The 71,778-nt window shown below is 49.5% G+C and overlaps 2 protein-coding genes across 3 annotated transcripts; both read left to right on the forward strand.

Moving 5' to 3' along the window:
- Positions 1 to 19,668: 19,668 nt before the first annotated feature.
- LOC131212758 (extracellular sulfatase SULF-1 homolog) lies at positions 19,669 to 33,897 on the forward strand. The gene is made up of 9 exons (XM_058206759.1): positions 19,669 to 20,414; positions 28,409 to 28,735; positions 28,795 to 29,225; positions 29,288 to 29,401; positions 29,465 to 31,304; positions 31,368 to 31,681; positions 31,754 to 32,044; positions 32,119 to 32,218; positions 32,302 to 33,897. Exons 1-9 carry the CDS (start codon positions 19,684 to 19,686, stop codon positions 32,477 to 32,479), a joined length of 4,326 nt encoding a protein of 1,441 aa, XP_058062742.1. The 5' UTR covers positions 19,669 to 19,683; the 3' UTR covers positions 32,480 to 33,897.
- Positions 33,898 to 36,489: 2,592 nt separating this feature from the next.
- On the forward strand, positions 36,490 to 48,415 carry LOC131211157 (protein peste-like). 2 transcript variants are annotated; one of them, XM_058204526.1, is made up of 8 exons: positions 36,490 to 37,661; positions 40,265 to 40,267; positions 44,978 to 45,134; positions 45,370 to 45,675; positions 45,949 to 46,155; positions 46,220 to 46,726; positions 46,788 to 46,861; positions 46,925 to 48,415. In XM_058204526.1, the coding sequence occupies exons 1-8, from the start codon at positions 37,561 to 37,563 to the stop codon at positions 47,388 to 47,390; spliced, it is 1,821 nt and encodes a 606-aa protein (XP_058060509.1). In that variant the 5' UTR covers positions 36,490 to 37,560; the 3' UTR covers positions 47,391 to 48,415. The 2 variants fall into 2 exon arrangements, with proteins under 2 accessions (XP_058060509.1, XP_058060508.1); XM_058204525.1 differs by lacking the exon at positions 40,265 to 40,267.
- The last annotated feature ends 23,363 nt before the right edge of the window (positions 48,416 to 71,778 follow it).

A 71,778-nucleotide genomic window follows, 5' to 3' on the forward strand; every position in this document is an offset into this window, starting at 1 on the left:
TGTTTTTCTTCTTTAAACTGGAATTTTTTACACGAATTTTCACTTTCAGTAGGTCTAGAATGTTATAACTATAATTAATTCGCATCCCACAAAACTGATGATACCATCCTTTTAGTCAATTTCTGGACGAACTCGATTCGGAACCGAAGAAAATTTCACACCACTCCTTAGCCTTTTGTTTTGATTCAGGATCATGGTGATAAACCCCCAGTCTCATCCATAGTGATGATTCGATGCACAAAATCCACTTTATCCTATCAAAAACGCTTTAAATGTAGTCAAGAAAGATGCATTCGAATGCGTTTTTAGCGAGTGCGGCCCCCTTTTTGCAAACAGCTTTCAGGAACCCAAAACTTCAGTAAAAATAAGATGGCTAGGACTAGGAACGATACTAGAACGATACTGGGTCGATTTGACGTTTCTGACACGAATTAACTGGTATTGAAGGCTACCACGACCGTGTTTAAACTCAGAAACCCTCCTTTGAACCAACTAATTAAAGGTGAAGAGTCTTTATACACTTTCAACATTCTTTCAAGAAATTCCTTCACATTTAAGCCTTCCAAAAATTTGTTAATGATTTTTTTCTGTTGTAGAAAATTCTGTGACACGTCGATACTAAATGGCTTGTTAATAAAATTAAGTGACCGATTGAAATGAAACTTAACATACATTCATTTGAAGAGTGTACCAATATACCAAAAAAATTGTCAGAGTCGTAGCAGCGCTCTCTGTTACCGACCATACTAACTTATGGAACACCCCAGTAATTCTGTGTTGAGCTAACTCCAAATGTTTATACCATGCATGGCCACCGGCGGCTATAAGGTGGGGAAGTAATTGTTGAACGGATCGAATTCTTGGTCGATCACCTACGAACCTTGTATATTTTTGCAAGTGTTCGCACTAACAATAAAGTAAATGATTTACATTTGCCGCTTACATTCGGCGGATTCAAATTTTGCTTTGGAAACGGTTGTAAGAGATAAACAATATTCGATCGGGTCATTTGTTTAAGACACCAACGAGAGGTCCGATTGACTGCCCAACAGAGCGTTCCCGAAAGATCGGATGCAAATCTAATCCACTGCTGCATGTTTTAGCAAGCTGGCTCACTGAAACCTGTTGCACCGGGGCCACCGTTCCGTGGGCCTTTCGGAAAACCGATAGTGCCACTCAATGCGAGCCAGCGATGAAGATAACCACCTGTGCATGATTTTCGCTTGAAACTCCTAACCACGGTTTTAGAGCAGCTCTGGCCACGGAGGAGAAGCGCACGGCTCACTTACATCACCGCCGTGAGTGGCGCTGAAGTGAAGAACCGGTTCCCCATTCGGCGATCAGTCTGCCAATCTGGTGGTGTGCAATTGTGCAAGGTCGAAGTAGTGGCAGGGCACAGGTGATCTCGTAAATAGGTGGTTCTATCGTCGCTCTGGGGACGGAGGTGACAACTGTGTGGGGTCGCCCGCGCTCGGCGCAGAGTTGAAGATTAGATATTTTCGTCCCATTTTCTGGGGTGCAATTTATTTTCCGTAATTTGAGCTGAATTTTTTATGTAAATCGAGCGAACGAGGACCCACCCCATGAGACAGAGAGCGATCGATTTAGATTTTAGTCGTGGATGAGGAACACAGGCCTGTGCTGCCAGCCCGGTGTCGGAGTGAGGCGGATTAAGTCGGATCGAGGCAAAGTGCAATCTCGGTGTTTCGGTTTCTGCGTTGCTGAAATGGCAGCATCTTGTGCAGTGAAAAATGGCACCACTCGAGAAGTTGGCTCGTTAATGTTCACTTGATAAGCTAGCACAGTTTAGGTACTCAAAGTTTTGCAGTTTATTCGACTGATATTTGCAATTCAAATGACATCAATTTTTTATCCTACATTAACTAAGGACAGTGCAGTATAGGGTCACATCAAGAGCGCCCAATTTTGCACAACGCCTACCTCGTATATATTATATTTGGGATATATTTGGACGGTAAACGTCATCAGAATGCCGGATTCAACCAATCAGAACGCATACACGGTTTGAGGTTCTGTTTGAGTCAATCAGTTAACACCTTTTTGAGCGCAACTTCAGTTTACATCATTATAGATGCATTGACAATAGCCACCCAAACAATAGGTACATCAATTGAAAATCAATCATTTATCAACTCAACATCAACATTGAACTACTGTTTAAATATGTATTAATTCAGTTCGTCATACGATTCACTGGTCACGATTGTCGTTTGGTTTTATATGATACGCATTCCCAACCCAGCCGTACTGCGTTCTGACCTGATGTTCTACGTAGCTTACACAGGAATCCCTGTGAGGTCCTCCCGAGCGCGCCGTTGTGTCAACGGTCCGGTTAGATAATTTATTCTTCCACCAACTGCGACATTTCTTCAGCGCAAATCTGCGACATAAACGCCACGGCGTTACCATGGCGATTACACAGTTTTTATGGTCAGCGGCGTACGCGTACTTATGTTGCTGTGCGAGCTCCTGTGACCAGTATGTCGCACCATTCTGGCCACCAATTGCCGACTCCACGCCGCACTCCAATGCAGGCCCCCTCCGTGAGGTGAGCTGAAACAAATATCCTCCATCAATAACTGTCCTCCGAGCGGCCGCCCAGAGGCCGCCGGTGTTTTATTTTGCGTTCGATTTGTTTGCTCTCATTTTAGTTCGTTTCGGTTTGTTTCGAAGACTCGGTTGGGTCCTTTTGGTTGGAAAGTTGGAGTGTTGTGCTTTGTGGGGTGTTTGCACATCCCACCCACTATCGGCTATTCCGGTTCCGAAAGGTGCTCCAGTTTCGCGTTTATTTGTGGGTTTGCCGTAAAATAAAACAGATACACCGCGGAATGGGCAAAAAATTTAGCCGGGTCAGGAAGGCGCGCAAGAGGCGGTGTAAGGTGTCTGACCAGGGTGTCTGGCTGGCAGTGTATGCTAATTAATCATCGCAATCATCGAGCTGGGGCCGGAGAGAAGGGCCAGAAAAAATCATGACTGACACTGACAAATGGGTGCGAACGCGTGGATGTTGCACCGACTGGTGTCGGTTTTATTCGACGTTTGCCGGAAGGTGTCATATTTGCATTTATCATTAGTTTGCTTCCGAGGTGTACACACGTTGTAGCACCTCGATGCCGATCATGTGCTTGAAACATGATAAATAAATAAAAGGATATCATTGTAGGAATTCCTTGTTAGGTTAAATATTTCATCTAACTTTAGTTTGGCCACCTCCAGGTCTTTTCTCGAACCTTTATCGGCAAAGAGATCCAACAGCTCAGGAACTGACGAGCGAAACGACTTCCCCGCCCGTTGATCGTAGGCTGGCGCGCATTATAACGCGCGTTCCGATTTGATTATCCAATCAAGAAGCTCAATCCCCGACCGTTGAGTCAAGTATTCCCGGTGACGATTTCCCCGGGCTCGGATCAGACGTCTTCCTGTGTGTCGGGCCGAAGATCTTTTCGGGCCGACAGAAGATCACTTCCTCATGGAAGAGGGGCCCGCGCCAAATGAAGTCAGCGACAGGGTGCCCTAAATTGGATAATGCCACGGCACGGGGAGACCAAAGGCCATCGGGGTGGCGCAGGTCTCAGGTCTCAGGGTCCGCGTTCAGTGTGCGATAAATTTCTCGACACGATTACGGGACGATTACCGTCACCGTGTGGCGGCCGTAAATCATACCCCGAGGGGGCTTGTGGCCAGACGTGGGTCACGTCACATTCCTCGGCCTGCCCTGGGCCTGCTTTTAAGCCTCTGCTTCGGACGGGTTGGCTGGCTGAGAAAGTGTTTCCGTGTGGCCACGGCCTGCCAGAAGGTAGGCTTCCGAACTTTGCGTCCACTTTGCGTGGGCAATCGTTGCTCTCGATCGTTGCCATGCGCAACGATCCTCCGCAACGGTAATTGACGGTGTTGGCGGTGCGCTGATGACTTTGGGCTACACTTGGCCGAGTCCTGGTCAGAGTACATCTCCGGGTACTGATCCTTGGCTAGACGGTGCTCAAGTGACCACCCACTGCTTGTGACCCCGATTCCACGGCCCTGGGAGGCGGTCTCCGATGGTACAACTTTCTCCGGGCTACGACAACGACAACGATCCCTACTATCTTCTCAGGTGTGTCTCAGATAAACTTTTGACCCGCACGTGGTTCGAACGTGATTCACAGCAACGCAACCACCGTACCGTAGTGTCCGTGTCGAAGTGAGAAGACCCTCTCGGGCCGAAGACTTCTGCGCCATCCATTGCTAATTCGATGAACGCAATCAGTAAAAATTAAGATCGTTTGCCGCGAACCAACGTCTTCGTCAGGGGCCAACGTGCCACGAGCATCCTTACTGCGCGAGCGCAGAGTGTCAATGGTCGGCCATGCCCTCGTGGCACCGGAAAGCGTAGGACGCTGCGGTTGCTGCTGCTGGTGTCACTAATAATAAGAGCGGTGTGTTGCTAACGAAAAACCATGCTAATGGCGCAACGGCCAAGAAACTGGCCCGTCCCGCCCGTGGAGCTGACAACAATTTCAACTCATTAAGGTGCTCTCCGTGCACCAAACGCACCAAACGAGGCTATCCGGTGAGGCAAAGTGTCTAGGAATCTGTCACCGCGGGAGTTCCTTAATCCAGGGCGGACAGACCACAGGAGCAGCACGTGTCTCTATATGCAACCGTACCGAGTGCCTGCAATCGATCATTGCCATGAGACCAATATGCTAAAGAGGATCTCCCGCCAGATGGGGGATCGCTGGTTTCGATAATGGGGCGGTTTTGGATTGGAGCAACGAAAAGAAACACTCCAAGCCGATGTCCAAACCCGCTTCAGTGACATCTGGTCTTTGACACTCGCCCATTGCCTAATGCGTTGATCGTCCGGAGCTCGTTAGAAACATTTGCGTCGACGATCAGCATACGTCGTTCCCCATTTTTGGCACTCTGTTCCCTATCTACAGATGCGTGCGTGGGGATAGTGTGGCCCCGTTCCCGTGGCTTCTCGGTTCTCGTCAACAGCCTTCCGACCGAAGTTCTGAAGCGCTTTTAAATAAATAGCCATTTCCTATTTCATTAGCGCGCAGCAGAACCATAAATAGTGCAACCGGTTTTCTCACAGCTTCTCCGGCACCAGTAGCCGCGGGTGGTGTGTTAAGCCATAAACTTCGGAATGCAATTCGGACCATCGGCTCCAATCAGCCCCGCTCTTATGCGGGGGATCGCATAACGAGACGCAGGCCCGGGCGCACGCGGCCGTTGGTGTCAGATGTCATCCACGGATCGGTTTTGACTGGTGGCGACCGTTTCCTGCCGACCGACAGGCCGCTGACATATGGCGGTATGCGTAAAGAATTTCTTTGTTTTGCTTTTCTTCACCCTGCCGGGAGGGGGCGAGGAAGTCCTTCTTCCACTGCCCGTAGATGGCGTGTTTTTGTGGCGGCGCATGTTGTTGTGTTAAAATAAAACCCAGCGATAATGGTCGACCCAAACACGGTTCCCGGTCCAGACAAAACATATGCTCGGCTGGGCAGCAAACGAGGCAGTTTTCCCAGTCATCACGCTATGTGGGAAGAGTTGATGGCGGCTTCCGAGTATGATGTTGGGCAGAATAATGCCCGACAGCCCGCCAGCATTATACGGTTCCGATCGATGACTTCATCCGCAAAAGTGTAGTTCCTATTGAGCTGTCGGTTGTCCTTTGCCGTGGCCATATTCCGGTACAGCTCAGTTCATCTCTCGGACATCTCTCGGATTGGTTGAATGGTGAAATGAAAAATGGATGCGCAGTAAAAACGGCAAAGAGCAGCATAACATTTTATGTCCTGTCCACACCACACTCCGATCCGCGCTGGATGTCAAACTTCAGCGCTTCCGAGTTCGGTCCACGAATCGCCGCTCTGGAAGCTAATAACCTCCCGGCTGGTTGTCCCGGTTGTCAATTCCCGAAAAACAATATAATCTAACAATGGACGACGAACGGACGGTGCCTGTATGTGTGTTGACATGGTGAAGACGTGACGCGGAAAGTGAATTATATCGTAACCCGGGGGGGGGGACACATCTTGGGACGTCGACGTATGATTGGTGAATGAGGGTCGTAACCGCCCGGTTACGAGCCATCGATTGGGGGTATCGATCGATGGTTTGCATCGATGATGATGGCCACAATCCGGGACATCGGGCTCCCGGATACAACGCCCCGGCTGCCCGGTGGTCGTCGTCCGCGCACGGTATAAATAGACAATGTTTATGAGAGCAATATGAATTCCGATCGTACATCGTGCCCGGAATAATGTTGGTCCGGGGATGGTCGATGGTCATGAGCCTGGTGGGTTTATGTCCAAAGCCGACAAATTATGAGCGTATCGTGCATAAAGTTATTACGATGATGTGAGTGTGCAGAACTGGAGAAAGCCACTGTTTGGCCCGGGCCGGTTGTATGCTTCGGTGCAAGCAGCGATTAAACGGTAAAAGGGTATGCAATTTTTGTAGACCTAGACCCAAAAAAATGCGGAAAAGCGGAAAACAGTCAAAGGGACAGTTGCCTCCTTAAACTCGAAAGTTCCACTGCTACGAACCCGGGGCCCCTCTGTGTGTATATCGCGGACCCGGACAGCCATTTCGTAATTGTTTTACATTTTCCAACCACTTAACCCCGTTTTTCCAAGGAGCCCGCGACTCCCGCGAGACCACCGGAACATCTCACACAGCCGCCATCAGGGGAAGGGGACGAGGATTACGCTCGTCGCAGTCGGCGCCCAAGTGATGACGACTCCTGTGACCGATTGGGCGGGAGTCATTGTGGCGAAGACGAGGGCCAATAATTGCACTTTTCCGACACTTTTGTCATCAATTCCGCCACGCTTGGCTTCTTCGGCCGGAGCCGGTGGTTAAATATCCGTATACGGTACAGCTGATTCCCCGACGAAATCCGGCGAACCGGCTGGTTTAGTGGGGAGAGCGTAGCATACTTGGATATGTCGCCCCTGTGGGGCGACCGATTGGCGCCTTGTTGTCGCCAGGTCGGTTGGGGCCATCACAGTAGCCATTACTGGCTGGTGGGCTGATTGTGACGAAGCGTGTTCTTCTGTGTGCTGCTGGAGGAGGTTTTTTGTCGCCCGCGCGCAAAGTGCAAAGGAGAAGATTAAGGATCCGGCGGAAGTGTCCTCCACACTGACCACCGTCCCAGGAACTCCCTACCATCGTCCGCCATAATGACACAATGGTGCCCCAGTATGTGGTCGGTCTGGGGAGCTCGCACGGCTGAAGGCACTTTTGCGATGCCCACGGAGCCGTGCTGCTGCTGCCTAGCAACAGGACATGGACGGGTTGCAAACGCCATTCTTCAAGGTGTCAACGCCTCACCAACACGCACACACGGGGACACGGACACTTGACATAGTGCAAAAAGCATGAACCCCGGGAATAATGGTTCACGTGAGTTTGTTTGTAGTGCTTTGGCGGCTCGCTTTTGTGTCACGGCGAGTCCCGGATTATGTGACAGTAATTTACACGCCGCCGTGGCGGATCCTTCGAGCGAATTCCGCGAGCGAACGTAGCGGCGAAGAATGTTTTCGGCGCTAACCCGCGCAAAATGATCTTCGGGTATTTTGGTGAGCTTTTTTTTGCCGTGTTACTTTTCGAAGCCTCCCGAGACGAGCCGTGGAATTTCTATGCTCATTAAGTGTGTCCTTTGCCGATCATAAGTAAGACCACCAAAGTGCTCCGGCAGGTTCCGAATTCCGCGTCACTGCCATCCTTGTGTTGCGGCGGTGTGGTAAGCAATGTATGTGGTGCAGGAAACGAGAGGAAGGTGTTCCGTGATGGTTGAGGTTTAATATCAAATTTTAGTTCACAACATGCTGAGTAGGCGATGGGTGGTACCGACCAATCGTGGTGATTACGAGGATGGCAACTGCTGAACCCAGAACGCGGGTTTTGCGACTCTCCTGGAAGCTCGGTGTTGGATATGGGTATATTTTACAACATTATTTATTATTATTATTAAGATTTTGATGTTGTTTTTTGGATAACCTAGACTTTCCCTTAATTTGTTTAGTTTTGACATTCCGATCTGGTGCTTGTTTGTCCTCCACTTAAGCAAAGGATTGTGCCATTACTTTACACGTTATACTTTGTTGTTTATGTTTTTTGTTATTAATTTTTTCTTGTGTGTTTGTGATTTTTTTTCTTGTTTTTTCAATATCTTTATTTTGTTTTCCGGTTTCTTTAAGTTGAATCATAATTACAAACCAACAACGGCTGAACGCCAAAACACACCTGTCGCGCGGCCTAATTGCCCGCGGCTGCCGGTTGCTTCTTTTGGTGACACACTTAACCGAGCCGGTCCACTTTCGATCTGCGAACCGGAAATCAAACCCAAAAACGGTCAACCGCTCTGAGTAAGGGACAAGATACTCCGACACTCGCGGATGCAGATGATGATGCTGACGATAGCGACCGCCGAGTGTGCCGAGATTATGTACCTTCTCTTTTGCCAGTGCTTCTCCCCTCGATCGGGGCCATCACGGTGAATGGAAGTTAATTTTAGAGCCGTTTGGAAGGGGTTGTGTTTTACTATTTATGCTGCCGATGGCTGTGGACCGGGAATATGGACAACGCTGGTGGGACTGTCACTCACCCATTCAATCGGTGGACGGCCGTTCATTCATTAGCTCTCTGCTTCAGAGCAGCAGGTACGCTTGATCCGGGAACGGGAAAATCAGGTTGTCGTCGTCGTTGTTGCCTTAATCGTAGCGAAGGAATATTTGCACGTTGGGGCCGAACAGGTCGTACCACCACGCGGTACGTAATTCATTGATGGGCCTGAAGTGGCCGAAAATGGTAATCCATTATTGAACGCGCAACCATCTTGCTCGCGGGGAAATCCACGCCAACCCAACCTAGGGAAAATTCCTTCCATCCGTTTTCCCAAACCCAAACCCGGAGCCAAAGCGTTTTCCCAAGCTGCCGGCCGATTGGAAAATGGAAAATGGACGCCCCAAAAAGGGTTTTGACGAGATGGCACCCGACGGGGGCACCGTGGCTGTGGTTTTCGCATCGATGCGACCCCTTTTTCGCATTCGCTGCACGGCGTCGGATTGTTGGGCGGGCGTGGAGAAAGTAGTGGAGGTGTAGAAAAATGGCAACACTTACGGCTCGAACGCCTTTTGGAGGATAAGGAGGATAAGGAATTGAAGTTGAAGAAGTGGAATGGTGCTCAACATGATTGCGCAGCTTGCAGTTAAGCCCATTGATGGGGCCATCATGAGCTGTTTGGTGCTTTGGCTGATCGGCAGCATTCGGGACAGGTTGTGCACCTTACCATCCAATGTTTAACAGTGCATTGGTTGTCGCAAGTGGAAACATTATTCCTTTATGAAGCATATTATCAAGAATATGAATACGAATTTTGGTTTAAAATATGTTTTTCTTATTTTATCTTATTGTTTGTCATGTTCGAACCGCATAGGCCGATTCCATTGTTTCGGCCCTCACTTTTCCATTACGTTCCTTGCGTAATCCAAAGGCTATCCAAGCCTTCTTAAGCTTTCTCGGCCAGCCAGCCTGATTCATTGTCCCGGCGAGCCCTATCGTTCGATCGGAGGAATAAAAATGGTTCAAAAGGCTCTCCCTTTCTACGACGGACACGAACGGAAGTGATTTGTCTTCGTTTGCCGGCGGTGCATTCTGGAAGGGATAATCTCGAAACACTATCATTTCTAAATCGAAAGCACATCAGTTTATTGTAATACTTTCTCTACCAAAGAGCGGTCTAACGATATCATCAGGATTGGATTATTTATTTTCCGAGCCCTTTTCGCAGGTTGCATGAAAAATGTGCGAAAATCTCGGTGCTTCTAGTTCGAGTCTGTCTTCGATGCAAAGAAACGGAACAGCGATGGCCGGTCGAAGTGGTAGCGTGCCGTGTCTCCGTGGCAAGGTGCATCGAACGTGTAACACAAATAACAGAACCGGTGTTGGGGCCACCGGGTGCTCGTCAGGCTCTCCCGGGAAGGCATATGCCGGTGTGCCGCAGAGGGACGTGGAACCAGCCGGAGACCACCTTGGGGTCCGCGGTGGTTTGCTAGGCGGCCGGCTAAATCTATTCTCGACAAACTGGTTACCCAGCGAGTGAGTGAGTGTGGCTGGCCATGGCCAGCCGCAGGAATGCCACGTTTGGTCCGGAAAGGTACTTCGGGTACTGTATGGAGGATATGGCACCTTCGGCGCACGCCACGTTGCGTTTGCAGTCGCGACCCGGCGTTCCTGGGGCAGCTGTGTGCTGCGATCTTACACGGCGTCGTGGTGGGAACCTAGCAGTTGCAGTCGCGAAGATTTACCGACTGAAGTTGTCTGTTAATGTTCCCAGTTGTTTCTCTTTCGTTCAATCCGCGCTCTTTCATTATCGCTTGGAACCTTTCCAGCGATCCTATAGTGTCGTGGATAATTTTGAAGTACTTGTACCGGAGCTTCTCGCTGTGAGCCCCAAGTTATCCACAAATTTATTTTTCATACATAAATTTAAACACTTTCCCAAAATTTTAAAGCGGCGTTGTGCTTGACAAAGAAACTATAAGAAAATTCGAATTAATATAGGTAGCCTTCAGCGGTCTAGTCTCCATGTTTAAACCGTTCGCTGGCACTTCGCCATCGGCTTGCCATGCCGTGCTGCTGTAAAATCGATTTTCAATCAGCAAACTGTCCGCGGCCGTAGTCTAATATGTGAATCAGGCATTTATCAATCAATGAGCCATGCATTATCAATCAGGTGCTTCAGGTTGCCTGTACTTCACTGTGAACCACTTGATCCGAACTCTTTGGTAGGCCCTAGGCAGGGCTGCGCTGTTGCCGACTCACTGTCACAGTGGCGCCCAGCACAACACAGCCCCGTGTCATGCTGCGGTATCAATCAGGAAAAGTGGACATGTTTTTCATTCTCCAGCGCCGGAAGGAAGCGGAATGTAGAACGTCTTCCAAAGGTCCTAAACTTCGGCCGTTCCCGCACACCGGTGCCCTCTGGAGTAACGTAAAGCACTGAATTTACGATTGCGACCGTCTGCGCTGCGCGCACGGGCCGATTTGTTGTGGCTTTTCGGGATCCCGAAATTGCGAAACACACACGTCTTGCCTGTCCCCCGGATACATCCTTTTCCATTTTTTGCAGTCTTGCTTCCTCGAACATTGCGACACGATCGATTTTTCAGCACACTCCACTCCTAGCGATGGACTTTAATGGCGATACTCGGCGAGGACCGGCGAGCGGTTTCAGTGGACCCCTTTCAGTGGGGCACGGTACCGCCACAATTTCCGTGCGGCCAACAGGCGCATTGGGTTGACAGGTTAAACATTTTTACTGTACTCTTGCGTTTGGATATTTTTAGCCCAATTTAGCGCTCGCCGGGGCTGTGGCATAACAAATCGGGGTCCTGGTGCCAGGACATCCGCTGGTGGTGGTGGGTTTGAGTGGGCATTCTGGTTCATAAAAGTGTCCGCTTTTGCGGAGGACGTGGAATCCCTTTTGAACCTTCCGCCGGGAGCGAGCGGAAATCGAAGTGGTTCAGGTCAGAGTACAGGAGTTCCGTTTTTCCTCCTCCCTTTCAGGTCGAACTAGAATTTTGAACTCCAAATCGAAACGGGTTCGCAAATATTTGCTACCAGCACCACCTGCCGCCGTCGAAAGGTACGCCCGGCCCCCCCCGGATCCGGATGTATTCCGCTCCGGTGCTTCTCCATACATCCAGACGTCGAATGAACTTCCCGACGCCGTGTGCCGTGTCTGTCAGCCCCGAACGAACCGGTGCATAGAACCTCCCGGAACCACCCAGACACCGGCATATCGGACTCTCTCCTCCATCGGTGCGCTTCGCCTGGTGAAAAAAAGGTGAAATGTTACAAGAAGACAATGATGGCATTTGCCCCCCTCCCCGCAGTGTGTTGACCCGGGTTGCCGAGTTTCGAGTTTGATGCGGGTGTTCCCCCCTGGCCGGATACGGTGGCGACTGTTATGAAATTTTTATGCTTTGGCATCATTGGGCTGGGTGGGCTGATGCTTTCGCTGGTACGTTAATCCCCGGACCCAATTGGGGCCACGATGTGGCATGGTGGCGTGACGAGGTTAGATCGGTCCCCCGGATAGGAAAGCACACAATGCGATGCAATTTGTGCAATATGATGTTTGTCCGATTGATGCGCTCCAACCGTCCGATCCGGCCCGAAAGCGACGTTCCTTCCGGTTGCTTTCGTTGGAATAATTTGTACCACTCTTTCGGCGCTTTCCGGTCGGTCTATTCTGTTCCATTACACCGTGCCCCGGTATTTAACATTCGCACCAGCGGAACGTGTTGTGCGCCTGTTCTGAAAAGTTGGACAGCTTTGCTGATTAGATTTGGTTAGGCGGGGATTGATATTAGCACAGATTGGCACAGTTGCAAGTGGATCCGCCTTTGAGAGCTTTGCAAAACGCGGAACGGACGGCTGTAATTTTGTAAACGTAGAAGACTACTACATGCAACCGTCCTGCCGGTTTGGGCTCTTTCTGCGTCAAGGATCTTCATTAGGGCGCATTCAAATTATAATTGTTTGCCAGCTAAACGAAAAAGGCATTAACTGAAAATGCACCATTGAAATTGAAAGCTGTGAGCTGCAATGAGATGACGAATTCCGTTTTAATTTTGTTTTGTTGCTCAAAACTGTGTTATGAGTGTTTGGTGATTTTTTGACTGACTTTTGTGAATTTTGTCCATGTCTACTAGGGTAATCAATAAGTTTTGCGGTTAGACAAGATAAGTTTTCTGTCTTGAAATACACTTTATTATTCCGTATGGCCTCTCTGAACATCAATACACTCGTTTCGTTCCAACGAGACTCCAATTTATAAATTCCATGCCTGAAGTGAGAAACGGGAAGGGCTTTAAAATACCCTTTCACAACTTTTATGACGTTATGATTTGATGAAAAACGCTTTCCACGCATGATTTATTTCTATTCTTCATTCTCTATTGATATTCTTGTTTTTTCTTTCGTTTTTTGCCGATTTACAAGTAATTCTTTAACTAAATTCCATCCATATTAAAAAAAAAACTGCCAACACTTTCTTGGTCGATTTCTGGGCACGAACTCGTTTCGGAACCGAAGAAGCAGGTTAAACCCACTTTTTAGCGTCTTGTTTTGATTCAGGATCATGGTGATAGACCAAGTTTTCATCTATAGCTTTCTGAAACCCAATACTTTAGTCAAAATATTGCTTACACTGACCATTGGGATGCTCAGGCCTTGAACTAAATCTGTTTCAGTCATTCGACGATTTTTCAACACGATATCCTGTATTTTTTCTACGATTACAGGATTTACGATTACGATTACGTCTGTTTTTAGGCGTCTTAACTAACTATAGGAAAGTCTAGCTCGAAACCTGTAAAATCTTCAAATTAAAAAGTAATTTTAACCTGTTTAGGAATAACAAGTTGACGGCAATTTTGGGCTAACGAGTTAAGAGAGCTGTCGACACAAAAGGAAACATCCCTAACGAACGAAGCCAGAAAGCTGGATTTGTGCTGAAAGCAAAAGCTATCACTTTCTAGCACTCCACCGGCCAGCTTCACGGCATGTCCGTGTAGTGCCCCCAAATCCCCAAGTGTACGACAGGCATACGATGCTTTTAGAAGATCAATTTGTAAAGTGTCAATCAAAGTATCACCTCATCTGCCTGCGAGGCTGCGCACAATTCGTTTGATTTCGAGCCAGCCCCGGTGGCCCTCAGCTTTCAACTGTAAGCCCGTGACATAAGACGCACGTCCAACATAACGCTCTGCCTAGCTCTGGTGTGAAAGGTCAAGAGTTGGTGGCAGTGTTTGTGGCTTCGACTTCGGAGTGCGTTTTCGGGCTTCAAGCTCTCGATCATGCTGGGGACTCGCAATGGCCACGCCGCGTAACATCATGCTTGACATTGTTTCCGATTAGGCCACAGGCTTCGTTGGGTTTGCCCGCCCCGCGATTGGTGGTGGTGTAGCCTTTTCGGGCAGGGGAGCAGCACTGGGCTCCGGTGGTCGGCCGGAAATGAGCGTAGAAGGTGGAGAGAAACGGTCATTAGAAGGTCATCAGCAGCGGGCTCACATGGGAGAGGAGCGTTCTCTTCGACCGTGCGTGCTTCGTGCGGAAACCTTGTAACTCCGGATGGACTTTAAATCAATCGTTTCAATTAACGACCCATCGCCAATGGGGTGGCTGCGCCGTGGCGTGACGTGGCGTTGCTTTGGCCTTTGATCTTTCGGCCCCCAGTCCATCCCGTGGACGGGCCCGTGGAAAAGAGTTAGAAGGAGGAGTAAATGAAAATCAAACACATCCCGTTTGGCCGTTGCTGGTGCCGCCAACCGGTGCTCACGTCGAGAGCACCATTAGCCTGGTGATTTCAGCACCCCGGACCGAAAGCTTCCTTCATGAGCTTGTTCTTGTCGAGATGTGTGCCAGGTTCGGGGTCGGTTCTTGGCTGCATATTCTTTGTGCCTACCTAAATGAATCATTTTTATGCGTCTCTCGCGCCGACGTTTGTTAGGTTTCCTTCTTTTTTTACTCCGTGCTTTTAAATTAGAATATTGCGCCCGTGCGCCTAGGCCTGATGCCATTTTTTTTGCTTCGTTTTGTTTCGACTTTGCGCAGGATTCATCTTTGTAATTAAGCAAATTACAGTACCAGGCCAGGCAAAGTATCATTAACGGTGGCGCCCATTCAATCCATCGTTTGTCGGTTGCTCACCTCTTTTTTCAGCTGTTTTCCTTTTCGGCGGGGTCAAGTTTTTTTGATAGAATTTAATAAAACTAGATGGTGGCGTTTTTTTCTCACTCCCTGCAATCGTCTGGAACTGAAACTGTTTGTCTCTAAGACGAGCGCTGTGGACGCTTTTCTTACGGAACTGGCGAACCCTTTAGAATGGCCGTCATAATCCGGCGGATAACGAGTTTTTCGCATAATATGCTCCTTATTTTCTTGCTTTTTTTGCTTGTCGAATAGTGTTCGTCTTGCTTTGCCTCTTGATTATGACAGTGTGAACAATTTGCTTCACTCCAGTAAAAAATATTATATTTCGCAATGCACACAAGTGAGCGAGCGCGGCCACATCAAGCGGGGACAGCACTGGGCCGCTATGCAGCGTCGCATAAACAACTGACAGCATAAAAAACATAAAACTCACGAAATATCATCTCGAAAATCCTTCGTGCTGCGCTTGAAAAGCATTAAGGCTAGCCGTAACGCTAGCTAGCTGTTCTGTCCCTTCATTCTTTCGAAGTCCTTATCCACGCCTAGGACGCTACCACTAGCTGCCTAGTTTTAGGTCCTTTTTGAAACTTTTTTTTTTGTCCGAAACAAAATTACAACACCCATGGCCTACTGCTCGGGCTTCTTTCATGGGACGGGTTTGTGAGCTTCATCTTCATCATAAGATGCGATGGGATGTGACTCTTGCCAACGGTCATCAGCAGGCGTTGCCGTTGGATGCTGTCCCGCCAGCATGCACCCGGTCCCCGTTTGCACATCATCGGCCGGCTCCTGTTTTAAGTTTACGTGCTAAGCTGGTGTTCCTTTTTTGTCTTCCGCTCAAAAACTTGCTGCAAGGATGCTGCAGGCTGGAGACTATTAAATGCAGTTACAGGAGCTTAATGGCTTCTTAAGTAGACTCTGCCTGCTGGCTGCTGGGAGAGACCATGGGAGCTGCTGAGTACTGCACGTGCTTGACTTCGTGAGAAACACAGCCATAGCGCCTGATGATGGCTTTTGGGTTGGGCAATGTTCGCAAAATGTGGCATGAAACGTGAGTTTTGCTTTTTCGAAACAGGATCTCCAGCCGGGTTACGCTCTAAACGCGGCCGCGGATCGGGAAACTTCAACCGCAAAAAAAAACCTGACCCAGAGGGGAGTTATGCAATTTTGGGCGATTGAAGGTATAATGAAATAAAACTTCAACACACCGGATGCAATGGAGAACATCGACCTTCGACGTGGACCAAAGTGGCCATTTCTGGGAGAAGAATTCGGCCAAGACAGCTTAAGTACTGCCCACCAGCAACCTCCCATTGTCGGTCGGCCCGGAAGTGCTTCAAATGGACTCTCTAATTACTCGCTGCCCAATGTCCGACCTCGACCCTACCCGGCCCGGCCTTTGGCCCACTGGGTTGGGCTGTGGAAATGCTGGCACAGTCTGCCCTAGGGGCGCCCTTTTTTCCTCACTTCTCAACCGGAAGTGCCTCAAACTGATGCGCCCGGAAAAACTTGCCGGTTTCGCCAGAACTCGAACCTGTTGGTTGCAGCGATTGCGTCGGATCGCAATTTCTATCTCCCGTACAGCTTCCCGTACACTGTGGAACTCGCTCGGGTTGGACTGGCATTAATGGACTTCATCGTCAATATATCGCTTGCCGACTGCCTGCCTGCCTGCCCCGGGAGGGCTTAAAAGTGTGGCCCTGAAGGCACTCAATTATGGCGCCCCGGGAACAGAAAAAGAAGGAGTGACAGCAGCATTCGCGCCAGGCCTGGCGGAGTGTAGGCATCGCACGCGTTGGAGAGTGTTTTTTGGTAGTTCAATTAATTAAAAACGATCCCAATGGGGTGGGTTTGGGGGTTTTCCGCCCACCCCCGGGGGGGAGTGCCAGCCAGCCTGGCATACGGACCACGACTCCGGAAAGCGTGTTTACCCTCCAGATTGCCCTCGGAATCGTTCATCTTTGACATCTGGTGCAATGTGATGGCGCAAATTAGATTAAGAATGTCCACTTCGGGCGGTGTCGGGGAAATTGATACTGACGTCCTGACCGGCCTGACATCGTCCTGTGGGGCGCACTCGGGATGAATGCTCTCTGGCGTTAGATTGGAAATTGATTTAGATTGCATTAGCCTTGTTAGCGGGGTGTTGTGGCCGGTTGGAGTTCATTTGCGAATGGCGCGAGCTTGCAGCTCGGCGCTTCAGTCGATAAAGTAGAACCCCTTTGGTGCGAAGATTGGTGTGCTGTGGTTATCTTTAAGCTGGAAATTAAATGAGTTTTTTTCATTCTGGCGGGTTCTGGTTTCTTCGCGCGTGGCCAAGCGTGCTATGGGCCTTAGAGCTTCGTTGTTAATGTGCTCCCATTAAACAGCCTGCAAAACAGCGCGATTGGTTCCAAGGAACGGAATCACCTTCTACTTCCGATATTCTGCGGTGGTTAGAAGCCGTCGGCCACAGCAAGACTCGGGAGCGTTCCCATAAAAGTGCGGCTTCCGAACAACAGTTTGGCCATCGTGTTTTTGGGCGCTGCTTGCTCGACGGTGGTGGATTTTGTGGTTCCCCTAATGGTTTCATTACGTCAATCTCGTTTTATCGGAGGCAATCTATTTTTTTCGTCGTCGCTTTACGACCACCTTTTAACCTCTCATTTTAAGGGTGCCCCCAAAATCCTCAGCCGCACCTCGTCCTCATCGTCGCCGTGGTTCCATTTGCCTAACCTTCTGCTTTGCCATCGGCCCACCATCGGATCGTACCCTTCCGGTGCGCGAACGTGGTTACTCCACTTTTTAAACGCGACCGGCCGCCGTTTCGCAGAGAACATCGACACAAATTCGCTTGTTATTAATTCGTCGGTGGTCGCTTTTTGGCGGCTTTCGCTACCTTTCACATCTTCAAGTTTCTGTTTCGGCCGCTTTTAATCGCCTCGCTATTACGTTGTAATGCGATTTTTTATTACCTCCGCTGTGTGAGCGCGCCCTTTGCCATTTCGGTTGGTCTACTCGCGTATGTTCTCGAGAAACCCACCTCAACCACCTGGCCAGGGACTCGGGTTGCCCATTCTGTGGCGATCCTTTCAAAAGTAAACACCTTACTCGCGGGTAATTAACAGCTGCGCGTTCTCGTGCCTTTCGCGCGTGGCGGAAAATACTGTTATGTGAGGTGGTTTGGATTTGCTCTTTTGGCGATTTTTTTTTGTGTAAAGCACCGAAACTTCTTGTGGATGGTGGCCGGCGTATCATACACTGCCACGTGATGGTGCGCACACATTAAACAGTATTTCGCGTGCTAAGCAGTTTTGTGCAGTTATTTCCTTTCTCTATTCGTGAATATTACCTACTTATTACCCATCTCACCGGTCGGCGCCCCATTAGAGAGCGCTGCTCGCTAATGCCCCGCGCTATTACCTTTGGCTGTCGCCTGCAAGGTATGCAGTACGCTATACATCATCTACTCCGTTTTGCTGTGTTCAGCTTTCTTCGTCGCCCGTCTTCGTTTCAGGGTGCTAAATTTCATCACGGATTCGTGGGGCACACGGGACCTGCAGCAAGTGGAAGCAGTAGAGCAAAAATAAATCATCCTCAGTTCCCCGTAGCCATTCTCTCATTTCGCTCCGAGCGTCTAGCAAATTGGTAGCATGTGCAAAATTAACGCAACATTAATCATATTGTTGACTTTTCTCTCTCTTTCTCTCTCTCTCTCTCTCTCTCTCTCTCTAGTGGGGAACTGTTCGTGTAGACACCATAAAACACGGATCGGATCGAAGAACCAACCTCGAGGGGGGCGTTGGTGCCGCCGTTGACATAGGTCACACTCATTAGCCCAGTCTCAGCAGGCTCTCGATCCTCCCGGCGATCGTTGAACCCGGAACGCCAAACAAACCCCGGGCAGGAAGCAGGAAGAGGTGGGCCAGACACACCAGCAAAGTAGGATCAACAGTCGGTCGGCCGGCCGGCGGCGTAACAACATCTTGCGATCAGCAGCGTCGCGCGTCGCGAACGTGACAAGATAATGAACCACCGAGGAGAGACGAAGGACTGCGTAACACGATCGGAGTGAAACTTTCAACGCGCACATTCGCGGCCCTATGTTAGAACGGGGTGCCGCGCGGGCCCTGGTGGTGTTGGGTGCCATTAATCACGAAGACGCTGGCTCCAACTCGGGTTGCGCCAGCTTTATGCGCGTAATTAGCTGTAAAATGTGCAAAATGATGTGAAACGGACCACGGGGGACGACTCGCGATCGGCCAATGCGAACGGCGCAGCAAAGCGAAGGAGGACGGCTGAGACGGCCTCCCGCGGGCCGCGGAAACAGTTGGCAGGGCAGCAGCAATCGGCGCGAATTGGCTCAGATCGGCCCCAAAACCGCCAGAGTATCGTGTAACCACAAGAAGTCAATGTTTTTCTTTCGTAGCGCGGGATCGCGGGTTTGACAGCTTGTTGTGACGAGTGCGGGTCCCCGCACCATGCCCGGGACACCTCCGGTGGTGGTGCCGTACTGAACCGATATTCGATACGCGCAACTGTGATTGGCGCGAGCGCGCGCGTTAGTGGAAAAAGTGTTCACCCTAGTGGCCGTACTTTGCCCTTAACCCAAACATGAAGATCCAGTGGACAGTGGTTTTAGGAGTAAGCTCCTCCGGGTGCCGCAGTCACCAGCGGCTCGCGTTAGCCGTGTGCTCGCTGCTGATCGTCTTCGGCACGATCATGCTGGTGGATGCGCAGGGTAAGGGTCGACTGGATCGGTCACCGGCCACCGGCGGCAGTGTTGGGGTCCATCGGGGTGAACCACCCGCTGGCTGGGATCAGGCCCAGGTCCAGGAGGGCTATCACAGCACCCAGCGCCGCCAGCACCGAGGTGGACATCAAAATGGGCGCCGGCGGCACCACGAGTATCGGGCGTCGAAGAATCGGCGCGTGCGGGCCCCTCAGGAGGGTGGCCGGGGGCGGATGAAGAAACGGGGCAGCGGGGTGATCGACAACATTCTGGCCCAGGACGCCGTCGGTGGTGGATCCCCGCCACAGCTCCAGCCACCGCAGCTGGCCGATCTGCGGCAGACGCGCGAACGCAAACCGAACATCATTCTGATCCTGACCGACGATCAGGACGTGGAGCTGGGATCGCTCAACTTTATGCCGCGCACACTGCGGCTGCTGCGGGACGGTGGGGCCGAGTTCCGGCACGCCTACACGACCACCCCGATGTGCTGCCCGGCCCGGTCCTCCATCCTGACCGGCATGTACGTGCACAACCACATGGTGTTCACCAACAACGACAACTGCTCGAGCACGACCTGGCAGACGACGCACGAGACGCGCTCGTTCGCGACGTACCTCTCGAACGCCGGCTACCGGACTGGGTACTTTGGCAAGTACCTGAACAAGTACAACGGCTCCTACATACCGCCGGGCTGGCGTGAATGGGGTGGACTCATCATGAACTCCAAGTACTACAACTACAGTATTAATATGAACGGGCAGAAGATTAAGCACGGGTTCGACTACGCCAAGGACTACTACCCGGATCTGATCGCGAACGATTCGATCGCGTTCCTGCGCCAGTCGAAGCAGCAAAACCACCGGAAGCCGGTCCTGTTGGCGATGAGCTTCCCGGCCCCGCACGGACCGGAGGACTCGGCCCCACAGTACAGTCACCTGTTCTTCAACGTCACCACGCACCAGTAAGTACCCGGATCTAGACTTCTATGGAACTTCTGTGGAACCAAGTGGACATAGCATGTCTTTTGGTCGTTTTTCGATCAATGTTCAAATTGATCATTTATTGTGGGTCAAGGGACTTTATTAACGGTTTCACCAGGTGTTAGGAGCTTGTGGTACACCACACCTTTCTGGCCGACCATCAGACATACGGCATTGTGTTTTTGCCAAATTGATCTCGTTTTGCAGTCGAAGTTGATAGTTTTACCGGACCGATGATTTTTTTTATTTCTAGAATTCTCAAAATCAATCCATTTTCCATCCCCAATCACGATCTGATGGAGAAATAACTTCCTTTTGTACCTGGCGAGCAAAGCTTCACATTTGGTTTTTCGGTTTTCCTGATGATTATCCAATCTTCTGGATCTTCCAGGGCTTTCAAACGTAGGGATATGGCATATTGGGACACATTCCGTTGATCCGCGAATTTGCTGTTGCGTTTTGCGTGTCACTTTCGTCCAAAAGTTCTTGTAGTTCAGCGTCCTCGACCATTTTAGGAGTTCTCTGACGCTCTTTGCTTGTTATGTATAAATCCTTATGTTCCAATGTTTAAACCGCTTAAAGCCTTGCGATCTTCTAAAAACAAGCATCCACAAGCATTTGATGCGATTCTGTAGCAGTTTTCTTCGGCAGGTAGAAGAAAAGCCTTGATCGCCGCGAAACGTCATTTTCAGACACAAAAGTCGACATGGTGTAACCTCTTCAAAGTTAAGTTGTAAACAAAATTAAATTTTTGTTTTGCCTCAAATCATTTACCTGATGGTACTACAATGTAGTGTTGCCCAAAAAGCATAATAAGGTGGACCTAATTAACAGCACACAATCCGAATTCATTTGTCTAGACCTGGTACATTTTTAAAACCGGATCTCTACTATGTCCGTACTATCACACGGAGTTGATAAATTTGTTGTTGACACCTTCCTGCGTATATTTAGTCTGCAACTCTTTGGCTGTAATAAACATGTTCCGCGTTGAAGTCAATTAGTTATCGACTGTACTTCGGGGGGCGACAATGAAGTCGGCATTGGCGTGTCCTAAGGAAGATATCTCGTTGATGAGTGATGATGCTACTTTCGAACCGCGGTGCGTAATCATTTATCATCTTCCTGCTCATGCTCACGGCGCCGCTCGCCGGTCGTTTCATGATTCAATTATCACAATCGTTTCATCTCCATTTTTATGAACGCTTAAAGTGTTCACACTCTTTTCACAACCCGTGCCGGTGGTCGCTAGGTATCTGGGCTGGGATCATAATTAATGTACCCAAAATTATCACCCATCGGAGGGTATGGGTTTTCGGTTGTGGTTTATACTTACTGTTGTCATTTGTTTGCCTAACTTTTAACGGTGGACCACCTTGAAAGCGTTGCTTAGCGTTAACAACACTTCGCTCTGTCTTCTGGTGTGCCGAGGCGGTGAGCTGAATCAGTTATTTGTTGTCACTCTCCATCGGTCAGCTTTATCGATCCAGACACTAAGGGCATGTAAGCGGACGCAACGGTTCATCAATAATCCATGAAATTGGAAAATAAATGCCATCAGCGCCGGTGTCAGTTGGAAGGTGGAGTTGTTTACAATTATTGATTTTATTAGCCTGATTGCATTCCGCGGGCCGATGGGCCGATTTAAAATTCTAATTTATTATAATAAATCAAAGGATAAAAAAGGCGGTGCCGAAGCTTCGTAGGACACACCGGGAAGCTCCCGTCGTACAGTTCGAGTACTGCGCTCGCAACTAACACTCGTAGAGCATTGTTTTACGGCCTATTGCGCCACATTAACTATGCACGAATGGTGTATTGCTACAACCGTTGCTCCGTGCACTTGTGTACACCTTCGTGCAGTTAAAACACCGCCGACCCCACCGGCGCGCTGAGCATCTTGTGGACCATAAATCACTCCGGACGAGCCTTGACACCGCGCTCACGGTGCCAACCTGCCTGTCGGGCCCGTCAACGCCATCGGGGGCGGGCTTAGTCGGGCGATGGCAAATTAATTAATCGATCTCACGCCACCGGCCATTTAGCCGGCCGGGGGTCCTACGCAGCAGCGGCCAGCAGCAGTAGCATAACTGCTATGAAGGAAGGAAAAACGCGCCCCGCTTCGCCCGTTAATAATGTGATAGTTTTTATTTATTTACTCTGTCCGGGATATTGAACAGTCACCGATCGGCCCGGTGTTGGACCGACTGACCGTCCACAATCGGTCCACTGCATTATTGAAACACTCGAAACTGAAACTTAACTATGCATACGATTTGCATACGAATGTGCGTCGATTGGCTCCGTCTCGGAAGGCTCGAGCCTTCGAGCTCGAGGACGGGTTGTTGCAAGTGGGATGAAATTTATGGCTCACGCGCTCCGTGGCGCGCACACGGCCGATTGATGGCCGTCGCGGACAAACAGCATCAACGGACAAAACGCGTGGTGTTTTAGTGTGATACAATCGTAAACGGTTACGAACGGGTTCCATTCCTTTTTTGGGGGAGGTTCACGGGTCGTCCTGAACTAGTTGCGTACTAAACTTTACCAACGAGCGCATAAGAATGGCTCCGTCGCAGCATTGAGTCATAAGTTACGAATAAACAGCAAGCGGTCTGCGGTGATTATTTGGATTTGATGCTTAAATAATAATCGATTAAACAAATAATGTATACAAAATCCACTCATGTGGAGTGAATCTTATGAGGGGCTAAGAACATTAAGAGCAGTTTTGTAATTTTTGTACCCTTAATACGATATGCCAATATCGGAATCTGCAGTTGACGTGTTGCAGTGAACATTGCGAATTGTAGAAACAAATTTTTTTAACTATCGTTATGGTAAAACTTATCTATTTAAAAATAATATTTGGCTGACATTGAATTATAAACTCCAGCTCCGCTGACATATAAACTTGAATTATAAACTGGGTACTGACCCAGTTTGCTGTACAAATGCAGTCGTGGAAGATATTTTGTAAAGTTTCAGAGGAGTGATGATAAGTTTAACATATGTTTCTGAAATTTAGTTTTGCGTTCGGCATAAATGATGCGGCCAGTCGTAGCTGGTTCCATTTTGTACGATGAATCATTTAATTCATCATTACCGACTCAACAGTACGTCTTATCGGCAAACCCTATCGACAGAGGGTCAGTTATTTTCTTACAAGCATGTATATCGCGTGAATAGCGTGTGTATGCATGCAACAACACATGCAATAGTGCGTCCCGGCATCCTACCGACGAACAAACATAACACCAGTTTCTTACCAGAGCGAACTAGCCCGCCGACGTACCGAGACATTGAATCGTCATGTTGAAGGAATTTTTTCAAGGCGTGCATCATCAAAGTCATTTTGATAAAATATAAAAATAATAACAACGACCTAGTTGCTTTCGGTTTTGCAGGCCACTTCTGCCTGGAAGCTGGAAGCGAGTGTAGTTTAGTCCCGATAAGCCTAAGGAGCGGTTCACATTCGGTTGGAAACATGTCCGTTTCTCTGGTGATCGCCCGTCTATGGTTATACGGTTTGATTTGTTGCTCCACGGTTTTTGTGTATGTTCACACGCTAGACGTAGGATTCTGTAATGTAGCTGTAAAGTAAGTGAAATAGTAATTATGCTTTAAATTGTAGAAGTTTAATTGGTTCTATGACTGTTTCAAAGCGACTATTTTGCCGACTCTTACCAGCAAGATGTAACCGAACAAATCAAATGCGGTTGGTCATGGAAAACATTTAAGTGCAAGCAAACGACATGCTATGTAAGTAAAGCGAGCAATGAGGAAGAAAGCAAGAGCAATAAAGGCGATCAAATGTATGTTATTTTCCTTTAATTCTGGCCATGTAGCTGAGTTTACGGAAAAAATATGAGGAAACATGTTGCGACGGATACGTTAAATCGGGGGAAAAGTGTTTGCCCTTCTGCCCTCAATCCTGCGGGAACGGATACTGTTCGAGTCCGAACATCTGCACCTGCGATCAAGGATACGTAATGTCCAACGGAGTCTGCAAACCGTCCTGCAGCTACTGTCAAAACGGAATGTGTGTGGCTCCCAATCAGTGCATCTGCAGTAAGGGATATGAACGGAACAATGCCGGCTTATGCGTTCCCAAGTGTAACGGTATCTGTTTGAACGGTGTTTGTGACACAAACGGAGCATGCAACTGCAAAGAGGGATACTTTTCCAGTGCTTACCTCGCCAACGTTGATGGGATGGCTAATGCAACCCTCTGCATACCAAACTGCGATAAGCCATGTCAGAACGGGCATTGCGTCGGCCGCAATCAGTGTGAGTGCGACGATGGGTACCGGCCTTTGCCCCGTTCCTTGGAATGCGAACCTATCTGCCCGACGGACTGCACCAATGGGAAATGCGTGGCCGCGAACTACTGTCGCTGCGATGAAGGTTACCGATACGAAGGCGATCGATGCGTGCCGTACTGCGAAACGCCCTGCGAGAATGGACTTTGCGTAGCGCCGAACCAGTGCGCATGTCTCGAAGGATACTCCGTAGAGCCCGGTTCTGACCACCGGTGCCTGCCGTCTTGCAATCCGCAGTGCGAAAATGGTACTTGTGTCGCTCCTAATCGATGTGTTTGTAGCAATGGGTATGTTCCGTCATCCGTTGAAGCCAGCTTTCATCGGTGCATCCCATTCTGTGACCCGAAATTTGTTGACCCAAGCAACGGTCAGTGTATTGCCCCAAATGTGCTGCAATGTGACACGGGACACAGTTTGGCGCAACTCAATGGTACGATCGGGTGTCAGCAAGATTGTTCGCCCCAATGCATCAACGGCCGGTGCATGGGCGACGATCGTTGCGAGTGTTTGGAAGGATTCGTTAAGGCTTCGCAGGATTTGCCGCACATTTGCACACCGATCTGTGATCCTCCGTGTGAGAATGGCCAATGTGTGGCCCCAAATGAATGCGTCTGTCAAGACGGACACGAGAACGGCCAATCGAATCGGCACCTTTGCACACCAACTTGTGATCCAAGCGTCATCGACTGCAGCAATGGCCTTTGTACGGCAGTAAATACCTGTCAATGCAACGAAGGATACAATTTGACGGTAGCTGACGATACGAAAGGCATTCAGAGGTGCCAGCCATCCTGTGACCCAGAATGTTCCTTCGCCACTTGTACGTTTCCTGATGAGTGTACCTGCTGGGTCGGCTACAATCCGTCCGATCACTCTCCGAACGTCTGCGAACCCGTTTGCTCCGAGAAATGCGCGAATGGAACCTGCGTAGCACCGGACGTGTGCCGGTGCTTGGAAGGATACGTCGCCGTGAACGAAACGCACTGCGTCGCCTTTTGTGACCCACTCACGATCGACTGCACGTTTGGCAGTTGCGTTGAGCCAAATGTTTGCGAATGCGAAGTGGGCTACAGTCTGCAGAATGGCTCATCCTCGTCCCGGTGTACTCCCGACTGTAGCCAACTCCCCCGGAACGCCGAGTGTACGGCTCCCGATGTTTACCGTTGCTTGGCCGGCTACGAGCTAAATGCCACCTACGATGCTGACCAGTGTATGCCGGTGTGCGAACAAGAATGTAACAACGGAACATGTACGGCCCCCAATACCTGCACTTGTTCCGAAGGATTTAGGCTGGATGGTAACGACACTTGCGTGTCTATTTGTGAGACCGTTTGTGAAGGACTAACCGGAACATGCGTTGACAATCTCTGTCAGTGCTTCGAAGGATACCACACTCTGACGAGCGTCTTCCGATGTTCGCCAATATGCGGGTCCTGTCAAAATGGTGAATGTATTGCGCCAGAAGTTTGTGCTTGCCTCGAAGGATACGACTCGAATGCGACCGGTGTCTGCCAACCGATCTGCAACAATTGCACCGAAGGTGCGTACTGTAGAGCGCCCTACGAATGTGCGTGCTACGAGGGATGGGAAGCATCCTTCCAGGACGGAGACATCGTAGAGTGTGTTGAATTAAGCAGTTTGGCGGAACGATCTCAGCATGAAGATTCCGTCAGTATCACGTTGATTGCCGTAATCGGTACACTTGCCGGAATCGTGGCACTGCTCGGCACTGCATATTGGCGGTACAGGAAGTCTTCACAACATCATGACTATACAGGTAATGGGTGATACTTTTCACGGAGCGAGACTTGATATTTTATTTATTTATGTGTTTTCTTATTTCTTTGCAGTAAAAATGAGCGAAATAAAAACTGCCGACTAATCGTGCCATGTTAATGCGGCCATCTTTGAGATACTGTTCAATTCAGAGGGCGCATTTGCAATTACTATCCATCGACACGATTACATAAATAAATTGTTTCTTCATAAATGTTGTTCCTTACTCACTTATCAAGCAGCACCACTCTCGGTGATAAACGCTATTTATCCACCGTTGTCGTTGCTATGTGCTGCGTGTAGCGGATTCTCAGGCACAGAATAAAAACTGATTATGGAAATCTTGTTCTCGTATGTGGCTCACAAGGTTAAGCCATTTTGCAGCTTCGCAACAGTGGCGTAAGGAGCAAAACAATCCTGTTCGGCGATATCACAGGAAACGTTCCATCGTTATTCGCCATCAAAGATTTTTGGTTACTTGTCTGAATCATCATCGTATTGTTTCTACGATTTCTACGTATCCTTTCGTATCCTTTCATCTTTGTGTTATCTGTTCGTCCGAATCCTTTTGTTATACTTAAAACATGGTATATTTCATCGCTTGGATTATGGATTCAGCTTGGATTCATTATGAATTCCAACCACTGTTTTGTTTTGGAACAAAAATCTTCGGTTTCAGAATGATTTGGTTATTATTTCAATTTCATCGGTATTATATTGTTGATCGATTTCCGTTTCACATTTTTCGTAATGCTCCGTAATGCGTAATGCTTAATAGAAGAAGTCAAAATAATTTACTTTTAGCTTTCTATTCAGTTTTTCATATACGCTTTGAACAATGCAATAAGAAGGTGCTGTGCCCTTATGGTCCGAAATTTACGATAAATGGGTGTTCATGCTAAGGGAACATTGTGAGTTTCAGCATCATGCACAATAGACGGGGGAGAATCGCTGTGTGGTCCATCACACGCCATGGCGTGTGTTCAGCAATTGGCCGCAACAAATGGAACGAAATCGATCTAGGCCGGGCCCGATGGGGCCAGAAAACGGAAACCCAAAATGAATCGAAAACCACTACCAGTGTGGCCACGTGGGGACAATTATTCCGTTCTTCCGGTCTATTACTCACTCGACTGGACCGGCCAGACCGGGGCGCTGCTGGACCGTGGAGAACTTAATTGAAATTAATCATATTTCGCGGTCTATTTGTTCATCGTTTCGAAGTGTGTCTGTATGGGGGAACGAAGAAGTGCGCTTGGCATCTTCACTGTGCCATCGCGGGATGGGATCGAAACAGGGCAAATTGATGAGGATAGTGCGGGTAGATTGATTCGAGACCATGGCGGAACTCTACTTCCGCGGGACGAATTCCGATATAAATGCCCATTTTGTTTTCACTGATGTTAGATATCTGTTGTTCTAATCCCATGTTAAAGGAGTGTAGGGTTTCTAGTACACATCGTTCAACGATAAGACTGTCGTAGAGTGGGACTGCAGTAAATGTCCCTTGTTTAACCTCTTGAGAACGATAAGTTCTCGTCACGGCTCAGCGAGCACTGACGGGGGCACCGTTTAGTGATCATAAATCAGAAAGTTTCTCAACCATATAAATGAATAGAATTTATCGGTCCGGTATGTTGGTAGACTGTTAGACGGGAGGGCAACATTATTCATGACGGTGATGTATCTGGTTTGTTTTGCACCATTGAATGTGTAAAGCATTATTGTTGCATTTCGGAAGAATGAACAGATGCCGGTTCCAGATCGGCAGTATGTGGGTCGTTTGTTTTATACTGAACTCGAAAACTATTGTCAATGTTTGTTCCCTTTTTAAATATTTTAATTCTATATTGTTTACAAACCTCTTTCGCCCACAGCACACCAGCGTACGATCACGCACCGAACCCGGACAAACAGTGGATCCTCCGCGTGACGCAACCAATGGAACCGATCCATCGGAAGTTTACCGATTTGCTAATGACGAAGCGCCTGCAAACGTTACAGAGTGTTGACGTGGCGGTAGAACGGGTTTACCAGGAGCTAAAGACCCTGGGCGAGCTGGAGAACACCTACATAATCTACACGTCCGATCACGGTTACCATCTCGGGCAATTCGGATTGATTAAGGGCAAAAGCTTCCCGTTCGAGTTCGACGTACGGGTTCCTTTCCTGATGCGTGGTCCCGGCATCGAACCCGCCACGATGTGAGTCCCATAGTGTTGGCTTGGTATAGAGTGTCTGAAACCTAATATTTTCTTTGTAGTATTGATGAAATCGTCCTCAATGTGGATCTGGCACCGACCTTCCTGGACATTGGAGGCGTTGCTCCACCGCCGCACATGGACGGACGAAGCATTCTGCCGCTGGTGCTGAACCGGCACCGCACGGTACTGGACAAGTGGCCCGACACATTCCTCATCGAGAGCTCCGGTCGGCGGGAAACACCGGAGCAGATTCAGGAGCAAAAGCAACGCGCAGCAGCCGCACGCTACAGTGCCCGGTTCAACCTGTTGAACGGGAACGGAACGGCCAAGAAGCCGGAACCGGAAGTGTTGGTCGAAAGCGGCCGTCAGTCAACGTTGAGTGCCTCCAGCGTAGCGGTGCTCGAGCACATCGATACTGGCGATCGCAAAGAGTTGGATTTTAGCTCTCACGAGCACGAGGATGACGAGGACGAGCATGATGAGGACGAAGGTTGGTAGCGGATTTTGAACGCGGTTCCGAAGCAAGAGATTTGATTTGTGTTCGTTATGTAGACGATGATCAGCATGCCGCAATGGAAGGTGAAACCGATACGATCGATCAGAAACGAGGACGCGAGCTTCCCGAGGACTATGTGATCGATCATCAGGAGGCGCATTCCTTCGACCGTAAGCAGGATTGGATGGAGGCGTTGGAAAGAAAACGTGTCACTTTTTTACTTTCTCTCGTAGAATCACCACCTCAGCATGATATCCATCATCAGCACCAGCAAAACTTGGACAACCATTTAACGCCGTTCCGTTCGAAGATGGACCGCCTGAACATTGAGTGTGCCGATCCGGCTCTGCAACAGAACTGCGTTCCCGGCCAAAAGTGGCAGTGCATCACCGAAGACGGCCGGTGGCGAAAGCACAAGTGCAAATTCCACGGCCAACTGCAGCAGCACCTGGCGGAGATTCATAAGAAAGCGGGTCCATCGACCAATGGTCGCAATTGTGCCTGCTTTACGCCGGACAACTTTTTCTACACCAAAATCAAAACCAAACGCGATCACACAAAGTGGCAACCGGCGGCAACCGGTGGTCACCGAGCGGTGCACCACCATCGGCGCCGGGGCGGCCGTCAGAAGCGATCGATCGCGGAAGAGGGCGACGAGATACTGCTGATGGAGGCGAAGGGACCGGCAATGGAGTCTCTGTTAGAGATCGCTGCCCAAATCGATGATCTGCAGGCGGCACTGGTGCATGCGGAGGAGAGCGAAGGCGGCAAAAGGACTAAACGAGATGCTAGCTCGCCGTCACCGTCCCTGAACCACCTGAAGGGAGTGGTCCACGAACTGCAGCAACAGCTAACGGAAATAATGGAGATGATTGTGGAAAATGCCACCCAGCAGAACGATACGGTCGACGGGCAGGAAGGGCATGGGATCATGGGTAGCGCTCCCTCGAAGCGTTGTTTTGTAGTTACCGCGGATCGCATCAACTGCACGAGTGTCGGTGATGAGCAGGGCTGGAAGCGCAGCCGCATGACGGTGGATCAGTTGATGCGCGTGCTGACCGAAAAACGAAACGAACTAAGAACCTTCAAACGAACGCTGCGTGTGCAACGGCCGTCCGGTTCCCACGGAGAGGACTCGCAACCTGAGGAGGACGGCGAAGAAGAGGAAGAACTGCCCGATAGTGGTCCCATCGAGCCCCTTTCGACGTCTACCACTTCAACGGAGGCGCCATTAATGTCCTCCAGCACGCTGGGACCTTCGAAGGTGATGGAAACTACCGAATCGGGAGACAACAACATACCGCGAAGGCCGTCGCATGGAGGAGCAGTTCGACGACCTCCGGGAAAATTCCACAACGGCTACGGACACCGGCGAAAGGTTGTGAAGCCAACGCCGGCCGTTGTAGAGGACGAAGACGGCAGTGGGCCACTGATTGATGCGAGTTTATTTAGCACGGAAAGACAACCCGTGCTAAGACCGGCCAGTGGACAAGGATCCCTCAATCGTACCGCTCAAGGAGGAGGACGTCATCGTGGGCAAAACCAGCGTACACCACCGCGGGGACGCCATCGGGGTGAAGGTGCGACGGTGTCGACGTCCACTACCACCGTTTCAACAACCGAGTGGGGGTCCAATACCGATGGTCGGTGGGATGTGAGGAGCGAAGAGTCGCAAAACACGTCACGAACTAGCACCGAAGGAGATGACACCTCAGCGGGAACAATGTCAAACCGGGAGATGCCGAGCACGACCGAAGCTTTCGAAAGCCACCACTCAGCCAGTGAGGAAAATAGTTTCTCCCAAAATGCTATCGATGCGACCACAGCATCGACGACGACAACCACGTCGACGGCAGACCAAAGAACGACACTCTACGATAGTGGCAGTGGCAGTGATCGTAAAAATGTTGTCGATCGTCGTAAGGCGGTCGGCAAGGATCGTCCTTCCGGCGTAAACCGGACCCTGGAGACGCAGTACAGTGGCAACTCGGTGCAGCAGAACGCGATTCCGACTGCGGCCATCGATGCTACGCTGCCGCCTACCGAGTGTTATTGTGCCGAAGAGACGGAAAGGTAAGCTCGTTTGCAATTGATGAGTTGTAGCTCGTGAGCTTATATACTTTGTGCCGCCCGTAGCCCACAACCGGACGAGAAGGAACTGGCCCGCGAAACACGCCGTCGGTTGAAGGAAGAGCGCCAGCGAAAGAAGGAACGGAAGCGCATTAAGAAGGCCAAAATGGAGAAGGAGTGTTTGTCGGAGCGAATGAATTGCTTTAGCCACGACAGCAACCACTGGCGGACGGAGCCGATGTGGGACGATAAACCGTTCTGCTTCTGTATGAACGCCAACAACAACACGTACAGCTGCCTGCGTACGATCAATCAGACGCACAACTTCCTTTATTGCGAGTTCACCACCGGACTGGTGACGTACTACAATCTCCGGATAGGTACCGTCATTCGGGCAGCTCTTGGTGGGGTAGAAACCCGATTAACTGATATCTTTCCCGTGTTTGTTGTAGATCCGTTCGAAACGCAAAACCGCGAGGCGTCACTGACGGCCGAAGAGAAGATGGTGCTACACGAGACTCTGGAAGAGATGAAGCGTTGCCGGGGTAAGAGTTGCACCTTACCACGGTACCAGCAACCGAACGCGCTACCGGAAAGTAATCTGTTGCCTCCGGCCAACGGGTTCGGTTCGTTTGGCGTTCACACTGGTGGCCGCCAGGGCGGCGGAAATACACCCTACGGTACCGGAAACGGTGGAACCCGCCGGAAGCATCACAATCACCGTGACCATTCAACTCATGGAGGTAAGTGGGCAATGTGTTCCGTTCGCGTGTATGTGTTCTATTTCGTGTATTTTCTGTCCTGTCTCGCTGTGTAGCTAGTGGCGTTGGTGGTGGGCACTATCCGGTGGACTTCGATGGTAGTCAAACGTTGGCGGGAGGCGTAGGTTTGGGAGGAAATGCAAAGAAGAAGAACAAGTAAGACCAACGGTTAGCTGGTCGGTGCAAGGCAATGGCTAATCTAACTTCTTTTCCACTATCTATTTTTTGTTGCACTTAAGATACGGAAAACGGAAACATCACCAACAGCAGCAGCAGCACAACAACCGCCGACAGTTTGGCGAGCTAATCTCGCCTCACGAGAACGACTTCAGTTTCGTGGGGACGGCCCCAAATGGTGCAACGAAACGAAACCGAACCAGCCGACGCCCGGTTTGGCACACGATCTACAATGAGTAAACGCGGCAGCATGGGACCATCGAGTGTTGCCTAAAGAAGCAAGCCAAATGAAAAATTCGCTGAATATTTCGAACCGCAAAGGGTCCGGCCCTGCACAGATGCCAGCTCGCTAATGATTCCACTTGATGATACACTGTTACCGCGGGACTGAACTTGTTTCGTGTTTCGCACTGTGGTCTTAGCGGTGTTTAGTCTAACCCATTCGCCAATCTGTGAGTGTTGTTTGTTTAGTGTTTAGTACCTCTCTGTTTTCCGTGTGATCTTTGTCCATGATTTTAGTCTTTTTTTGATGAAACACCTGTGTACATTTATCCGTGTAATCAATTTTGAAACACTTACGCTATCTATCGGTCACAAGCGTCGGTTTACACTGCCATTCCAATGCAATCGTACGGCGTGGAGAAGTAGGAAATAGTAATCTCTCTATGCTCTTCCTGTATTGTATTGACAAAATGTTAGAAGGTGGGAACAGCTTTGGGCAGCTGAATTAATTTTTTAGACGCATCGAAGGGTCATAAAACAAGTCCTATTCCGTTTAGGGTAACGAGAGAGAAAAAAAGAAGCAACCCAGTTTGTTTTTATACCATTTGTCGAATTATTTTAATTTAGTAAAATGTTATTTCTCATATGTTGCGCGTATGGGAGAGTTGTTGATTAAATTTTGCTAATCGAACATCAATCTTGTCACTTTCTTTAGTTTGTTTTTTTACATCCAGGCTTGCAGGCAGCTATACAGATAATAATATAGACTATGCTAGACAGGTTATTGTACATTTTTGCACAGTATCACACGTGATCGTTAGGCAGTCTACGGAATAGAAAACGACGCTGGGTCGTCTAGAAGTTGGTACCTTTTAAGTATTCACGAAAGGACACTATCGGCTTTTGTAAAATGTATCCTACTTCGGCCCTTCATACGCTTGTGGCTCTCATACGGGCTGCTACTCGAGAATATCGCTAGGAGGACTAAATTCAGAATGCTTACAGGCAATCTACGGTTGTTTCTTCGATTTTTCTGGTCAACAACCCTTAGTGTGGCGCGGCAGCAAATATGCAGAAACCATATATTTATTGCTTTAGCAGGTACACGTAGGCATGGAAAATGCGCATAACTTAAAGGCGAGCGAGACCAACAAGTATATAGGGGCGAAAAGTTGTCGCTGTGGAGAGGTTGATGTAGCTCTATGAACCGGAAGGCTATCGGTTTTAGGGTGAAGCTGTGCCGTGCTCAAACAGTGGCTCCGAGTATGAACAAATGTATCAATTTAATCCACGGCACACGCGCGACATAAGCCATACTCCCGACAACGCAAGCAACACAAAACGACGACGAGTGAAGATGAGCAAACAAATAATCGTACGGATAACATAAAAACAATATGATAGTAGTGCTGTATACAGAATAGTGAACATAGAAGAAAAAATCCTCGACAACATAACTGTCGAGACAATTGAACAATGTTGGGTTAGCGTTTTATTATCAATTCACGACAACGGTTTCAATTTCAATTCAATCAATTCACGACAAATATTATATTGTTCTTTTAGGAAGAAGCCTCTTAGAAAGATTGATTTTCTAAAATGAAATCCGTTGCGAAAGTTGCGTGTCGCTCGCTTCATACTATCATCGATCGAACCTGACGACGGATTAAAAGCATTCAACCGGTAGCAAGTTCCGATCTATCTTTCCCTCAATTCACTCCAGTAAATAATCCGCAGGCGATTATCACAATTTAAGTGCCACACGCAAACTTCGCAATAAACGATCCGATTTGAACCCTTCGCCGCTGCTGGTCTGCTAATCCGTAGTTGTGGAGCTAGTCGTTACATCGCAAAACAATCGAATGGAAATACGTTGCAAGTGAAGAAGGTGCCCGAGGCCAGTTAGTTGGCTTCACACTAAATCCGCCATCGAACCTCAGCGAATCTAGAACACTACGCTGATTTATAAAAGAAGGGGTCACGTCTTCGATCTTCACACCGATGTCGGTGGTGATCATATGACGTCAAGAAGCACGGCTTTAAGCGCCTATTTTTTGTTACTCCCGTGTTCTTCGCAGACGAAAGAACGAAAGAACGAATTGATGTACCATGAAGTGTGGATCAATTTGGCACTCGCTAGTTTCCTGGTAGAGGGCACAACATCCGACGACTTCCTCATGTTGGCCTCGTTGCCATGAATTTCTGAAGTTAGTTTGATGAAAATCGAATTATTATCTAACACCCCCGAGGGAGGGGGGGAAACCGGTGCGCGGTTCAGTGTCAGCGTGGCCGTCGTCCAATGCCGCACCAGCTAAGGACCTGCGCAGAACGATGAGGGTTTAGTAAGCCCTGAGCAAACCTTCGCATGGTGTTGCATCACACAATGCCAGCGTTTGGGACTTCCGCGTCAGGTCCGGTGGCACAGTTTCGTTGACAAACGGAGGCAAAGTAGTTGTGACCTGGTGCCATTCAGCTGCGAATCCTCCAGCAATCCTATTAATTGGTTGACAACGGATTGTGTCGTGTCGCGTGACCTAAAACTGGGCGTACCACGTGCTGAAGGGCGCCTTGTGGGGGACTCGTTCCCGCGAGACGTCTGACGGCCAAGTTGTGGAATGTATCCGTACACACCACAAACGAAGGTCAATATCCCCGGCAACGTGCTGCTGATGCAATTTTCGGTTCTGATTTCTACTGTCCAATCGGTAACACCACGTGTCCCGAATTCTGCGCAAAGGTTGCGCTCCTTTGCTATGGCTTCCGCCGTTCGTCGGTGCGTCGGTAATAGGCTTAACGAGAAATGATGCGTGTCTGTTGTGATATGCTAATGTTCGACGGTACTGAGTCGTAATTATCTACGACGTACGTTAGTGAACAAGCGTCAACAATCTGGATTAGAGCGAGCGTAACGGTGACCATCTTTTATCATTGCAGGTTGCATCAATATTCTAGTATTTCAACCTATCTGAAACATACGGAAAAATGTTTCTCCTTACGACAACGACGTGATCATTACGTGATTTATGCTGCGGTGATTAGATTTAGTGATTGCTCCGGTAATGAGCTTTCGGATGCTTCCACGATGGAAGACGATTGTTGGTTGATAAACGCCCTCTGTTCTGCGTAGTCCGCCTTTCCGAATGTGATTGTAATAACGCCATAATGGCGCGAATTCCATATCCGGACTGGAATGTAGATTGGGAGTTGATTAACGACTCTTATCATGCGCGCTCCATTTCAGCTCCATGCGCTTTTCACCTCCATTTCAGCTCAGCAAACCTAATGAGGCACACTATAAAAGTGCTTTGGCCCTCCACAACTATTATAATTGGTCTCATTGTTGTGGTACACGCCAACGGATGCGCCATCGTAGCCTAGAAAATAAAGGAAATGATCGTTCGTGCACTAAAGTCTTGTTAGTGCCAATTACACTACTCGATTACTATCTGTAAACATCTTCATTCCCATTTTCTCTCGTTTTGGTTAAAATCAACACAACGGGCAGTCATCGCTAATTAATGCCTGGCTCAGTGCAATTCCATAGTTTTAGCAGTAGTTCAAAAAAAAAAATAGTTAGTATTAAATAAAGTCCAATCTACTGTGAAAGGAAGTTCCCATCGTAAGGCTGTACGACAAAAATTACGTATCATGCAAAGCACTGGGCCAATGAAATGAGTGTATGAGCCGATCCACGAGCCACGTGGAATCGAATATCAATCGAAGATCACACGATCCGCGTGGGTTCGGAGTTTGCGTAACCCGAGTCCCACGCAACCCGCAACCGTGCGCAGTGTGCAACAACCGAGCGTCTCCATCACCGAAGTCGCAGTCAATTCGGCGTAGTCATCGTCATCGGCCCGTATCATCATCGACGAGTAGACCGCGTGCATGACAGAACTAAACCGGCGGCGTCGGCACCGGAGCTTACTGTATGTGTAAGGGGACATACCGAACGCGCATGTGTCGGTCGGATTTGATAGGCATCGTTCCGTTGCGGCGGCCGGTCAGTCGTAGAACAGAATCCGCGCGGATCGGGTTGGCACAGCACGCTCCGTAGGGCCCCTATCGGTTCCCGGGTACAGTCGGTGAATAGTGTGTGTAGCGCTAGAACGGGACCGAGAGAGTGGCGGATGCGTTATCTACGGTGCGTGGGCCGGTTTTAATCTACCACGCAGCCCGATTGTGGAACGCTATCAGCACGCGCAGGCATTGTCTGGTAATCGTGCACGAGTCATCCTAGTTCGCTGCTGCCCCCTAGTCGCTCTACATACGTCGCGCGGGAAGGACTTTGCCTTTCGGTGGATCCTGGAATCGGAAGATTGCAGTGTAATTCGAGGTTAGGGTTTGATCACTCTCTCGATCTCCAGTGTCCGTTGCACGTTCGATCTCGATTTTTCGCTCAGAATCCTAACACCACACACGGGATCGGTGCTAATTCTAAACCTCGAAACCACCAGACACAGAACGAATTTAACACCGCGAACGGAATGCGAGTCGGCGCGTCAGAGCCAACTTGATGACCAACTTCTGTCAAGAATAGCTGGTGGTGTGTGCGTTCACTTACTCTCTCTCGGTGCGGTGCGTCCCATTAACGCGTTTGTGTGGGAAGAAAGAAACTAATTCCGTCGACCCCGAAGACCGGGGCGTGTGGCTTATCGGCTTGGCGAAATTGCCGGCCGTGAACGGCGAGCGCAACGCGCTCCATTCAAGGCCTACTAATACCGTGCCCGCCAATTCATCTGCTCGAGCAGAGAAAGAGATTCACACTCGAGTGACAACGCACAACGGATCGAGCGTCTTTCTATCGTCGCGTTGCTACTGCGTGTTTGAATCTGGCGAATGACAAAGGCGACATTTTTCCAACACAAAAAACCGGTCCTTCTCAATCGCAAGGACGAAATTCATTAGCCTGCCCCGTTTTACGCCCGTGTGTATGTATGTGTGTGCGTGAGTTGCGAATCCTTCCTACGTAGCCGTACCGGTTGCCAAGGTTACGGTCGAGCTCGGAGCTCCGAGTTGGAAACGATCTGAATTTACGTGTTACGAATCTGTTTTGGGGCGAAGCGTGAATCCGCGTTCCGGCGCGCTGTTTCGGCTGTATGTTACAATCTGCGCAACAGGCCGCGGTCACGGCCGATACGGAGAAAGGTGCCGTCTACCAGCTGGCCAGCAACAACAACGGAGGGTGCACCAACATCAGGTAACCATTGATTTCGATTACCTTTTTTAATCAATCATAAGCTTGAGTTATTGTAGCTGACCGCGTTTTCTTGGTGGCGCCCTAAGATTTTCTCGGGGTACACGCCCTGCGAGCCTGATTATCACAGAGCGATACAGTTTGCCTAGGGCGCAACCAGGCTGACCGTAAATTTGGTGAGCTTATCGATGGGCTGTCTCCGTGTCACGTATGCTATCACCACTTTCAGTAATCACCACAAGCAAACCAAAATACCGATAAGCATCGCCTTCGAGAGCATGAGGCTACGGAACAAAAAACTATCTGCCCCGTAACCCCTGCGTTCTGGGGTCGTATTTCGGGAAAAAAGCCATCCCAGAGAAAGGTCCTATCTCCGGTTCGACTGCAGGCATTAGAATTGGGACCGAAACTAAACTCCGAACACTTGTCCACTTCTATTGCAGCAGCCACAATCGCCTGACACGGCTTTCTAGTGACTTCCGGGAAAGATTTCTGTTCCCATGACGACGAAAGTGCCCTTTCAAGCGCGACCGATGTTACAAGTGGCGCGGCGGCCATCAACGAACGGCGATAATGGTGCTGCATCGGGGCGAATTGATGCATCGGCAGTTCAGGACGGAGTCTTTACGATGTGTTCTCAAGTGGCCCGTTCGGAGTCGCCCATTTTTTCGAATGTGGATTCCATATCTTTCAAACAGTAATCTGATTTGGTGTTTGAATATGATAACCGTGTCGCGAGGGGAATGGCGGAACAGAATAGAGTGATTTAGATGAGTATTTTTCAACAAACGTTTCTGTTACCAACTTTGCGTCAAACGGTAGCATTTGCTTGGCTTGGGAAGAGCGGAATCATTTCCTGACACATACAGTTCTGTCAAACGATCGCTTATCGCCGCGATCGGCGCGATCTGCAGGATGTACTGTGAACCGTATTCTAGCGCGGTTGACGTTGCATCAAAGCCCCGTTGATTATGCGGCGTGATTTGTTTAGACAGTGTCCACCAGCCAATGCTGCCGTTTGTTGGCTTGGGTTTTAGTGCAAGAGATACTTGGACACGCTTTTCAAACAACCACACTCGAAAGGTATGAAAAATAACTAGTATTCTCTGGCCACTTTTGGTGCCTACAACCCTTAAACCCTTTAACTTTAACACGACAGATGCTAATGACTCACCACCTTTCGAACCCACCGTAGAATGTATGGGACTCCCCAAAACCATCAAACCATTCCCTTTTCGTCTGAATGAACATAGCGAGTCATCCCGGGACGCGAAGGAACACTGTGAACTGGAACTGGGCAATGTTTGCCGTCCTCTTATCAGCGTTCCTCGGTCGCTCGCCGGGTTTCGTAACCTAGCCGCCCGGAGGGTTGGTCATGGTCGAGAATCAGTTCCGTTGGAGAGCGCAGAGCGTAAAAATAGACAGCTTGACCCAATCACAACGCAAAAATTGGGGGCCGCTCTGGAGTTCCTTTCTAAACGGAAAACACTTATCATAAAGAAGAATTTTTTAACTAAACCAAAAGCATCATCAACGCCGAGTGATGGAGGACATTTCGAGCTGAATCTGAACCCATTCCTTAATGGCGCACAACAAGCTTATCGGAGTGCGAACAGGTGTTGCGGATCGCGTCGTTTGACTCAGAGCTGCCACTCGATCCACTCGGCAGCGAATCGACTGATAATACTGCCCAGATAAACGAGACTCTCCGCCGAAAGGAAGTTGCTGCACAACACCTGCGCGCCGCGATATGTGCAATCGACAGGCTACGGCGGACTCGCGCCAAGTGGGAGTCGCGCTCCCCATTTACCGTCCCCATCGCAAATTTGGCACAACTTGCCCCTGGGGGGAGAACTCAAACTTCGTATTGTTTGCGGAATGGCGCGCGGTGGGCTATATCTAATCGCAAACGCTTCACGTGGCGAAGGCGAAAATGTGAACCCTCAGCACGAAGCAGCAGGAAGGAACGATTCGTAGGATTCAATGTCGAAATGCGAAAAGGTTAACAAATTAACAGTAAAGCTTTCTGGCATTCCCTTTCAGCTGCGCTGTAACGGGGAGTAAATTAGCGTAAAACCGAGAAAACTCAACCCGTAACAATGCAGAGTGTTTTAATGATCGCACCGCGTAATGCTCGGCGTGCGTTTCCAGTCGGTTCGAGCGGTGTTTCGAATTGTTGACCCATTCGGAACGCCCCCTGATCGGATGAAAACAATGACCGGTGTTCACACAGCAAGAATCCAAAGGCCTAACCGGCCAGCGCAGGGCCGGCCGGCAAATTCATAACGACAGACGCCAGATGACGTAGGTCTAGGTGCTTTTTTTCCAACCCACTCTAAATGTCAAATCATTCCGTACCGTCCCCTTCTCGTTAGAGGCTCAATTTCGTCGGATTGTGGTGTGACTAATAGCCACCTGTGCGCGGCCGGCAGCATAGCGGCTACGTGCATTTTGCGTATCACGATAACTACCCGGCGAAGTGTATCTTTCTCCAGCTGCCTCTGGAATGTTTTATGGACCAGCGGAATTGGTTCAGTTCCCGGATCCGGTATCCAGCGGAATGTCGGAATCCTTTCTCTCTCATATCTCGCTGTGGGAAGGTCAAGGTCGTATTCGATGAATTATTGAATCCAGTTTTAGTTGGATAAATCGAAACGTCACAGTAGTTCCCGAAGGGTGCGTCATTTGTCTGTACAAATCGCTTCTAGTTTAGGGACACTGGGAAGTCACACTAGGCGGCAAAGATTCGACGCTATCTTCAGTTCAACCGACCACCATTAGATCATCAGCACCGTGTGTCGCTTCGTGTTGCTTGCCCAAATCCCCGGACTGCCTCCCACCACCCGGGGGCCTGGTTGACAATTGGTCAATTGAATGCACCCCAATTGGTTTAATTTGTCGTAACTCAATTTCTCAGGCCGTTCGCCGGGCCGCCGGGAACGCAGACACTACGGGGGCTATTGGGTCTTTCTCAGGTGACACTCTCAGCCGCCGGCGATTGTGCAGTCAACAAATGCAACGCTTTTGAACCATGTAGACCCAGCGCAATACGGTGGTGGCTCCAAACGACACCAGACACCACGGATGTTGGATGGAAATCGGCCGCAAGAGCCTGAAACCAGCACAGCAAGCAAGTCAAGTGTTGACACTCGAAGGAGGAACCGCGCGCTAAGTGCGATAAGAAAAGGATGATCAGCGTTCGGGTTGATGGACCTTTATCCAGGGATATGCTGCGCCACTTGATGTTCTTTTTAGAGTTCACAACTGGAGCATATTCATAGTCGCCGCCGTTTAGCCACAGGAGAGCTGTTCGAAGTCTATCCTTGGAGGCTATTTGGGGAATGGGATTCTACGCGAAAACCGGCTCCGTTGGGAATTCTAGGCAACCAAATGTTGGGGAAATTTGGTGCGCACGCCAAACCGGTTGTGAAAAAAGCGAGAGTCATCGGCTGATGTTCTCTTCTTCCGAAATAGGCCTTTCAAAAAATCCCAGCCCCAGACTGCACGTGCCCGTAATCGTTTACTGTTCATATCGATCGGTTCGATGAAAACAAATCGGTACAGCTTCCGGTTGTTGCTATATTACTGATTGCTGCGCTCGTGATGCAATTAATGTGCATAATTCGCCGCTCTATCTACAACCCGAGAGGACGTAGGACCTGCAGATGGGTGCAGTAGTGGGCGACGCGTTAGCTACCGGGGCATGGGCGGACTTTCAAACATGCTAATGTTTACCAACACTCAACACGTTGTCTGATAAGCCGCTTCTAAAGTGCTCCACAATTCCCGTGGGATTACGTGAAACGATTATTTGTCGCACTCCGTGATCAAGTTCTGTCCCTACTTCATGATTATGCTTCTAATATTGATTTACCAATCATCAATATTCAAGCAGACAGCCAAAGAGAGTATTTCAAACCTTTTTGGAGGTTCGTGCAGCTATTGGGCGAAGAGCACTGGTTAACGTTAGGCATAACTTAACGTAGCGCTACGGTCTGGCGATAAGATAACGAACTAAACTATCCAAATGCTTCCCGATGGTTTCGGATACCAGATTTCCCGAGGGAACCCGTTACTTTGGTGCTATCAGCACCAAACGTGTTGCAATCGATCGTCTTACCTAATCTACTCGTTAAGCCAACACGAGCCTGCCGCCCTTGAAAGCCATAAAATCAATGCGCTATTCCGTGCGTGCGAGCGGCACACGAAGTTACTCCCATTTTAATGTGGAACTACTTTCTTTTAAAAGCTTCTGTCTTTAAACTACTTTCGTTTTCTCTCGACTCTAATAAAGTAGTTCCTTATGCTGAGTCTGATTGCGAAGCAACTTTCATTGAAGTGACGGTCCTCCAGGCGGTGCCAAATTCGCACCGAAAATGTAAATTGGAGAAATTGGGAAATCATTCTGTCGCCCACGGCCGCACAGGACTGACGCTCTGTCTGTCAAGGCTCTTTTTTGATCCTGCAAGTGTGTGTTGCGGTATCGTGCTACGGCAAAGACCGTTGTGATCGGGCCACCGGCATTGTGATCAGTTGCCAGTGTTGAAAGTGCGTTTTGCGTTCGCCCTACGAGATGGCGCCCATCACTGAATACCCTGCATTCCGGCAAGAAGGCGCCCAGAACAAGAAGGCGGCGGTGAAGAGAGTCCTCGGTTCATTCGCCGACGCCGTGAAAGCTCCAGCCCGGCCCAACAACCGGTTGGTCCTTCTGCAGCTGAAAATCAGGTGTGTTATCTTGTAGTTACAAAGCGCACAGACAAGGGATCGCGTAGCGTTGAGCTTCGCCTTGAAGACTTAGCATCATCAATGACCAACATAATCCAATGGAACTGAAGTAGTTTTCTTGGTAAAAACGTTCGTCTCTCATCAACCAGCGGTTATGCCTGCACCGCTTTTTATCCCTGGGGTGCTTTTATTCCCATGAATACGAATGTGGTGGACAGTCAAAAGACACCGTTACCCTAATCAGAAATATTTTTTGCAATAGACATAAGTTGGAGATTCTTTATACAGGAGAAGCAACTAGTGTTGTACGTACTAGTGCCAGTCCATCAGACTTGTCTCTTTGCCCCTTATCGCTTGTCCCGGATACTAACTGGTAGATTATCCACTCCTCGGCAGTGACCATCTGCCGATTGCAGTGAAGATCACTAGATCGTCCAACAGATAGTAGCCAGATCAAATGTGTATTGACGAGGCACATCAATTGGAAGAAACACAGCGAGCTCGTCGTCGCTTGGCTTTCTCACCAAGTACTACTTGGTGGGAAAGGCAAGTACTTTTAAATAACACTTTCACTCCCTGCTGTAACAAGGACTGTCAAGCGATATTCCAAGAGAAGAAGGAGGCCTTTAACGTTTCCGCATGAGTTCCTAGAAAAGCAGTGTAAAAACTTGCTGAAAGTAAAAAGGAAAGGATACTGGCGTAAATATTTCCAGGAACTGTAGCTTTTCACTTTGCTTTCGCTTCTGACAAATGGCTGGAAATTTTCGCAGCCAAAGTCTGCCCCTCCTTCGTCCCCGCGCAGCGCAAATTCATTGATGTGATCCTGACATCCCGACCATTAACAATGATCGAGATCTGTAGAGGGGACCAATAGCAAAAATTCTTTGCCAAGACGGGACCAAATGACAAATTGGTTCAAAATCTTGCCTAGGCATAAGCTGGACTGACAGCCTCGTTTTGCAAATCCAAACATATTTGAGCTACCGGAATGGTGACCTTGGTGAAGTTCGCAACTGAGCATGGGGCCAAAATGGTCCAAGGGGCCAAGCATGTTTTTGTTGCGCTAATCAATGTTTACGTCTATGAGTGTTTCTGTTTTCGGCTACTGTGCGGATGGATGGGTTCATTTCATCAAAAGCCTGCCCGAAACAAGAGTTCCTACGTTCCTTCCAGATCCTACGTCAATGTTTCATTCATCGTCCTGCCAATCGTTCTGATCGCGGACCCAAAATGGTTCTCGGTTGATAAATTTCGCAATCGTTTCTTCCCGTGACTAATCGAAAACATGATTTGACCGCGCAAGCATACCTCGACGCGCTGTTTGTGTTAGCTGTTACGCACGTTGTGCTAGTAATTAATATCTTCGTCCCCACACTGGCGGCTTCCTGGTGGCCGGTCGAGTGGGTTTTATTTGTCCAGAAGATTCCACCATTCTAGACGCCCATGACGTGACCATGTGCTTCCCATGCTCAGCTGAAGGTATTTTAGATGGTCATTAGAATTGATCAAAGTCAGAGTTTTTGGCACGCTAGTTTAAAAGTTTTAACCTTCCGTCGAACGGAATGTCAAATTGGTTGCGCACGAAATGGCACGAAAGAGAAGACTGGCTCCGATGGCTCTGCCTTAGAAGACTCGTCAATCTTTCCTGTTCTCACAAAAAGTATGTTGCCTGCCGAATTGAGGCTGTGCTGAGTTTCAGCAGATGACAAGCCGAGTTTGTGTTGTTCGTTCTCCCGCGGCCCCGGGGTTTGAATGTAAAACTTACCCGCTACATGATGGCACCTAATTGGTACTTTAATTTATGTATAACTACATTTTATCGTTCAGCCACGGTAGGTTAGGCTGTTTCAAATGATCATCAGAATTATATCTCGAGATTGTGGTCGGTCGACGATCGTGGCATCGTTGAGTTGGGTCATTTTTAATGAAGATCATTGTTGATCATGTGATGGAAATAGCCTCTTTGTGTTGCAAAAAGTAATCAATGTAACGAATGTCTTCTAAACTTTGATCCTATGATGTTTTAAATTTAATAAGCATCATCAGTTGTAACGATAAAGGCCTAATGCATATTTAAATTAATCTCTCTATCGCTTCCCTAGTGCTTTCTTTGTCAGCGAACAAAGACGGCATCAGAAGCAGATCATGGCTACGGTTTCATATATGGACTTTAAAATTTAATTTTATCGATATCATCACCGTAATTGGCGTAGGAGAAACCATTATAGGCGACAATTCAAAGGGCGCCACCGCTCACATTCCCAACCGCATCCATTTAAAGCTGCTGGTCGCGGCCCAGTACGGGGGTTGGACTGCAAAATTGAATTTTGATTGATGTTAATTTGTAATGTCACACCACCCCAGCACCCCGGGTCCCAGTCGGAATACCTCAGCATCTATGCCTAGCATCGGAACGGTAACACGATCGAGAATCATGCGCTCCGACCGAACACATTGGATCGCTGACCCACTAGAACCTTGCGCCACCGATGCATCTCGTCCGTGGCGGCGCCCTAGAACTAGAAGAAACCGATTTTTGTTTCCCCGATTGACGTTAGATTGAGTGATGGTTTCGTTCGACTTCTGTCTTTCAGCAAAACGGATCACCCGGTGCCCCAACGACGAACCATGCTTGTGAAGGAGGTCTGTAACCGGCGATGCATCCTAACATCGGCCGGACTGCTGCTGCTCGCCAGTGGCAGCTTCTTCATCCTGTTCTTTCCGGTCATCTTCGAGGACATACTGCACGAGGTTCGTATAAACCCGGGGGCGCACGGTCGGGTGTGAGAAAATCAAATGCCGCGAAGCAACCGTCGTAGAGAGTCGACCGTGGACAGCCGATTGACTCTTAATTAACCCTCGTTGGATTCGTTGGAGGTGTTCACCGCCGGCTCTCTACGTGAACGTGACCCGCAAAGATCAATGCGCAGACACGCAGATGTTCGGTGGACCGATTTAATTAACCGTCTTTGTTATCCTTGTGCAGGAGTTAAAATTGCGGCCAAGTTCCCGGGGGTACGATGCCTGGGTGTCGCCACCGTTCCCACTGGCGATGGATGTGTATTTCTTCAACTGGACCAACCCGGAAGATATCACGAACCATTCGACGAAACCGATCCTCGAGGAGCTCGGTCCGTATCGGTTCATCGAGCGGCCGACAAAGGTGGACATCGAGTGGCATGACGCCAACCACACCGTGAGCTACCGGAAGAAAAGTGTCTACCACTTCGATGAGGAGGGTAGCAATGGCAGTCTGGACGATGTGATCAGCAGCATCAATATAGTGGCCGTGGTAGGTATTTGCTAAAACAAGTAGAACCGAACGGCAGCTAGTCACCGAGGGTCGGGTCTTAATTAGCGATAATCGTTACATCATTGTGCAATGACGTAAAATCATGACGTGAAAGTAGCAAATCATTTGTGCTTAATGATACAGTGTGAAGTCAGAGAAAAAAAGATACTCATCGTGGGGTTTTCAAGACATTTATGTTTTATTTTCACAACCTTCTTTTGGGAGATGAAGCTTAATTTTGAATCATGGTTCTGATCTAACCACCCATTCCAGTCTGCGGCGAAGAAATCGAAGTACTGGAACTATCTGCGGCAGAAGGGCGTTTCGATGGGCTTCAAGCTGTACGATCAGCAGATTAATGTGGTGAAAACGGCCGGCGAACTTCTGTTCGATGGCTACGAAGATAACATGGTGCTGATGGGCAAACACTTGTTCAACGACGAAGACATTCCGTTCGATCGTGTCGGATGGTTTTATACGGTAGGGAACCCCCCGTGGTAACCCGAGGTTGAGCGTGATCTTATAAGTTAATCTCGTTTTTCAGAGAAATAATTCGGCTGATCTGATCGGTCACTACAACGCGCACACGGGCGTCGACGATATCAACAAGCTGGGCACGATGGGCGAATGGAACTATCAGCCACGGACGGACTTTTTCGAGGGAAGCTGCGGTATGCTGAATGGCTCGGCGGGCGAATTCTATCCCCCAGGGCTCACGAAGGACCGGCCGGTGGAGCTCTTCACACCCGATATGTGCCGCAGTTTACCACTCGAATTTGAGCAGGAAGTTACGGTGCATGGCGTAAAGGCGTACAAGTACGCCGGTGATCGCCGAGCGATTGACAACGGCACACTATTTCCCGAGACGGCTTGCTTCAGTGCCGGCGAAATAGTCCCCTCCGGCGTGTTGAATATTTCCTCCTGCCGCTACGGAACACCCGTTTTTGTATCTTTCCCGCACTACTACGGAGCCGATCCGTTCTATCTGAATCAAGTCGAGGGCCTGCAACCGATGAAGGAGAAGCACCAGTTCTACATGTCACTCGAACCGGTACGCAATAAGGGTTATAAATGTCGATGGCAGAGTATTGATCGTTATTATTTCGTTTTAGACCACCTCCGTCCCGCTTGATGTTGCCGCACGGCTTCAGCTAAACATTATGATTGAGCCATACGAGAACGTAAAGTAAGTGGTGTCTAACAATCCACTTTACTGAAAGTGTACTAAAATCCAGTTTCCGTTTCCTAGTATCTTCGCCGACGTCAAGCGTGTATTCTTGCCCGTTCTGTGGTTCGAGCAACACGTCCTGATGCCAGCGGACCTCGTCGGTGAAATCGCCTTCGCCCTTACCGTACCGTCCATCGTTCGGTTCTGTGGAATCGTAATGGTTGTTTGTGGCGTCGCAATGCTACTCTGGATGCCACTGGAACGTATGCTGTGCCGGAGGAGACGCGTTGCGTCTGCTAACCGACATCAGGCCACAACCCATAACGGAATACATTCCTTCGCCAACGGGGCCGATAAGTGTTTGCTCCATTCGTCGGAGAAAAACGGTAAACCGACGACGATCGTCCTGGTCGATAGGCTGCTGGTGGAAAAAGTGGAAAAACAACCGCTTCCGGACTGTATCACGCTGCCCGGGAATCACCCAGCGATGGAACCGGAAAGCTTTCCACTGATCGATACAAAGGGGACAACGATCGTAAAGTCATGAGGAAGTTGTTGGGCAACAACGGGGACAGTCGCGCATTTTGATGCACCGATATCGGTGTTCGGACCAGGATTCCTAGAGCACGTTCCGCGTGAGCAAGACCCAAGAGCGATAGTATGACTGAATCGATCGGTTGATTGATAGGATTTAGTGAAAGACACTACCGTAAACATTACCACATTGGAACGACAGCAAGTGTGTCCCGGGGAAGGGAGAATCCTCATTACAGTAGTAGCTTACCACTTGGCCAGCGGTACGAACGCATCCTGCTGTTCAGGCGGTCTTACGATAGAGATCTATACGCTAAGATGATTTAAGAGACGCCAAGACGGTGATTTTTGATTGCATGATTCTATGGTACAACTGATACCATTTTTCTGTAGTCTTAATTCCACTGAGGAGCATTATTTACTCACTTCTTAAAGCAACTTTACGCAAACACACAACACCGATTTTCTGATATCTCGTTTAGCTGCGACTTGGGGACCAGGATCCACACACGCCCCTGAGATTAAGTTTAGTTTCCCTTTTAACGTAGAGTCGAGAAGACCGTTAGAGTTCACGAGGCCAAAGGATTATAGCCCGTATTGTTCCCGCAAAAAAGAGAAACATTCTGCTTAGAGTAAGATTAAGTTAGCTAAGGTTAGCGTTTTAGCATTCCCTGTGCTCCACACATCACTTACCATACCAATCAATCGTCCAATCGTCCGTATCTTGTTGTGGGGCCCACGTTCGTGATAACAGTGACGAGATCCTAGAGCTTAATGTGCAATTATTGGATCGTGATGCCAACAATTCATAACTGCGGGTCACATCAAGCAAATGTTGCACGGTGCGCTTCCAGTTTACCTCGACACTCCATGTAAGTGCCTTTCGTTTCACGTGGGCAAAGGCAGATGATGTGACAAGCGAAACGCCAGAATGCGAATGTGCAAGAAGTGTATTGGTAAGCGTTCGTTTATTGTTAGAAAGACAAACCAACTATGCATGCTATAGGATAAGAATGAAAGTAAAACAGGCTGTGTACGTGTGCCAGTTCCAGAGTTTTTTGTTTCGGTTTTGGAATGAACTTGTTTTCAATGGGATAATATCACACTAACGTCTCCCTTCGTTGTTGATCAATTGATTGATTGAATCTTAGTATTAATCGTACGTCGCCGACATTATGCTAACATAATGTTTCAATGTTTTCTAACTTCGTTCTGGTGCTCGTTTTCGGTTCAGGTGGATTTTGTTGAAGGAATTACTGTGTTTTTTCGTAGGCAATGATACATTTTGTTTTACGACATTTGGGTTTCCACTTTCTTTACAGATCAAATGGTAACACAACTATGTCCTGTGCCTGGTGAAGCCACGCTTAACCCGTGGAACTTAATTGCTAAGTGTTCCAAATTACTGTGAACAGTGCCAAATTATTATGAACTTTAAAATGTGCTAACGTCGATCAGGTAAGTTTATTCTATTGTATGATACAATTTATTAATCACTAGCCTTTTACTTTGGTATTGTCACTAATGACTAGCATTGATACAAAAAAATTTTAAAATATTTACAATCCTTCAGCGCAATTTGCGAAATTATCCGTTACAGGCAATATTTTAACCGAAAATCATCTCTGTGATTGCAGCGCCACCTAGTGGTCGTCATTTTAAAAGAAGTTGCATGGCAGCTATATCGGTTGCATGCAATACTTTCGAATTGCAACTGCCGATTGTGAGTTGTGAATGAGTTTAATGTTTCACCGGAGAAGGAAACGAAAGCAGTGAATTCAATCGCTACTCCAGCTGCTCGAGCCACGCCATGTTTGGGCAAATCCTCCTAAGCTTCCAATTGCTGCTTGCCATCTTTCAATCATTCGCCAAATTACCTTCGAACCAGCAGCCCAGCGGCCGAGCAGTGCAAACGGGGAACATCCCACACGGCGGGATCGAATGCTTCCCCGTTGAGCTAATGACCGCTACCGGTGGTGCTTTGGCATCACATTAACCAATTTATCTAACCGCCCGCTGAGCCCGTCCGGCTCCGGCCATCCGCCAGACCGGTTATAGATTTTTTCGGCCAGGGGAAAGGCTCGCCGTTTAAAAGCTCATAAACAAAAGCACGCGCGCGCACGGAGTTGAGCAAATTATGGTGAAAAACACGATGATTGCACAGTTTCGGTGGCAGGTCAGCGGTGGCCAATCACTACAGTTCATCCTCCCCATAATGACGTCACTTCGGTGGTCGGCACCGGTTCTACGGATCCGCAACCCTAAAAGCACACCGTGGCCCCTTGCCGTGGCAAGTGTCCGTTTTTATGCTGCGTTTCCTGTTTTTTCTGCGGAATGCTTTCTGCCGATGATTGGACTGGCCTCCTTCCCGTGCTGTTCCCGCTCTCTCGAGGGCGAATCATTTGCATCTCCGAGGTGTCATCCTCGGCCTCGAACTCACCGTTAATCCCCGGCGTGGGCTCAGGTCACGGTTTCACGATCATTGCCAATATTAACCATTCATCGCTGGGTGGGTTATAAAATTTACGACCGCCCAACCCAAAGGGAAGATGCAAAAGTTAAAAACGAGGCCAACAACAAGCGGTCATCGAAACGAAGCGAAAGGCACTGGCGACCCTCTCTTCCCCCGAGCGAGTGGACCGGTGAATCAGGATCAGGGTCCGGGTGCTGGCCACATGTGATACCGCGAAGAACATGATTCCCGATCGCCAACCGGCTCTCCAGAAGCATAGTTTGCGTCACTCTGCTGCGTAGTTTCGTATCAGGTTTTACTCACACGCCGTCCCAGAACGGTATTTTGATGCCTTTTTCTTTACTTCATCTGTTCGTCCTCCGTTCTTTGAGGTTCTGATTTTATTTTTATTGATTTCAATGATTATTACATCCGTTTATCGGACTCAGTCAAATCAAGCCCGACCTTACGAGGATCATTGGCCTGACTGCGCCAAACGCGTCTTTCGAGAAATTTGGAGACACCCGGCCAATTGTTGGCCAACATGAGTGCGCTTCACTTAAATTCGGCTACTTTCTCCAGCTATTTCTGGCTATGTTCTGTACCAAAGTATTCATGATACATTTTGTGAATGGCAGAGGAACATAAAGACGATCACGAAAGGATTGGGAAAAATCATGAATTGACCCCCTTAGAGGTTAGAGTTTTAAGCCAAAGAACTGATCATGTTACTACAGAACACAATTCAATTCTAAGCCACTTCGCCGACTCCCCGAAGCACCGACTTTGCAGCATAAAACACCAACATTGTCCCACCAGACGGCGCGAGACCGGCACACCCAACCCGCAGCCCACCATTGCGTCCCACTTATTTATAGTTTCATCTTCGGCGTCGGCGAACGATTTTATTTGAAAAATAAGCAAATTCTTCTATGGAAACCGGCGTACCGGGCCGAGCCACTGGCTATCATATCGGTTCCGGAGACCGATCGACCGGACCGGACTCTTCTGCGTTCTATTTCCAGCACACCAGCAGCCTGGACCAAAACATCGGTCCGCATCGGTGCCCGCCGGTCCGAATTGAGGCCAGTCCGTCGTCGTCGTCGCGGTGGTGCTGGTTGCCGGCCGGCCGGCTGCCGGTAAACCGTGCACCACAACAACAACGGGTCACGATGCGGACGCCGGATGGACGAGCAGGTTTAAACACACCCGTCGGAGCCGTCGGAGTGCGCACGCGCCAGCGCCCCACCCGAGCCTCAATTTTATGCTCCAACGGCGCTTGCTGACTAATGCTGCTGACGCTGGGGGGATCTAACGAAGACGCCTTCTTCTGCCGTGTGAGTCAAGATTGAATCCAAAGCGAGAACACGTCGTCGTGCAGATAACAAATTCAAAACCGGAATGTCTTCCGCCGGACAAAACGCTCCGAGTGAAGATCCCGCTACACGGCTTGCTGTAGTCCCGGCCGCAGTCCGGCTTGATCACCTTGGTGATCATCTCGGATGCGTCACTTGACGCTCACGAACCCCCTTCTGTTAAGGGTGGCAAATTTATTACACATCCCGGTAATGGCCGGAGTGCATTTTTGTCCGTGAGCCACAAGCAAGCCTCGGTCGATCCCTGTTTGAACCCTGCGCTCGGCGGAATTAGCGGAAAGGCATCACTTCACTCTGACCCACACACATGGGGCCCCGCTAACGGTCAAACGCGGAGTTCGCGGAGTTCGGATGATCGTTCGCTTTAACGGTGGATGGAAAAGTTCTCGCGTTTCGCGCGCGCGCGCACTGTCTTCTCGGAGTTCCTCTTCTTTTGCGCGGCGTTTCGTGTTGCGCTTGGCCAGTTGTTTACTCCTTCGATGCGCGGCGCGGTCGGCTTATAATTCGCTTCGGGAAGAAAGAAATGAGGGCCTTCCCATCGGGGGAATGGAAGGAATAACCGGGGCCCGGTGACTGGCGGGGATTTAACACGAAAAAGGAGGGCATCGCCATCATCTTCATTACCAGGCGGAGCGCTCGATCATCGTCATCAGCATCAGCGCAACATCATTGTCAACAATAACAACCACACCGTCGGTCGGGGCTGACCGATTCCGACCACTTGACTCGGCAATCCAGATTTTCCCCGGGAACCCCCGTCCCGCGGGGGTCATTAAGTCGCCGAACTCGGTCCGGATTTTTGCGCCTTTCCTCGAATTGGGAATCATTTGGCACGATTTGATGAAGAGCACCTCCGACAAGTGGCCATCGGTGCCACATTCGGTACCGGTAAAATTCGATTTATTTAATAGGCAATCCGTTGGCCACATTCATCGGTGCCACACGGGCTGCCACTCAAGTGCGCTTCTTGGCTTCTCGGCTTTTTCTTGACCACTGGCTTGGTCACTAGTTTGTCACGCATTACAACGAAGTGGCCACGCCCGATTAGCTGCGGCTTTGCCATTAAAAAAAGCAACATAAACTTACCGGGCACGCGCTACGGGCCGGGAGTCGACCCTGGCCATGGCGATAACGGAGGCTCGTGCCCGGTGCAGTGCGTGACGCAAAAACACATCAACCCGTACGTGCCGCCAGTGGCTCAAGGAAACCAAGTGTCTTGGCTTCCGTTCCGCTGCAACTATCAGCAGCGGTGCAGTGATTGTTTTATTTGCTTGTTTCGTTTCTACACGAAACGTTAAACGAACGGCGCACACGTGTACGGAGTGATACGGAGCTCCTGGACTGCGCCGGCCTTCATTGATTTATCCCGCGTGGCGTGTCCGCTTATTGGTGCCGTTTTCGCGTCTGCTCCGAACGAAACAGGTTTATTTTTATCCGTCAGCCGCCACCGGTTGTTTGTTTGTCGGGTGCTTCGCGACAACAATTATGGCCGGCCGGCCGGTGGTGCTGCAGTCATCCGTGTTCCGTCACCCGCGTGTGGCGGGTAATTGAATAAGAAGAGAAAGTGTTTGCTTTTTCTGGAATTAAAATCAACAAAAGGATTAGCGATGTTTGGTTGGCAAACACACGATCCTTCTTCTTTGATCCTTTTGCTAAGACATTTGATACTCGAGTTGGCCACAGTCCATATTGGATGATCGTTCGAAGGCTACGAACAGGTGTCGAAACTGTTTGAGTGGACAGGCAAGGAATCGGACTGGAACTGGGAAAACCTTGTAAAACTGTGGCCTTATTGTTGAAGTTTAACGGTTAATGCAGGATTAACTTCTAGAATGATTAACAGAAGCACCAGGACCATCGAAATATACCAAACCAATGAGGCCAAAACCAATTTGTCGATCGAATTCTGTTGGTCCTCCCGTTTATACACGGTTCCTTCTATCCTTCCAAGGTTCCAAGGTATCCTTCCGTAATAATAATTGGTATTGAACGCTTGTATTTTTGCAACAATAATTGTGATGTCCATGCTATGGTCTTCTCATTGAACATTGCCGGGTTTCCACTTTATCGACGTAACTTTTAACACCTTCTCTATCATCCGGTTCTTTGCTTCCAACGTAATTTCCCACGCTTCCGTGTGCGGTATCTGTGGTTCCCTGAAAGCCCAAAAAAACCCAACAAAACACGACACATTAATTGACTTTTATCAGCAGCACCAGATTGCCCGTACGGATCAAAACTGCCATCATTCATCCATGGTTTGTTTGGTGGTTAGCAGCAAGAATTCAATTACTGTTCGAAACCATAGAACCACAAGGAATGGGACATGGGACCTCGTAGTTCTCGTCCAACCACCAACGAGGCGGGAATCACGTGGAATAGTGTCAAATGTTCGTGCGATAACACCGCCACCGACAACCGCACTCCCGCCGAAACCCGAAACCATAAGGTTCCGACGATAAGGACGACGCAAGGGACCTCTGACGGTTTATCGGCCCATTTTGCGCTCCGTTCCATTTGTGGTACCAAATTTGCTCACAATCCGATTACGGTTTCGATAACGAGACGGCTTCGGTTCAGTTGTGGTGATCGTGCCTGATGACCACAGCGTGCCACCCACACGGAGGGTCGATCCTGTGATAAGGGAAGCAGCCGCAGCCGGGCGGAAACAAAAGGCTTGGAAAAACCGCTCACCACGGGAACCTTCTCAGGCTCGTTCGGGAAGTAGCTCCCTTTATCGCCCACTGGCGCGGTAGATAAAGATGTTGGTGAGTCCGACCTGGTTGTCGGAGCTGTGGGTGGGTCTTATCGGACGAGAGACGTGCATGTGTGCGGACGCCTCCACAGGAGTGTAAGATCACCGATCAAAGGTTGGGAAGCAATTTGCATGAAGACATTATCTCCGAAAGGTCGGCCCACTTTCTAAAGACACTTAAAGAGGGACTTCCCCGGACTGTCCGGCGGATTCTATTTTCGTGCAGTAAAACTCGTGTGTCACCCAAACCGAACGCAAAAAACAAACAGCCCATAAATCGGCCACATGGCATCCTGGCCGTCACGTGGAGCTTTCGAACTCTCGGGTGGCCCTTTTGTGTGGCTTCTGCGGGTTAACTTCTGTCGCTGTCGGTGACAGGGCCAGTAATTGCTTAACTTTCCGTTCATAAAAATAATCGTCAAACGCACACACGAGCGCGCGTTTGACGGGCCCGGCTCCCAGCGAATCCCGGACTCGTCCACGTCCACGGCCCAGGAACTGACAACGTGACGGTGCCATTTTGTGTGCCGTTTGGGGCGCGAAAGCCATCGTCATCATCAGCGGCGCTGATGGGGCCCTCGGGGCAGACCTCAGCTCATTACCTCAGGTACCGCGTAAGACGCCGGCGGCAGCAACAGCAGCAAGTGCGTCCCTTTGCCAACCAGACGAGCAAACAAACAAACAATTAAAACGACAAACAACCGGCAGATAAGAGGGGCTCTCTGTTGTTTTTGTCCCGCTCCGGTGCCGGTTCCGTCGGCCGGCAAGCTTTGTCGGACGGAGTTGGCTAGAGAGAGAAAGAGAGAGAGGGTTATTTACCGACACAACTAATCGTGATCGTGTTGGTTTGGCGGCATTTTGTTACTAACTCTGTCGACTATTCGCGAAAATGTGTCCCATCAATCCGTTAATAAAGGATCGGGGTGTTTGAATCTAACCGATCGTTCCGATAAAAGTGAAACAACCCCATCCCTTACAGCCAACCCCAATCACTCATCACTTCGGTGGTGGTGTCACCCCCCGAGTGGCCAGAGTATCGATTGTTTTCCGTCCACATTAACCGGTCGGTCGGTTAAAGAAGGTGAACTTGACATTCACGCCACTGTCCGCCGGTTGCCGGGTGTTGCGTTACACTTTCGGCCGGCCGTAACGTTGGCCAATGTATGTAGCGCATAATTAGTGCTAATACATTACTTCATAAGCACCATAAGCCGGCGAAGGCCGCCGCCGGCCAAGTCTGCGCTAGTTAATGTCCTGACGGAGCTGGTAATTGGTCGTACAGGTCGCCCCCGCGGGTTCGCCCTTTGGCAATTGGCGGGCGGTGGCAATTGATGTCAGAATGTTTTCGGGACGACGCGACGGCTGTGTCCTAGCCTGTGTCCTGGCTTCCCGACTACCCGCCGCGGCCATCAAGGTGAAGCCGCCGTCGCGTCGTGGTGTCAAGTGATTGATTTTCGGGTTTGTTTAATTGGATTTGGGAAGCTTGTTTCTTTCGTGGGTGGCTTTTTCGGAAATGTTGCCGACATGATGATGCTGACGAGGTTTGAGGTCAGCGCGATCGAACGAGAGCCAACTTCATTGAGCTTCTATGCGATCTTCTCTGTCTTTTGTTTATAAAAATATCGGGTTGGTTGATAATTAAACATGGTTTTGGCTGTTATCACACATTGGTTGAAAATTCCTGAGCCACATGAGTGGTGCTAGTTTTTTTGCATTCATCGCTTTACCAGTTAGTAGTAACCTTTAAAGAAAACTATTAAAATTCCACCATAAGAGATTTGTGAGTTGTTATGCTATGAGTGGTGCTACTTTTGTTATTTTCAAATCAATGGATCAAACGCAATTTCGTGTTAAAAAAAATAGTTGGAGCGAAGCAAAGGCTTAAAATGTGCTACAAAGACTCCACGAAAGTCTTCATCAACGTTATCTCCATCAAGAGCCACTCAAAAATTCCAGTGCCGCTCTAACATTTCAATTTTCTCGACTCGAAGACTAAAGACTTCCATAGTTTCAGGGGAATTGAGATTAATTTTTGCCATTCTTCTGGTGGAACTGATATTGAACTGATCCTTAACGTGACATTAAATTCATGGTAAAGTAGGCCAAAACTCATCATTCGACGTCAGATTTAATTAGTCGCCCAAATCTTCAATTGGACCTGTCGAGTGAATCCTTGAAAACGCCTCCTCGAAAAAACCGGTTGCCACGGAAACCCCCGAAATCCGTCACATGACGCTGGGTGCTGGGTGAGACGTCAGGCCGTCGCTGCTGCAGGATCATTTGCCGTCGCCGCTATCGATGACGCAGAACGATGCGGTGTTTACGGTGATAGCCACTCTCGGACCCAGAACTCGACCGCCGGGGGACGCCCCGACACGGACCGGTGTTGTGGCAGGTACTCGACGTCGTGCGCCGCTCGTTACCGCGGGCCCGGACCATTGTTGGTTTAGTCACCGCTACCTGTTGTTTGTCTGCCTGCCGGAAGACCGGCCGGCCCGCTGTCCGGCACGCTCGTCGTCAACAGATCGTTAGCGGGCCACTTCCTCTCCACGCAGACCGCGTCTAGACCAGGGTGACGGTAATGTAGCGTGCTTTATCACCGTCTGACGACTAATCCTGATTGCAATTCAATGTTAATGCATTACAGCGCGCACCTTAATGGGCCGTTTAGGGAGCCGTGAGTCGTGAGGCGCTCTATGGAATGTGCGAGGTGGCGCTGGTCTCCGCAGGAGGGTGCATTCCGTCACAGCCCTAGACTTGAGGGGGCCCCCGGTGCGTTGGTCAAACAGTGAAAATCGGAAATCAGGTGGCTTGCGTCGCACGTAACGCCTGATAATGACGTGACGCGGCGCTGCGTGGCGTTGTCTTGCGCGGATACGGTCGGGCGCGCGTGCGCGTTGAAAGTAAATGGAGTGTAATCTGTTGCTTTGCCACACCACCACTACTCGGGCGCGTCTGAGACGCAATGACGCGCAGATCGCCGTCGACAAAGCCGCGCGTGGCCCCGTAGCCTAATTGACCGCGCCACGACCGAAGCCGGTCTCCGGTCTTTGTGCGGAACGTCGCCATGGTCCGCCGACTTGACGACGGAAGTCTTCCGCTTGAAATCATCTTCTGGATTTTTCTTCCAATCCGAACCCGACAGATTGTGGCGAGTGGCGCGAAATTTCACCTTCGCTTTTCGGTGCGCGTGGACCGGGTCAACCGGATGTGTTGTGGGATGCATTAGTCAGGCGATCATCATCACAAACACGAGACGCTATCCGTGTGTGACTCACGTCCTGGTTGTTTTCCCCATCATTTTGTAACTCCCGGCCCGTCGTTTTTTTCTCAACTGTCCGGTCTGTTACGGCCAGCCGTGAAAAGCCAAGGGACCGGAGCGCGACCGAAGCACGACTTTGACCTGCTTTCGTCTGGCCGGCGGATCTCGTCTGACCGAAATGAATTAATTGCCGAGTGCGCGATCGGATCCGGTGACGCTTTTATCGCAACTCGAAGCTTTGTGCAGTATGGGTTTTAGACTTTGAGACGAGAAAGAAATCAGAGCGCTCAGACGGTCAACTTAACCGTCCAGACCAGACACAAGTTGTGAGTCAGTTCGTCCGGTAGAACTTTCTACGGGTCGCTGATAAGTCGCTGTGCCAATTTCAACCCTCGAACGGTTATGTGAGGTGCGCTGTTTAAATAAACTCATTTATCACCCGGCGACTAATACGATCCGTAAGAAGCCACAAGAAGCCGAAAGGGAGAGAAGAACCAGAACTGGTTGTTTTTTCATCAGGTTCTTTATTGTCCTGTCACATTATGCGTTTCAATTTCTGGCCACGGTGGGCCCTGAGCCCAAAATAAGCTCTCTGCAGACGCGCTTGAGGGTTAGCACATTTTTTGTCGACATTGAAGCCGACTAAGCATACCAGACAGTGGACAGCGATTTGACCATCTCATTATATAGTTTTGTTCAGTTCGGATGATAAGCTTATGCTAGCGTTCGCACTATCTACTGATAGTGTGATATGGTGCGATAATGTAGAGGGTGCAACAACCCTTTAAGCTTTGGACAAGGTCACTTATCAGTAACAGCAGGGGTCTATTATCCTCGATCAGTTCATGGTTTACATTATTTTAATGGGCGTAGCTGCGCTTCTTCTCATTGAAAGTTTTTTTTAACTATTTTTCTATAAAACTCTACGTTCTTTTTATTAATTACTTAGTCTTAATCTGAATCCAAACTATATTTCAGTCTACCGACTACAGGGAAGCTCGAATAATGGAACCCACCCCAAGCATCTCGATTGGATTGTGTTTCGAAATTGTTATCAATTTTTCAAACAAACAAGTCTCCACATTGCGTTTAATCATATTCGAAAAACTAAAAAAAAAATGGAAAAAGTAAACCACAGACTCCTCACATTTACTTTTGCGGCACCGGTCGGCATCGCACAATTAAACAACAATCTGCCGCAACGACATGCAACGACAATTTGACGATCCCAAGCGCAAACAGTTGACTTTGGCCGCCGGCGGAGAAGCTAAACATAAGCCGGCCCCAGCCCCGGCACTCAACGGCATCACTATCATCAAAGCCGAACCCGGCCAAAGCGGTGGGCCGGGCGGCATATTGTTTCCCGTCCCGGCCTAAGCAGCATAACCCAAACATACATAGGAAGGCGCAGGAAGAAACCCCCGTTCCCGAAATAAGGTCAAAAGCATATATGGCGGACGCGAGCGCGACGAAAGTGAACGTACGGCGCTGCGGCTATGCTGCGGAACCGGACCCACAACAACAACAAAAGGGCGCTATGTAAATGCAATGCCGTGTGCGGTCATTTCTCAACGCGCACTGTTTGCGCCTTTTTCGTTGCCGTCCCCCGTCCCCCCGGGTGGGAGGTTGGCGTGCGCCGGCTTAGGGCCCCACTAGGGCTTGGCCACTAATTTGCACGGGGAGAGCGTGTTCCGGCCCCGGAGCCGGAAAAGAGCCCCAGCCGCCCAATATTTGCTTCTTTTGCGTGCGCTAATTCAAGCCGGTGGTTACCACCTTGCCTAGGTGTGGGGACGGCCAAAAAAGGGTCACCCCCGCGGAACTCTTTTTTTGGGGGAAGGTGCGGGGTTTTGGGGAACAAACTAACCTTCTCGAACCGAGTAACAATGCTAAGGTTTTTTTCGGTTTGGGTTGATCCGAGCGGTGGCCTTCCGAGAACAACAAGAGACCGGCGCAACCCTGAGACTCCGGCTGTGTGCCTGTGTCTGTGGGGGGGAGGGAGTAGTACTGCGCCACGTCATGGGGACCGCACCCCCGAACCCGCTGCGGTTGTCCCGTGAAGTAGCAAAAAGTAGGCCATGGACCGACCGCCCGGCAAATCTCCGGCCCTGCAACGCAATTTGTGAGGTTACGTTTTCGGTGCCTTCGATGCCGATCGGCTGCTGCATATGCGAGGGGGGGTCGGTTGGGCGGTGGCCACTTCTAAATTACACACCCGATTTAACCCTTGATTGTTGGTGGGTTTTACTGGCAAGCTTCGTTCGGTTGGCCTTTGACTTTAAAGTTAGTCAAACGATCGGGAAGAGGTTAGGATTTCCTGTTTTAGTGTCTGAAATATTCTAACATATTTTGAGGCCTTTAACAGCTTTTTAAGATTTAGTCTTGTAATAAGTGAACGATACTTCAAGACTGAAACGATCCAACAGCATTGTTTATCTTATTCGATGGGCGATGGGCAGGATTTTTCAGATTCAAATGGCGTATCATTCGTCGTTTGAAAAGGTTTGGCGTTCCGTACCGTACGTAAAACAAACAGATAAACAAACCGAACAAACAAAAAAATCATAAACAATAAACCAACCAATCCGCTAAAAGACATGAAAGAAACTCCATGCTCAAAATCTCTCAAAAATCATGAAAATCCCCCCTATTATGAAACTCGAACTCGAAACTCGAACGGTCATTTGAGTTCATTTTGCTGTAGCTTTCTCTTTCTGCCTTCTCTTTTGTTGTATTATGCTTTCTCTCTTACTGTGTTCACTCGAACGATCGAGTTCTCGATTCGAGTTTCATAATAGAGGGGAATATCAACAGCAGCATACACTTCACAACGAAACTAAGCAAAATATTTAAATGACTTAGATCGATGTTGAGCCTCATTAAAATCAAGGTTCAAACCTTTTGTTTATGTTAGTGTCCTTGTAGACAATGGACTAAATGTTAACCAATCAACAATTTTCAACATGGCGAATATTTGGCAAGTTGCTGACTGCTAAGGGCCCTTAAGGGAGCCGACCCATTGGAGGGTTAGTTGGCAGAACCGGACCAGCGCATGTCGCAACCCACCCGCCACTGGGCCTGGGTGGGTGAAAATACCAACCACCGCCCCCCAGCTGGCTTGGCCCAACAGAGAAGAGAACACTCGAGAACGCAGGGTGGCCATTGCCACAATAAAAAAGACCCCACAACGGTAAGGCTACCTTTACCTAGGCAATTATCACACAATCGGAAAGATTTATGCAAAGCATATTCTTGTGGGGGGGTGGTTGTTTTTTCCCCTCTCTATGCCGCAGCCCAAAAGGGCTCGGGCGCCACCGGGTACGGTTCCGCTTTCCGTGCGGCCCCGTCTCGGCAATGGAATTCGGCAATTACTGCACACCAAGGCCCCCTTGGCGTGGGTTATGTTGCGGCCATCCGGCATCGGGGTCGCTCTCAGGCAGCCCGTTTTTTTTTTCGTGAGGCCGGGCACGGATCTCGGTTGCATAAGCTGTCCGCCGGGTTCCGAGGAAATGCACCTTTGTGGCGGTGTACGCAAACCTCAAATTGAATCCGAAAGCGATCGCTCCTGGGGCCCTAACGCCTAACGTTCTGTTCCTCGAAGCCGGGGGCTCCCCAAAAGTCGAGGCCCGTGTTTCGAATGTAAGTGTATTTTTGTATTCCAAGGCCAGCGAGGCCGAGAGGGGCTGGCCTCTTTTATGCTGGTTTATGCGGCATCCACCCCCCGCACACCCTCAACTCGGATGCCTGCTGCTGATGATGCAACCGGCCGGGGCCATTCGTGACGCGCAGTAGCGTCGAAAATCATAGATTGCTGTCTCGCGCCTCAATTTTTTTGTCTCGCGGCCGCATTCGCGTGCGCAACGGAGTGGCGCAGATTTTCCACGAGTTTTCGATTTCGTCACAATTTCGTTTTTTTTGTTGTGGTGCGCCAGCCCGTGCTCGTGTGCGTGTTGCGGAGGGGGGACCGCCACCAACACAATGAGGTGGTGAGACCGTAACGCACCTTCTGCCTATTGTTTCAGGCCTCCGGCAACCGACGCAACAACAACCGGCCGAATCACTCTCCACGCGGCGGCGGCGAGTCGCTTTCGCTTCGAAAATCACGGTGTGTTGTTGCGCGATGTTGCGCCGTTATTTGGCCGCTCCTGCGCGCAGGCCGCTCTAGGCCACACCGGTGTACACCCTTGGCGGCCGCGCAGCTCCGCGGCCCTGGCGGTTCGCGTCACCGGTATTTGCATTTTAAAAGCATTGCCATGGCCTAGCATAGGCCCGGGGTCGGGGTGTTATGCTCTACCGACACCACGCACCACCACGCAGGTTTGTCCCTCGGCTACACGCGCTCTCTCACTCTCTCTTCCGGGTCCTCTCGGGGGCCCGGAGAAGTAGGTCAACGCAACAGCGCGCGCCGTCGCTATTTGGCGCGCTCGCGCTCGCCTTCGCTGGCCGCGTGATGGAAGATGTCGTGCCGCGTGTCGGCTTGATATGTGTTTTTATTTGACCTCTCGCACTACCCCTCGGTGGGTTTCGGTTTTTCTTTCCCGTGCCTCGAAGGTAAATATTGCCTTGATAAATGGCGCTTTTGGCGCGGTTGTTACTGAACTGATTTATTGGCTGGTGGCGGGCGGCGGGCGCCGGGGTTGGTGAAAATGTTGTCCCCCCGTTCAATCGAAGGCGGTTTCCTTTTTGTCGCTTTATAAAATAAACGGCGGGCACTAGCCAAGTGCCAGGTGCGAATGATGATCATTTCTTTGGTGCGAAGACAAATCCACCTTATTAGGGCAAACATGGGCTTAGAACTAACTTGCGATAGGTACACCTTTCGATTAGCAAACCCATTATGATGTAAAGTTGATTGTTTATTTACCCGTTATTTGGAAAAAGTAAAACGTTAAAATTGGGTTAAATAGTCTATCAGGAGGTCAGTAGGTAGGTCTTTCTGTGCGGTTGTTTAGTAGAGAAACTTTAAGTGTCATCTTATTCGCAAAAAGGAAGATTTGGTGGGAATTTCCTAGCATTGTTTTTTCATCGGCGCAGATAAAGATCAAAGCACGATCGAGGAAGTCTACCAGCAGCCAGTAAGTTACTGTTACAAGCTGGAGGACATGGACGGCTCCGGTCTTTAACCCGCTCAACGATGACGAATTGTGATCTCTGCAGAATGAGAACTTCTTCTTAACAGAGAACGACAATAAGTTATATTGATCTCGGTGGAACACAAATTTTCCTTCAAGTTTCGGGACAGCTTTAGATTGGATTCGTCAGAGTAGCACACCGATCAGTCTTCAGAACCCTATTTCTAATCTTGTTTTGTCGTAAACCTCCACCGCAGTCACTGCTGGTCTGGCTACTGGCTAAGTCTTTCGCAACCGAAAGCAAAACCAACATCGTACGTCGCACTGGAAACCGGCGGGTCAAACCGGCGACCGATTCGTCATTACCGACCGAGGACCGAGCAGAGTAACTAGTGTCAAGTGTGACCGATTGCATCAAGTTCCTTCTCCGGTTTTCCTCTTTCGGTCGGCGACGATGACGATGGAGTGTAGCAATTGGCCAGAGCCATTGTGCAATCGGCAGAGAAGGTTTTGCTGCCAGTGTGCGGCCAGCAGTTAGCGCCCTCCAGTGGGGTCATTCCGGGGTTGATCAAGTTGTACTCATCAACCCGTGTTGCTACTTCGTACCAGCTCAAGTGGCCCCGCGTTGATCCGCGGGGCCAGTGTCGGGGCGGATTTATTTATTTATGAGGCCATGTTGTTGCAAATAGTTCAGGCACATTCTCTAGCGCTATCCACGTGCAACCTTCCACAACTTCCGTTGCTCCGGTCCGTCGTCGTCGTTCGCGCCGTTTGCTATCTTTGCCATCGTTGGCCGTTACTTCGCAACCTTTCTCACACCAACCGCATAAGGTCTTGTGTCCCCGTGGGGCACACGGCGAACAGGGGGCCGGATCTGGGGGCTCCGTGCCAAAATGAACGGCTTTCGGATGCACACTGGGCCGCCAGTGCAGTCCTCGATGCTCGATCGCTCCAACAGCTCCAGCTCCAGCAACGGCACAATCTTCAATCCTTGGACTACCTTGAATTGAAATACGAGAATCCCAAATGAAAAAGGACCTTGGTACAGCCTGATGAACCAGGATTAGTGGGATTAGAAGGGTGTGGTGTACTAAGAGTTTTTAAAACCTCATGAAATTGTTTATGGACATCGATATCGACAATAATTAATGCGTTTGAAAAGGCTTTGGCCATAAAACAACCAGAATGTGATAAAAGACATGATAAACTTTTTTTTCAACACAACAACGGTCTACCACACGTTGCTTAATCGGTTAAAACCTATCTCCAAAATGTCGAATGGGAACTGTTACCCCACCGGCCGTATTCACCAGATATTACTCCTTCAGACGGCTACTTGTTCCGTTGCATGAATAACGATTTTGCAGATCTCTGATTGGAGCGCTTCTATCGACACGAAATCCGGAGATACGTTCATTAAAGTAGTCATATGTTTTGTTGTTGTTGTTAGACCACTATTGTGGAATAAAACCTGCAACAATGAATTAAAAGTCCTAATACGTTTATAGCGAATCTCTCAATCGAATAATTTACTCATTTATTAATTTTCTGTTAAGATAATTAGTAAAGGCGCAGATCTTGATCTACTAAGCTGTTCCTAGAAAGATGCATTCAAATGCGTTTTTAGCAAATGCGGCACGCATTTTGCAAACAGCTTGCTGAAACCCAATATTTCAGTCAAAATATGGGTTATACTACAAACTTACTTAACTTAACTTAAGCAAATACTGCTCAAAGAGATGGCTAGGCTCTACATTAAGTCTCTTTAAGTGATTCGACGATTTTCCAATACCTAGACATCCTGTACTTTTTCTACGATTTCAGGTGTTGTGGCTGTTTTTTGACGTTTTTGACATGGATCGTCTTGAAGGCTAGTAAGACCACGTTGAAACTCAGAAACAACCCTTTTAACCACCAAATCGCAGGTGAAGACTCCTTATACACTTTTAACATTCGTTCATGAATCTGCATTGCTTTTAAACATTTCAAAAATAAAAATTAAATCCCTGTACGATACTTGATTTTTTTCGTTGTAAAAAATACCTTGAAACGTCGATACTAAATGGCTTGCAAAAAAAGAATGAAGTGACCGATTGAAATGTATCTTCACATATAAAATTGGACTTCTAGCAGTGCCCTGTGTTATTGAGGCTACGAACTTTTTGAACACCCCAGTATTTTGAGTCGAAAGTACGTCATCCACAGCAATGCAACATTTGCTGTTGCTTCCACCATTAAACTTTGGGCCACGGCCACGACGGAAAATCGTCCTTCACATGCGACGGCATTATGGGCAACTTTCGCCGCTTCCATTCATCCTTATAGCTAGCTCGGCCGAGTCCGGCCAAGCCGAAAGTGTGTCCGATAATCCAATTTACCGCTGCCGCACGCTCCGGGATTCCGCGGAAGATTAGTGCTGTTTGCGGCCCACAACCGATATGTCACCCCGCTAGTCGGAGCCACTGGAGCCACATCTCTTGCCAGCCGTTGGTGGCATAACTTCGGAGGTTCCGCGCCCAGGAACGCATCACGTGACGCGCGTGCCACGGCTAATGCCGCCAAGACCGTTACGTCACGTTTCGAACTGATGATATTAAATCATCACACTTCGTCGCACTAAAATCGTTGGGACACGTGCCAGCACAGTCCGCCAGTGCTCCCACCCCACGTGATTGGAGCCCCTGGCATCCCCCCCACTCGGCCACGGTAAAGGCGACGATTATGGAACGTGCGTAGCATCGGATCGCGACTGCTTTTGCGTCACCCGAGACACAAGGCCCGCTCTTCGAATCGGTTTCATTCTTCCTGGATAGTAGGACCCTTGGACTGTAGGGTAGGGTGTTAAGGGGGTAGTGCTACCCCCGGAGGGGCACTGCGTAGAATGTTTACTTTCGCTGAGCTCCTTCCCACTGTCAGCGCAGCAGAAAAACAAACCCTCACGTGGCTCAGCTTCTCGCTCTCTCTCTCTCTCTCTGTGTCGATCTAGCAAAATTAATTCATAACGCCGCGAAGAGTGTCTCCTCTCCGGCCCGAGACAAACAGATTTGCGACCTTCGCGAACTGAATGACGACGCGTAAACGCTTCCCTGATCGCCAAACAGAGTTCCAACCGATCGCGAGCGTTATTCTCTCGCTCTCTCTCTCTCTCTGTCGGGCTGGTCCCTGGGCTCGCAAACAAGCCCCCAACCCGGTTCCAACCCGGGGCACACTGTGTCACGTTGCCACGGTGAGCTTCTCGTTGCCTTATTATTTTTGCCAACGAATTGGACTAATCAGCGAGATAGCTGAGACTCACGTTCGCGCCCCTGTCTATGTGTGCGTTCCGCGGGGTAATTGATGGCGCAGTTTGTCGTTGTTATCGTCTCGAAGCCGGCCGGCCGGCGCGAACCAGTCAGTAAACAACGTGTTGTTATTTTTGCTTCTTTTTAGTCGCTTCACGATCACGTCAACAACGATCGTCCACCACCCGCCGGTCCCGGATCCCGCGGGAGGGGACAAAACAATTCACGCGCCGGCCAAAGAATCCGGAACCTGCGAGGAGTAGTCGCCACCCAGATCAACACACGAGCCACCTTCCCTACGCGGTCCACGTGATTCACCGGGGATCACACTCCGGCTTTCGGAAGCCTCTCGACATAGCATTTGGAATCCTGGAGCTGCTGCTGGTTGGAGTTACTGATAACTTTCGGGCTCTCTTTTTCGAGTACCGCAAAACGGTCGGTTGATAATGCCGAAGCCAGGCGCGCGCCGCCGTCGACGACGATGGCAATGACCGGATTAGCCCTGACGCGGCTCGGACTAAAGTGTGCTGTGTGGGTGTGTGTCTAAACAACCACATCTCGAGGACACCCACGTGGTGCCACTTTTTGCTGCCCCGTCAACCGCTACTTGAAGAGGGGCGGGCTTTGTACTGTCAACGACCTCAATACCGCGCCCGGCTGATAAGCCGTCGGCCGCCTGATGCTGATTGGATTCCGGGAAAGTCGGTCACACTAACCCCGAAAACCAACCCAGGCAGTCACGGACCATTTGGGAGCCATCCGCTGACAGAGGGTCCTAAAATTGCAAGCAACTTTTGCTGCCGATAGTGACGCACTGTTCTAAACACATTCAGGACATTGTTGCGACGACAGGGAGCGAGTACTTTCTTTGTATTATAGAGACTTTGAGTAGTAATAGTCTTACATTCGTCTCTTTCTAAATTCTAAATAATTAAAAAAATCTTCTTTACGCTAATTCTACTCTAATTTAGTGTTGTGCCCGGGGTTCCTAGGCAATTCAAATCCTGGTCTTCCCAAAGATTTCCACTGGCAGGAGGCAGTAAAAAAGCCCATACTCTGAGGAAGTCGGCGACTATGGTTCGTGGGCCAGGGCTCACAAAGAAAGTGACTTAAATTGAAGTCTATGGGTCTTCGGCAGGGGTATGAATGTGAAAAGGTAAAACTTGAAAGTATTTATGACTCGTCGTTGCCCTCATTGGAGATGGCTTCCTCCTGAATAACTGGTCTCGAGCTCGGGTGTCGCTGTGATCCTTACCACCGCCGCTGTAAGTCACTCGATGATGGATGGACGGCCCTGGATGGATTTCCTGTCCTGGATGTCCGTCCTGGATCTCTGCCTGTCTACACTTGCTATCACCTATACACAAAATCGTTCCAACTAACAGGCGGACGGTGATATGTAGTGTCTTTAAGAGATGTCCAAATGTTGTTCCAAACCTCACCGGACTAGGATTGCGACATTCGCCGCCAGTCGGCCCGATCAATCACATTGGCGTGAGTAGACCGGCGAAAGATGGCCTATCTCCCAGTCTCATCACACCCGCCCGCCGATGTAGTGTCGATGTAGAGGAACCATTATTTGTTGCTTCTGCCAGCACTCAACTTCTAGCCCAACGTTGATTCGATCGCTGACTCGTAGCACTAATTATTGCGACGATCTCTCTTTATTGCTGCTTCACCACTCCGGAGGGGCGCCGCTTTCGCAAGCCTATCGCGCCTATCTCACGAAGTGCGCGGAACGATCTTCCCGTCACTCGACGATCATCGCGGCCGTGGCAACAGTTCGTACCGAGGCCTAGATTATGACGGGCGACGGGTTTCCTTTAATTGCATCACTGAACGGAGGGGGAGGGATCTATCTAGCCTTTCGCAAGTACCCGGAATGAGTCACCATCGTCTAGCAGCCGCCAGATCTAGAACAAAGAGAGTGGGAGAGAGTCGGTGGTAATTGGTCCGAAGATACCGATCGGTGACGCCGCCACATCGACTTTCTGAGCCCGACTTCGTCTAGACTTTCGCTCCCGGGCCGGACCGGGGCCATTAGAGAAATGAGCTAATGCCTAACTAATAGTTTGACAATTATTGTGCGCAACCTTTCCGAATGTCAACATACTTCGTTGTGGAATCTGAAAATTTATAAAAATTCCTAAACGGAAACGGAATCCCTTAATGGCCCTACGCGGGACCTCGACGGAAGGGCGACTTATCATCGCGATTTGTTGGATATTTAGAAGGCGACGTTGGCCTTTCTGTTGAGCGAGCGCCCGGAGGTCAGTTCTGGTACACCCGGGTAGCGTGATGTTTCCGATTTCGCAACGTCTGTGCCGTTCGTTAGTTGGCCGGGCGAAACAATAGAGCGCGATGATGGCCGCGCCCCGATAGGCCCCAAAAGGGGTCGGCTCGCCACTCACCATTGCGATAGCCGTAGCCGGACAGACAGAGGGAGAGAGAGTAGAAGGTTGCACACGGTAGCATCCTGTGATCGGGGATGATCGGGCCTCGGGCCACATTTTAAGGGCGCAAATATAGGGCGCCGTACCGCGTAGTGATGACCATTTTCAGTAGCATTGTGTGATCGTATTGATCGATTGCTTTCTGACCAGCTTCGCCGTGGGCGGCGTACGGCCCTTCCAAAAACGGAAGCAAGTCCTTACCGGGCAAAACTGCCTGCAACAAATTTTGCCATCGCCGGATATTTGATAGCAGCACCGAAGAAGAGGCTGGCGTTTCAATACATGAATGGGGCTTCTTTTATTTTCGTAACCATAATCTATTACCATACGCCGCGGTGCCCCGATGTTCCGGGGGTCAAACGGTCACAGTTTGAGGGTTCCTCCATTTTTGCCCGTTTGCAGCACAATTGCAGCGTTCTCAGCCACTCAGCCACTTTGTATGATCGGATATCCTCCAATCTGGCTGATTGATTGAGCCTGATTGCTGCCGTATTGTTTGATTATGGACCGCGGAATGTTACTGTGAGTCCCGAGTTATGCTGGTTCACGAGCAGCAATCGCTCAATCCGACCTCCCTAACGGCTGATTCGATTGGGCGGTTTGTCACAAATTATTGTAACTATCGTAGCGGATCGTAGCCCGGACCGTTCCTTGCTTATCGAACGTTACTGTTTTTATCACATTAAAGTATCTGCCTGTCGCTGCTGATCACACATTGCATAACTTCCTTGTTCCATCATATCTTACTCTCGGCGGCGCTGAAGTGTGCTTCGTCACTGTCGCTTGCAGCCGGGCGATGCAAACTGCATATCTCACGCAGCTCGCAGCGCAATGCAAACGCTTCCGCATTGTGGCATTGTGTGTGACCCGGCGGCGGCCCGCACTGTGAATTGCCAGTAATTTGCCCCTGTTTGCTATCATCATTTATCACCAGCGTCGTCGTTGCACATTCCAACATGCAACATAGATGCGCACAGTGTGATCGTCCCGTCTCCGTCTCCGTGAACTCCGTGCGGCGAAGATCATCCTCTGGTCAACGAGCAGATCTGTTCCTACGGACGGACAGTCACGGAACTCGGTGCATAATTTTATCGCCCCACGGCAAACAAACAAAATGGCCCGCGCCCGGCGTGCGCGTAATTTCTTTCACGATGCTCCACGGTGCTGATTGAAACAATAGCGTGAGGTAACCTTCGCTGAGGCTACAACAGAGACCTTCACCCTTCCGGTTGTCGGCTTTTGTGTTGGGTGTCGGCCACTTGTATCATCATCGCTTCCGGTGTACAGTGAGTTGAAACGTAGAGTGCCACATCGAGTCAGTTTCCCACAACTTGCTGGGCTGCTGGGCTTTGATGTGTTTCCTCGAGCTTTCATTTTCGGGTTTTCGGGCTAATTGTTTTCCCAATCTTACCTTATATTTATATTTCGCCAGTTGGTCGTCCATTTCCGGTAAACGGAAACGCAGCTTTGCTCAAGTAATGTGCTATCTGTGACGGAGAGCCCTTTACAATCGATTAACACTAAGGGTGTGTTATAAAATTCGCTGAAGGAACAGAGCAAAAGTCGGTCACTTCTGAACTTCCTCACACAACGAAATTGTTCTGTTCTGTGCTTTCATCGGTCTTCCCATAGGATTTGCATCTGTTTTCTTTTAATATGTTACGGTATGGTGGATTTAGAAATCAATAATCCTTAAATTGGCCAGAGACCAAAAATGGTGCCCCGGCGACCGAGAGGAATATACGTTTCCATTTAGTTCTTATTTCTTTTTTACTGCCGGCCAAAGCCACGGGACGCCAAAGCCAGTGTTTGACAGTGCCCTTATTCCGCCCGCCCTCCTGCTCGTTCGTGCACCACCTTGGTCGGTTGGTCCATAAATGAAAATCGTTGACCCTTCGGCGCCATCATCATTTGCCATCACTTTGGGTGAGTCCATGTGGAATGCTAACGTTCGCCAGATAACGGAAGCAGGAAGAAGGAAGTTCTGCGTTCTGCGAAGGCTAAACATAAAATCTTGCCCACCACCACGGCTGCGGGTACCATGACGATGACGACGACGACGGCGAGGACAAGGGCCATCCGAATCCGGACCCGGAGCACAAGTGGTTGATGAAGCAATGAAGCGGCGCAGCAGGATGTGATGATGGCGCACTAGATTTAGGTTGCCGTCCGCGTCCCGTGTGACCCGCCTAATGTGGGTCACAGAGAGTGCTGCTGCGATACGACTTTACGCCCCCCCTTGGATTCCCTGCTGCGTGTTTTTTTGTGTTGGCTAAATTACACCCATTAACCGTGCGGTGCGTTCTTTAAAAACCAATCAACGGCATTCATGAAAAATGCGTGTTGCGTTTAGATACTTTCACCTTGTTTTGGCCATCTTACCGATGTCCCTGAGCTATGCTTTATGCCAAAGGCAGAGTCGAAACGTAAACAACCCACCCAGCTCAACAACGTAGTTCCCCTCCATCATCCCGCCATCTTCAGGCAGCATCGGCACGTTTCCGCGCTTGTCTTTTTTTTTGGCTTCACATGTGGGCCGCGCTGAAAATGCACTCGCAATTCGTACGCCGCGGCTGCCATATTGTTGCTTGCGCGCGTGTCGTCGCGCGCGCCACGATGAATCAACAAATGAAAACAAAATCTATCCTCGCACACGAATACACGGAAGAGCGGGCTATTGGTGTTGGTGAGCGCGGACGCGCGCGCCCCCTGATGCCGGTGAAAGAGAAATAAACAAGCGCGCGCTCTCTGACGGCCGCCCCCGGAAATGGACACGTGCGACAACCGGGCCGGGCGAGACGTGCCCCGCCCCACCACCGTGCCGCCGCTGCTCCTGTTGTTGCTGTTGTTGTCACGCGAAGTATTTTCCGCGCGCCGCACAGGGCAAGAAGCGATGCATTTCGGTGCGGCGCGGTGGTGCGCATGTGCGCGGCGCGCGAAGGGTTTCTAAGCTCACGCTCACACGGACACGGACACAGGACCCTTACGGGTGGCGGCGGTGGCGGGGCGTGCATAATCTAACAAGTTGTGCGTTCCGATCGCTCACAAAGGGCTCGCTGTGCGTTGGTGTGCGTGCGGGGTGATGAAAGACAAAGCGCGGGCTACTGCGACCCGATGCGAGGCAGGTACTATTGGTGTGTTTTGCTCGTGTTTCTGTTTTTCTTCCCGTTTAATAATTTATTGTTTTTAGAGCCGATGCCCACAATGGATTATTGTTTTTGCAAACGGCCTTGTGTCGTCGGGCTGTTGATTTTAATCATTAATTGATAGACCAGTAATCTGCCTAAACATTGCTGCGCAAAAACGTATGCCGGGGCATCGCATTAAAATTCGAAACCATTCTATGGCCTGAAGCTCGGTTGAAGCTCGAAAGGTCTTCAATCAATAACTTGAATCAATACATAGAGACACGCAGGGCACTTTAAAGTGCGCGGTGCATTCGTTGAATATTCAATCACATCCCACGAAGCGTCTATTAGCGAAGCGAAGACTCAGAGAGTAAGACGCATTAGATTCGTAGTCCATTCTGTACAACTCTTTGTACTTTCGTTCTTTGAAATGACACTACTTATACCTCTTAGTATGTAATCGATCAGTGATCCGTTCTGTAATTAGATACTTCAATTCAGGACCAGGACCTTAAATGACCATTACGCGATCCGCGTTCCGGTTCGGAACGGACAGAGGGCCCTCCGCTCGCCTAATACCGCTTCCTGTGCAATAATTTTATTTGGAAACATTTCGCTTCGCATG

This window comes from Anopheles bellator, chromosome 2, assembly GCF_943735745.2.
Source record: "Anopheles bellator chromosome 2, idAnoBellAS_SP24_06.2, whole genome shotgun sequence".
In the NCBI taxonomy this organism is placed as follows: Eukaryota; Metazoa; Arthropoda; class Insecta; order Diptera; family Culicidae; genus Anopheles; species Anopheles bellator.

Coding starts and splice junctions, on each gene's coding strand:
- LOC131211157 (XM_058204526.1), top strand. CDS start 37,561: ATGTTACAATCTGCGCAACAGGCCGCGGTCACGGCCGATACGGAGAAA. Junction 45,135..45,369: donor TCGAGGACATACTGCACGAG/GTTCGTATAAAC, acceptor ATCCTTGTGCAG/GAGTTAAAATTGCGGCCAAG. Junction 46,862..46,924: donor GAGCCATACGAGAACGTAAA/GTAAGTGGTGTC, acceptor TCCGTTTCCTAG/TATCTTCGCCGACGTCAAGC.
- LOC131212758 (XM_058206759.1), top strand. CDS start 19,684: ATGAAGAAACGGGGCAGCGGGGTGATCGACAACATTCTGGCCCAGGAC. Junction 28,736..28,794: donor GGCATCGAACCCGCCACGAT/GTGAGTCCCATA, acceptor TTTTCTTTGTAG/TATTGATGAAATCGTCCTCA. Junction 32,045..32,118: donor TGACCATTCAACTCATGGAG/GTAAGTGGGCAA, acceptor CTCGCTGTGTAG/CTAGTGGCGTTGGTGGTGGG.